Source organism: Salarias fasciatus, chromosome 6, assembly GCF_902148845.1.
Source record: "Salarias fasciatus chromosome 6, fSalaFa1.1, whole genome shotgun sequence".
NCBI classification, from domain to species: Eukaryota; Metazoa; Chordata; class Actinopteri; order Blenniiformes; family Blenniidae; genus Salarias; species Salarias fasciatus.
The window spans coordinates 34169460-34221255 of record NC_043750.1 but is presented as its reverse complement, the minus strand read 5'-3'; the positions used below and the strand labels follow the sequence as shown (position 1 = coordinate 34221255).

Sequence of the window (51796 nt, the reverse complement as noted above, 5' to 3'; positions counted from 1 at the left end):
GTGGTCATGTACTTTGTTTTTGCGTTCTTTTGAAGTAACTCTACACATGTCTGAGGATGTGGTTGGTTCTGTTTTTGAGGTCAGCCTGGATCACTGATGTTTTTCATTTACTTCATTATACCAGACTTTTTCTTTATTTACTTTCAGGTTATTTTTTTGTCTGCGCATTCTTTATTTTGTGGTCAGTATAACTTTGTGGCATCTGCTCTGGTTAGAGTGGTATTTAAAAAAAACAAAAAAAAAAACAAACCGGAATAGTTTACTCTTTGTGGTCTACTTGCATAACTGGTCTTGCATTTCATTGTGTTGGATACTTTTGTTGTCTTTTGGTGGCCACTCTGCATTTTTGTGATCACTTTGTCACTGGGAATGTGTGTCGATTCTGTTGTTTTGAGTTTCTCTTATGAATAATTTTTCATTCTTTTGTGGTAGCTTTGGATGTAGGGATTTTTTTTCCTGTTATTTTCTGCCTACTTGTGGTCTTCATGTACATTTTAGAGGGTTGTATTTTGTCTCTGAATCTCTGTGACCCTGAAAGTTCCCTCTTTCCCACTCTGCTGAAACAAACACATTAAGTTCTCCTTTAAAAGAAGGAAAAAAAAAATTACATTTTTGTTTTTGTTTTGGTGCACGTGCCTCTGGAGAGGGAGGGAGGGGGGGGGGGGCGCCCCCGTGCAACCCGCGGGCCGGTCTGGAGACGCCTGCGCGCGGCGGGGGGACGGTTCAGATGGAGATGGCGCCCAACTCCAAATCTGAAAAGGACGACAACAAGCAGAAAACACCCAGGAGACACAGAGACCATGTCGTCAAGTTGCTCGTGCGCGGGAAGGTAGGCACGAATCCGCCTCACGAGACGCGAAATGATGAGTTTTAACGGGCGCCGCTGCGTGCAGCAGCGTCTCGAGCTAGCGGCTAACTAGCTCGACGGCTAGCTACAGAAAACCCGAAGACTGCTGGCGGCTAATTATTGAAAACTGTGGAAACTGGGGGGATTTTAAGGGATTGTGGCAACGTTTCTCTGCATTTTCCAGCGACTGTAATGCCTCGATAGTTAATTTTACGTGAGGCTGAACGTGCCAGTCGTTGCAGACTGTGGTAAATCCATTTCAGACAGCTTTAATGTTGGCAGGACTCAGCGTTAGCCCTTTGCTAGCAGTAGCTGCTGTCAGCGTTGATCAATGTCTCTGCTTTTCACAACTAAAAGAGCAATTTATTCCACCCCGTGCCACCTTTCATGATTTGTCTCAAGCTGAAAATTAAAACCTGTACATGCATAATGTTGACCACAGTTTCAGAATAAAGATGATAAATCCCTCATTCAACTAAACCCGTCACAGTAGTAGCGTCCTATCCTGCTTTAGATGTTTTACACGCTTAGAAAACAAATAAAACGAAGATAAATGAGAAAGACAGAATTACTTTTACTAGTCTTTCCATATTGGATTAAAAACAGTTTACTCACAAATGTCCGTAGTACAACGAAATTAAAATACAAGCAACTTTAGTTATATGAAATGTAGATAATCTGAAGCGCCGCATACAACTCCAGAGCCCCTGAAGCACATTAGCCAATTCAGGCCAAATATTCATTTACATCATGATGAAATGATAGTTTTTGCTGCTTGCAGTACATTTCCTCTCTCTGGCTCTCTGACTGATGGGCAGAAAACATTCAAAACGGTATGCATCAAGATTATTTGACAGTCCGTGCTTTAATTGACAGGAAAAATGTAAAATTCTTGGAGGAAATCAGAATTTATCCAGAAAGTTTATAAAAGTGGGAAAAAATTGTTTTAAATATAGAAAAACATTCTTGAGAAGAAAAAAAAGTCATTGCGTTGTTAAATGAAGAGCTCACACTGTCAGTAGATCATACATACACCGTCAAGATTTACTATGAGTGTCTTTCAAAATAGTGTGAACTTCCCCATGGAGATGAATAGAATATCTATTGATCTATCAATCTGAATGATCACAATGCACTTCTATGGAACCAGTTAAACATGTAAGTTGTGAAGCATTATATGTTCAGATGAGCCATCGTTATAATGTTCAGAGTGTTGTTATGTTCGTCGTCGGTTATAAAGCAGTAACTGTGTTTGCTGTCTGTTCTCTTCTGCAGCTGTCAGGACAGTTTTCTCAGCGTCTCTTCAGAAAGCTGCCGCCCCGGGTGTGTGTCCCATTAAAGAACATCGTCAGCGAGGAGTTCCTGCGCGCAGGGTTCGTTTGCTGCGTCACATTCGTTGACCTCCAGTCATAAGTTCACTGTGCTGCTCCCTGAGAAGCCGAGCTGGTAGTGTTGAGGCGGGTGTCACAGCAGGGCTTCTCCACTTCTGGTTTCAGACATATATTTCTTGGCTTCACCAAATGTGGCCGCTACATTCTGTCCTACACCAGCGACTGGGGAGAAGATTATGATTTCTCCTTTTATACGTATCATCTGTACTGGTGGGAGTTCAACCTGCACAGTCGACTCAAGCAGGTTTATGGATAATCCCTAATAAAACCTTTCATTCATTCTAGTTCTAGTAGTTTTTCAGAAGCTTTTGTTTGTTGGCTCATTGATTTTTCTCCTCAGGTCCAACATGTACGGCTGTTTGCAGGAGAGGAAATTTACAGTGATCTGTACCTGACTGTGTGCGAGTGGCCTAACGACCACTCCAAGATTGTCATCTTTGGCTTCAAGTAAGAAATAATAAATACCAGCCATGTGAAGATGCTCACAGTTAGTGTAATATTAAATATGTGTCGTTCTTCCTGATCAGTACTCGCACGTCAAGCTCGGTCCTGAATTTGATGATGAGCGATGAGAACAACAGAGACATCTACATCACTGTTGCGTCCATGCCACCTGCCAGACCGTGTTCTCAGTGCCGTCCAGTTCCCTCAGCCTCTACGACACGCACCGGTAAACAGACACGCAGAGCCGTATGTTTGCTGCTCCTGCAGCGTCTCGCTCCCTCGCTGAACTTCTTCGTGTTCCTCCACCAGGTGGCGAGTGCCTCCAACACGGATTCGTGCTGAACAGCAGGTACCAGGTGGTCTATCCGTTCCCGACTTTCCAGCCGGCGTTCCAGCTGAAGAAGGATCAGGTCATCCTGCTGAACACCAGCTACTCTTTGGTGGCCTGCGGCATCTCGCTCTGCCCCGGTACGACAAACCTCCTGAAGCTGATAGCATGAAGATGTTGTCCTCATCAGCTTATGGACACACAAAGGCCTGAAAGCCTTGGCTTGTTGAAGATGCTGAGTTTTTTGTTTGCTGTTTCAGTTCTGATTCTTGGTCTCCTGCAGGTAAACAGGGCCAGTCATCTCAGATCCTTTACACGAAGAGAGCAGCCCTGTCAGGCCAAGCCTCGGCGTCTCCTTCCCCCACCGCCTCAGCCTCTCCCTACTCACTACCTCAAGGATCTCCCGAAACCCGTCCACCGCCGAACAGGTCCGGTGCAGTCCCTTCATCTCCGAGCCACTCCCAAGCCGCCATGCGAGCTCGGGAGTTTGCTGCTGATCTGTTCAGGCGAGCCCAGGGAGGAGGAGCCGGAGTCGGTAAAGAAAATGAGGGCCAGGGAGAGAAGAGGCCAGCTGAAGAAGCTGCGCACATCCCAGGAGTCAGAGGACCGAATGCAGAGACTCCGAGAGAAGAGGAGGAAGACTGTAAAGAGTGGCGAGCAGAGGGGAGGCGGACTAGTTTGCTTCAGGCGTCTACATCAGGTGTGAGTCACTCTCATCCACACTGCTCTGAACAAGTGATGTCTCCTGCGTCATCTTCATCGTCCCAGTCGTCCTCGTCCCATGAAGTGAGCCCCGGCGAGCCAGGATACGTCAACTATTCACGGCTGCACTACTGTTTACAACAGCCAGGGGCGGCAGAGCAGAGTACAGGAGGTGAGAGACGAATCAATAATATTCAGGTCTGGTAGCACTGGATCATGGAGCGCACCGAACAAGCAGAGCGAGATCAGACATCCAGTCAGACCAGATCCCAGACATGTGATGTGCAATCCACTGCAAGTTCCTTTTTTTTGTAGCAGAAGATCTTTTAAAAGCATAAGTGATTGTGAGCGCTCACATGATGAACATAAAGCCAGATCATGAGTGCATTTTGCTTTAAAAAAGAAAGTAATTGTTGATAACTTTAATTTCACTAGTCACATATCAGAGTAATTTCAGCAAAGCAAACTTTCCTGCTTTCCTTAAACGCCTCAGAAAACAGCACCACTAGAGTAAATAAAGAAGAGGAAATGTCACCAGATCAAGCCTGAAGCTGCTGAGCAGCTGTTTCCCCGTCTTCTCTTTCTTCAGGTTATGAAGACGATAAGGTGCAGCTGCCTTTCACTGTCACTGATTTGAAAGGACGAAACCTGCAGCTGGTCACCGGCACTCACAGCGGACAGGTGCGTGTTTCTGTGGCTTTCTGTAAAAGTTCATCTTTGAAGGGATGTTCAGGTGGTTATTAAGATATACAATATGACATTTGCTGTTGAGCTGTGTGTGTGTCTCAGACTGCCGCAGCTCGTCTCAGCTCGGTTTGATTTGCATCATAAGTAATTTGTGTTTTCACAGACATTCCACTCGGAGTTCGTTTGCATTTTGTTTTTAATCTGGGAAAACTGGACCTGCAGCATCTCTTTATCCTGTTCTGCACCATGTGATCTTAGCTCACATATGAGGGAGATCTACTAGTATAATAACGTTTTCATGAATGAATGTTGCGTGTGTTTGATATTCCTCTTGCAGAGTGTGTGTGTGGAGCAGTTGACTCTGGACTTTGAGTATCTTATCAATGAGGTGATCAGGAGCGACGCAGCCTGGGCTCCACAGTTCTGCTCCTTCAGCGACTATGACGTTGTGATACTGGAGGTCAGTACAGCCATAAACTGTAAACCACGATCAAATGTGTTCATGTCGTCACCTGCAAAACCGTGGAGATGAGAGTGTCAGATTTGGTATTTTTTGAGCTCATTGAGGAAACCGTTTGTGTGTGTGTGTTTGTCAGGTGTGTCCAGAGACCAACACTGTGATGATTAACATCGGCCTGCTCCTGCTGGCCTTCTCCACCTCAGACGAGGAGCACTGCAGGTCTTTGTCCTCCTGTTCAGCCCCGGATCTCCGGCCGATGAAGAATGATTGACTCAGCGGCTGTTTGCTTTGCCTTTCAGGCCCAACACGTACCATTCCAACCTGCAGGTCAGCTGGGACCTCATTACAGGCGTGTGTCGCACCGTGGGCGTCGGGGACCTGACAGAGGTGAAGGGTCAGACCAGGTGAGCTTTCTCCAGTCGTCTCGCACGCCTCTCCGTCTGTGTCCATTTTTCTCGTTGCTGCTTGCCGACAGTGTTGTGGCGATGTCTCTGTTAGTGGGAGCGTGTGGAGCTCCTACAGGAAGTCCTGCGTCAACACGGTGATGAAGTGGCTGATTCCCGAGAGCAGCTCCCGCTACATCACCCGCATGAACAACGAGGCTCTGCACAAAGGTGAGTCCGCAACATCCGAAGGGCCAGAAACGAGCATGTCCCGCTGCTTTGTGAAGGAAAGCTTCGTTTAAAACCACTGCAGAGTCAAAGTCACATCTTACATTTCTGAATGTAGGACCAAAACGCAGCTTCTTGTCACCCGCAGGCTCCTCGCTGCAAGTGTTGGCAGACAGCGACCGCTGCACCTGGATCGTATTATGAAGAGAGGAAATTTCCACATTTGTCAAAGTGTCTCACACAAACACACACACACAGCCTCATCTTCAGTATGAAGTAAAATCTGCTCTCGTTCACAGGCAGAGTTTTTGTTAACATGTTGGTCACTTCAGATAGTTCTACAGATGGCATACTGTTAAGGCGAAGTTTTGTAGTTTCATTTTTTTAATTGTATTCTGTGTTATTGGAAAAACCAAAAAGACAGACTGAAAGATTTAATTTTTTTTTAATTACTTTCTGTTTTTATACATGAATTTGTACTTGTGTTGCGTCCAACCTGAACGTATGCAATATCTTTACCTGTGTCATGCTCACAAGGTGAATTTTCTTTGTGTATTTATGATTGAGTGTGTGTGTTTGTTGAATGTGACCGCTGCTTTTGGACGACTCGTTTAGTTTTTTTTTTTTCCTGGATCAGCTCACCGGAGCTGTGAGGATCCCTGGTGCTGCAGTATTTGAGACCAGATGGAGTGAACTTCACTTGCATCTCTTCTGTTTTCTCTGTTTTTTTTGTTTTTTTTTACATCCGCTTATGAGGAGTTCCCTGGTTGTCGTCATACTTGTGTAGTCATTGGCCTGGAAATATGGGCTGGGATATTTTGTGAGAATAAAACGTTCAGAACCTCTTCGGATCTGTTGTGTTGAACTGGAGGTTTTTTTTTCTTCGTGGCTTTAGAAACATTTCTTACAGAAAATAAACACAGACGTGGCACAGAAAGAGCAATCATCTCTTTAGTTCACAGTTGAGCTACAAATGTAAATCACAGGTTCAGGTACAGAGGTCACACTGACCAGACCTGAATTAGAAAATTAATCTGCAGCACAAGTAATGAGTTCTCTGAACGCACGGGAAACGGTGGATTTCTCTTTTGCATCGATTGAACGTAAACACGCTGTAGTTTCCTGTGGTGAGCGTGGGCTCAAATAAGTTACATGATGTAGTTCAACTTTAGTGTGTTCAACTTAATACTGGGGAAAATATAAACATCTCTTAAAAACTCTGAGCTGGCACAGAGTTAGTGCGGAGGTTGCCATGGAAACAGCACAGTATGCGTGGCTGATGAGCAGGGCTTGGCCTTGAGCTGCGCTCCACCGGCGTTTCACCCCATCTGTGTGATTTTACGTGGGCGAGAAGAGTGGTGGCGATGAAGAAATATAGTTCATGACCAACACCAAGACTACTTCACAGGACCTTCATTTATTGATCCAACGATACAGAATATATAGAACAGAAGCTTCATTCAGGCTGGAAATCTCTCAAAGGCACATAGTATCAAGTAGATTGGCCAAATCAATAAGAAAATACAAAAAAAAAAAAAAGTCAAATATGGCATCCGCAAATAGCTGTCAATCATTCATCAGTCCCATCAGAAATCATGGTGCAGCGTTTTTCTAGATGCTACTCAACACGAATTAGAGATTTTCACTGAAGTCCAGCTCCCCTGCATAGTCTTTGAATTTAAAGCAATGATCTTTGATGGAAATGAAGAACGCGATCGTCTCTCCACAGCACTCAGGTCAGTGATTAAGGCGGGGAAGGAGAGAATCAAGGTTATACAGTATACATAATTCAGGAGCGGCCACTGTGAGAGGACGGGGAAGGCACAGAGGACGAGGGGGGGGGGTAACTGATCAACTGAAGGCAGACAGGGAGGGGTCAATGGCAACACAAAGTTAACGTTACTTCACCAACAGTTGACCACACATGGTTCAAAAGTATACAGAGGATGAAAGAATGGCCGTGAACGGCGGCGATGTGGCGCTGAAATGAGATCGGAGGCGCGCCGACGGGCTACGGCGGCGTGCTGTGGGTCTCGCTCAGGGGGTGCAGGTTCAGACTGGTCCGGGGCTGCTTGGCGGGCGGCTCCAGCACGTCCTTCTCGTCCACCGCGCTCAGGGAGCTGGACTGCACCACCAGGTCGCCGCCGCCGCCGCCGTCGTCCTCGCTGTCCTCGTCGTCGTCGTCCTCCTCTTCTTCTGATGAAGCGGCGATGAGAAGTCGTGTGATTGACTGATCGAGCGACAATGAAATGTAAACGGGACAAATGCTGGAAGGAGAGCTGAACTGACCTTTCTCCAGATCTGGAGAGTTTCTGCTCTTGACCGTGCTCGCAAACTGCAACACAGAGAGAAGAGGGAGCATCAGAAACTGAAATGATCAAATGCCAACACTGTTAATGCAGTGATTTTGATTACAGAAAAAATTAGAGCCTAGGAAAAAAAAGTATTAACAAACAGCAGTGTGCAAACTATGGTGCAACAACCAAAGTCCTTGTCATCACCTCACTGCTCAATGTGTGCGTTTCAACCTCAACTGTTGATTTTATAGAGAAAAATTAAACCAAATAAACTAACATGACTGTGTAAAAGTCTATATGTTGATTAACTTGGAGCAGTTTTGTTCCAGTGATGAATCAAATGGAAACTGGTCCTGTGTGTGTGTGTGTGTGTGTGTGTGTGTGTGTGTGTGTGTGTGTGTGTGTGTGTGTGTGTGTGTGTGTGTGTGTGTGTGTGTGTGTGTGTGTGTGTGTCACCAACCTCTCCCATGACGGCGATGGGCGTCTCTCCCTTGGCCTGGGCCACCCTGTGCTCTATCAGGTAGTACATGTACTCGTCGTACAGCAGGCGGATCAGGTGGAAGGAGCCGAAACTGGCAGCGCTGCGCAGGGTCAGGTCCCGGATCACCATGGAGCTGAACACGGAGCGAAGGGAAGATTTAAAATCCACCTTCAACACGAGACCCTTTGGTGTGTGTGTCTGTGTGTGTCTGTGTGTGTGTGTTTGTGCTTCTTGCTCACCTGTAGAAGGACCAGTTGAGCAGGAAGACCTTGGCGGCCTTGGGAAGAGCCACGGGGTTTTGCTCGTAGGGCTTCAGGACCTGGGAGACCACGCTGTCCAGCCAGGTAGCCCACTGCTCCAGAGAGTTCTGCTGCTGCAGGGTGGTCTTGAAGTCCTGCTCCAGCCTCTGCACCATGCGGTCGTCACACTGACACACCCAGGATGCCTGCTCCTGTAGGGGAAACGCGCTCGTTTTTCCTTCATTTCACCTAAAGCAGCAGCGACGACTTACAGAACGGCGGTGTCAGACCTGCACGTTGGTGAAATCAACGCGATTGAGGTCAGAGAGCATCTGATTGATCTGAGCCGAGTTCTGCAGGACGGCGCGGGCGGCCTGGGCCAGATGGTTCAGGCTGGTGTAGCGGCGCAGCGTCTGGGAGAAGGAGCAAATGCACACCACCTGGACAGGCAGAAGCACAGGATGAGGCTTTGTGAGCGAGCCGCTTCATATTTCAGACTCTAATCAGAGGAGGAGGACAGCACTGAAACACCAGTGACAGTCTGGTACATTCGGTGTGCAGAACTCCCTCGTTACAATCTGGATGCTGCGATTTTCTGGTTTTTCCACATTCAGTGTCATTGCTGCACTAACCAGACAGAAAAAGGTTGCATGTATTCAGAAATGAAAAGGTGATGACAGACAGAGGCTGGTCGATCAGTAGATACCTTGATGCGAACCATCTCCTCTGGGATGTTCATCATGGCGCCGGTCAGCCAGCTCTCCAGACTCTTGGCGAAGTTGCGGATGGCCTGAGTTAAGGCACCTGATGCCGGAGAGGAGGAGGACGAGCACATGCTTCAAAGATTCACAACCCACAAAGTTCAAGATGCGTTTCCTCAATTCTCTATATTTAAATTTCTAAATGAAATGCCTGTTTTAGTCACTGACTTTGATTCACTGGTTTTCATGAAAGCCTCTACGCTGGAGCACTTTTACAACTTGAATGGCAATACACACTTCTGACATAAAGAATGCAATCAATCAAATGAAGGGGGCTGCCTCCGCTGAGGTCTCCCGGACTTACTGGGGATGGGTCTCAGAACATCAGGGATGAGGCTCTCCACCAGGGTCTGGTACAGCAGGTTGTCGCACTCTCTCGTCCAGCGGAGCACCGGATCAAACTTACACAGCAACACCAGGCACGATTTGGGCAGACGCTTTTCGGACTCGTTGTGCCTGAGGAGACCGCAGGAGAGGCGGCGGTGACCGAGCATTCGCCTTCAGCTACAGCAGTGGACCAGACTGGATCACGCCGTTGTGATACTTACAGATTGAGTGACTCTGAGTCGTTGTTCTGGCTGAACCTCCAGAAGGACTTCCATAATGTCTCCACAAGAGTGAACTGGAGGTTGACCATCACGTCCAGAATGGCCTGCGAGGACCAGATGTGACATGGTGTGAGTGAGTTTACTTTTCATGGCATCTTACCCGTTTGTTTTCAAGATGGCTAAAAAAATAGTTTTTTTTAACTGTAGGTTCTGTAAGTCATTAGACGGTGCCTCTCCTCAAACAACACATAACTTTTGGCTGAGAAAGAAAAGCAAAAACTAACTTGGTAGGTGACAAAATAAAGTGGAAATAGCTGTTTTCCAGCGGCCCACCTCACAGTGTTCTCTGTAAAGCATCTGGAAGGCCTTGAGATGTTCCAAAGCAATCCCTTCAGGGAGTGGTCGATCTTGCAGATCAATGTCCACAAACTCTGGCAGTGGCCTTGATGCCTCTGCACAGAACACAATACGCCAAAGAACAAAGAGAAGAGACACACAGATCAGCTGCAGATGCCTGACTGAATTGAAATATATTAATCTGGACACAGTAAAACAGATTATTTCCTGTTTGCTGATGTAGTTTTTTTTTTGCTGAGAGCTAAAAGCTGTGGACTTTCCACTGAGACGTTACGCAGACTGCAGGTTTTCCTCACCCAGGAACTGCTGGTACTGTTGCACCTGGGCGGAAATGTCACAGAGCGCTCCCGACTGCTGCTGACCCGCCCCGCCGGACGTCCCGTTGGTGATGGCCGGCGACTTCTGGACCGGCTTTATCCTGGCGGGGACAGCGTGCATCGTTCAGGTTCACGGTGAACACAGTTCAAGGTGAGAGCTGCAAATGCGGGGGTCCAACATGCAGCTTTCAGGCCAAAAGCAGCCGGGAGGAAATGAAGATTTGTTGGCATTTGGCTTCATTGGCCTCTCTCTTCACTGGTCTGGTCCAAATCAGAAGCCAAAGCGTGTGACGCCCTGCTCTGTATCGTCTTTTAGTCGTGGCTGAGAAGCCAAATGGAACAGAACTGAAGACGCATTCCAGTGAATAAATTGAGCATTTTTGGATGAAATATTATAACAGTTTAAATCGGGTTATATTTGGAGAGCTTAACTGCTGGAGTGACATATTCTCACGCTGATACCTGTTTTTCTGTGAGAACGGCTGCTGCCTCATGGCCATGTGCTGCTGCTCGTCCATCAGTCTGAGCAGAGGAGAGCCGGATTTGATCCTCAGGCCGTAGTAATGGTACTTAGAGTTTCCTCTGAAACACAAACAAGAAAAGATCTTAAAATACTGTGAAGATACACGATGTGTGTGTGTGTTTTTGTGTTTGTGCGTGTTATGTACCTGGTTCCTAATCTGCGTGTGCGAAGTCCCATGAAGACGGATCTGATGAGTTTTCCAAAGGACGCGGCGTTGACGGGCTCCAGTTTCTGCTCCTGGCAGTGCAGCAGGTAGTGGTAGTAGAGGGTGCAGCGCGGTAAACTCACCCCCTCGGCCCCCTCATAGTTATCACAAAGCCACTGCACCTGCGAGAGGGGACCGTTCCAGAATGACCTCTTCCGTCATCTTTACACTGGTACTCGCATTTCGGCGTGTTTACTCACAGTTGCAGGTGGCGCTCGCGAGTTTGGGCTGGAGTAACTCTGCCCTGCCCCTCCTGCCCCTCCTCCTAGGACATACCCCCCCGGGATGACGTAGCCTCCTCCCGCCCCGCTGTTGGCTCCGGCCGTTGCCACTGCGACGGGCAGCGAGGTGACAGATCCGGTGATGTCCGACTCGCTGGAGCTGGCCGTGGCCTCGTAGAAGGTGGAGGAGGAGGCGGGGGGGGTCTGGGAGTAGAGCGGCGAGTCGGAGAAGGGGTAGCTGCTCGATCGACTGGACAAGGGAAAGAGATTTGAAGTTCAGGTGTGACTGTGTGTGATCGGATTGACAGAACACACAACATGCCAGACAAATCCCCTCCTCTCTTACATGGAGGAGCTGGTGAAAGTGGTGTCTGTGGCTCCATCCACATACTGAACCTGCCCGCTGTACACGTGCTCCACCTGCATTTCAGAAAAAAAGAAAGAAAGAGGATCTGTACTTTTTTTCCTGTTTTTAGCAATTTGGAAATATTTGCATTTTACTTCATGTCATACGAAAACAAAACAAAATGTGTTTTGTTTACCTCCTGGTCAATATGAACAGATGGCAGGTTGTTGATGTGGCTGGTCTGAATCCTCTTGGCTGCCTGCAACACGGACCTCTGCTGGTGAAGGAGCCACAGCGCGGCTGATCAGCGCTCCAGCCGGCGTGGATGGCTCGGTTTGGGAAGTTTCTGTACTTGCGTGCGTCTTACCTGAGTGGTGTTTTGCACGGGTTGGACCACCTGGGTGGGGATGCCGGGGGCAGGCGGGCTGGAGTCTGACAGACTGTCGTTGGAGTGAACCGAGCCCTCTGTGGATGACACACGGGAGAGGACTCATCTGAGTATCAAAGAAAGTCTCATGAACCAGCGGCCATCACTGCCGGTTTGGTACTCACGACACACTGCTCCCAAATCGTAATAACAGCCACCGCAGAACATCCTGCGGCTATGTTTCTCTCGTACTTGACTAATAGTGAGGAGGAGGAAGGTTGCGGCTGCCCCTTTCGTTCTTTTATTGAGCATGCAAAAGGAACAGCCTTGGACAGCTAATCTCCCCAGATGGAGCGAGAAATCCCTCCATCTTGTAAACATGCAGATCAGATGAGAGAGGAAATGAAAGATACAGGTGGGCCGATAACGGTGGGAGGGCAGAGAAGAGGGGAACAGTCCCTTTATGTATCCTTTAGGTGAGAAAATATTTTTCATGTCCTGCTTCCACTCCACTGTTACTACTTCAACCGGGGCCGTACACTGAAAATATCTGAACATATAAGTTGAAGTATTTATATTCGGTATTTCTATATTCAATTAAATGCATTTCAGCAAATACGCTTTGTTAGAGGGGACGACAGGATGAGATCAAAGTCTTGTACTCCAGTCTGTATGCATTCAATTGAATGTATAATATGTGAATTACATGAACTGAACACAACGTAGGTTCCTAATTTACTGATTCACTGGAAGTCCAGACAAAGTTGTCCTGTAACACTGCGCTCTTGCTCTGTGCGCCACAGATGACAGCAGACTTTAGGCAAAGCAGTGCACACCAGGCGGGTGCAGTCAGAGACGAGGAGAGAAGCCGCTCCGGGCCTGTTCCACTCTGGGTGAAAGTGCACAGTGTTACTTGATACTGGCAGGAAAAATGATCTACGAATAGATGCACCCAAAATAAAGATACAGAAAGGTGCTGGTAGGGGGCAATTCCCTCCTATTCCTAACCCTGAGGTTAACATTTAGATTTCATTATAGTAACTGATTTGTTGTTAACATCTTTACAACGTGGAATACTTTTTGAAAAAAAAAATATTTGTAATCAATCAAATCTCATATCAGAGGGACACGGCTGAGCAAACTAACAGCTCAAAACAGGAATCAATTTACAGCAATAAAAGCAGAAAATGGGCAGAGAAGTGAAGCTATAGCCATCAGCTCTTGTTGCTCTGATGTTCAAGACGGTGCCGCGTAGCAACTTGCTTCATCAACAGTTTGTACTCGTGGTGGATGCACCACCCATCAATGATTTATCTCCAATCCTCGACAGATTCAGACCCCCTGCTGCTCTTCAGTCAATCACTCTAATCAGGGAGCAGTTTGAAGATGGCATGCAACCCAGCATGGTGGGAAACCTGTAAACAGCAATCTGAGGATCATGACTGAAAAAACACCATACATCAACGTAAACGTGATGAGAAGTAACCTGCCGGTGCAGTTGAATAATTTTCTATGGATGGACAAGCCTCTTTTCTCAGTCCCACTGTTTACATTTCAATGTGCAAAGTTCAGCACATGAACAAACTAAAGTGATTACAAATGTCATTTTATGATGGATTTCTGTCTGAAAGTAATTATTTATAGTAAAATGGTATATCTATTAACAAAAATGACAGATTTCATTCGAAGAGTGAAGGTTCAATTTCATTTCTCAAGCTTTCATAGTAAAACAGTTACACACCTACAAATACTCATACTAAACTAACAATGGTAAATTGAATGAAATACTATAAAATAGGAGAAATTTCTGTGCTAATTTAGAATGAGTTGTTAGTTTTTCTAGTATTTCTAAAAACTGCACAAACACCCCAGTGTTTTTTTTAGCAACATATCTTCCATTCGCAGTCAGGTGATTGATTTAGTTTATCTTACAATTAGGACAAAACATGAACAACTGTTCTCCAAGCCACTATTTTCAGCCAAATATTTTCCAATAGTGCTGCCTCAATTATAACTCTTCAACTAAAATCTATTGAGACGGCTTTTTTTTTATTTTCCCTTTTCTTTCTTCTTTTTTTCCCCCCTTTATTTTCTAGCCAGGACCCTGTTGACATTGTAATATCTGAATGGCTTAGACTGCAAGCCATGTCATGTTCTTCTGCTGCCTATGTGAACTAGAAAGTGTGTGAGGTACGCTCTATGTAGGAATGTGTCAGTCTTCCTCCCCCTGCCCGACCTCAGTGTCTCACCTGTAACCGTCACTATGATGTACTGCGGCGAGCTGCTTTGGCCATTACTCTTCTGGACAACAGAGTGCTGGATGTCAGGGCCGACGTAGTGTGGTGTGGGGGTGGTCAGAACCACGGCCTTCTGGCTTTGGGCTTGGGTAGGGGGAGCTTGAGAACAAAGTGCGTCCTGTCCTGTTTTAGCGGCGGCGGACGATTGGCTGGCTGATCCAGACGTTGGAGGGATCTCTGACAGGAAGTGTGCGCCCTTTGTGGATGAGGGTGTGGCGGTAGCCGATGTTGCTATGGTTACTGCGATGGCCTGCTGAGGCTGAAGGTCCTCCGTGTAGCCAGAAGTTGCCATGGCAACCAATGCTTTGAGGCAATACTTCTGTGGATAAGAAAAGAGCCTTCATTAGGCATGGAAGTGCTTCAAACATACCAAAACACACTGTTACCATCTCCTGTCTGCTCACGGTTTTAATACTTGCACTGAATGTGCTCTGTTTGTCCTGTGTGTGTGTGTGCGGCATAATCTTCAAAAGGAAGTTTTTGATCTGACACTAGTAGTCTCCAGACTTTAGTGTCCTCACAGCACAAACAACATAATACCTAATACCACCCAGGTACAATACAGAGCGCCACAAGAGATCCTTCCTTCCTGTGGTCATAAGACTCTATAACGCCTCTCTATAAATAGTGTTTGCTGTGTTTTCTGTTCGTTTCATCCTTTCTATGCTTCTACTTATCACTGTAATACCTGCACATATTATTTTGAAATACTTATTTAATTTTATCCTTTTTAATCTTATAGTTAACTTTCTTTTTTATTCTATACAAAATTAATAAATAAAAGTTCAGAATGGAATTAAGTGGATGGGATCATAATATTTCAAATTGCATAAATTCATCGAATCTGGTGCATTCGTGCATTCACAACACCTTCTCACAAAGCCATAACAATCCAGACACGAAACCCCCTGAAACCTTTGTTTTTTAATGAAACAGAAATGACGAGGACACAATGCATACATTTTTTTGCACAATGGCTATGTCCTGTCCTGTGATTACAGACGACAGCTTTTTATTCCTCTCTTGTATAATACACTTTTTTTCTTTTTTGCAACAGTCCTCACTACTCTGAAAGTGATGGAAATACTGTTGTTACGACTCCAAATCACTGACTTTAAATAGGAAAGCATGTGGCCGCATACAGCCACGGCTTTCGCAATGTGGAAAGTAAAACCTCATGGCAATCATTAGAGGAACTGTCAGTCAGGACAAGGCCATCCTCCCGGACGATAAGCCACTCCTGTGTACAGCAACACGGCAACAAGCCGAGACACAGGCAGTCATCCGGCACCGTGCGCAGCCAATGTCAGCACGAAAACTTTTTCAAAGTCACGAAAACACCACAAAACACACTGTACTTCAACCTCGACGTTTAAACTCAAATAATCCCCGTCGATGGCAGTAGTTTCTTGTGCGTTACTCTCACTATCACTTTCAGATTGGTTGAAAAGTGAGTTGAGGAAAAGTAATAGCTTCCTCCGCTAGCAGCTCGCGTCGATAAATCACGTTAAAAGGAAGCTAGCTCGTCGCTAGCTGCTCGGCTCGGATCGTCAATCAGTCTTCAGCCAGGCTCTCAATCACGCCTCGGCGTAGTTTCAGTAGTGATCGAAACTCTACTAAACAAACTGGACATTCGGGAAAGGCAGCTTTTAAAAGTCTGTTGGACACTACAGCACACCCGCCATCTTGTGTTCTTATCAAAGATCTGACATCGCCATAACAACGGTCTGCGTTTGGAAAGAAGCTAGCAACCACTTTCATCGAGGACACGCTCGACCGATTTCACGTTACCGCTCACGATTTTATAACCACATGCACGCACGTAATTTACAAAAAAACACACGGGAAGAATTATACATTTAACGTGTTACCTTTTTATCCCTGTATCGTCCCTTTAAGTCGTTAAAAGTTTTGTTTTCTTTAGATTTAGGTTGTTGTTGTTGACTCCCGTTGCTTGGCTCTTGTCGCCAGGACTACCGTGACTATGGCGCCTAGCCTTCACCGGGGCAACTGTTGCTACCCTCCCGCCGTGGCACCGCCCGCTACTATACGGTGATTGGATAAGTAGGAAGCTGGTTGTGACGTCAGAGAAATAGTCGACTGTTGATTGGTGGGCGGCGTCTGTCAGTCACTTTCTCCGGTGTGCAACGTCAGATGATCACTTGTTACTTTTTGACAGATAGATAGATAGATAGATAGATAGATAGATAGATAGATAGATAGATAGATAGATAGATAGATAGATAGATAGTTTTCTTTTGTCAATTTACATTGTCGTGTGACCTGTCATATATTATATCATTCTAAAAGGGCAATAACAACAGCAAAATGCATGTTCTCTTCTGTTCTGTTTTATTGTATTATATTCAGTTCTGGATAAAATAAGCAAATCCCATGTATAGAAACAGACCTTGAAAAAGGACAAACTCCTCATATTCGTCTATGGCATCAATCTGTGTATGATTTCATCCTGCAGTAAAACCTTGAGAACACTCATGCTTTTCAGTTTCTCTGCAAAAGACTGATTGATGTCGACCCACAATTTCTTAAACCAAATCATTTTCCAAAGTTGGGCCCTTCATCTACTTGACATTGACTGTCCAAATTTAGGGTGTTTGAATAATCGTGGCAAATTGTTTTCTACTGAAGCATAAGGCATAAGGCAGCTACTGAAGGTTGAATGTCTCTTTTCAACCAATGCTGTGTGAGTCAAATAGGCTACCTTTGATTTTGAGAAGTCAGCCCACCTGAGAAGTGAATCATATTTTCACAAACTCTCAAAAGTTCAAAAGTTACTAAAGTTGCTAAATCAAAAGTTACTGTTACATTTAGTAGACTCTCTTCTCCGTGTATTGTTTGTTCTTACCAATGGCTGATTGCAGTGCATCCTTGGAAGAGTGGATAGTGATCTCCATCCAGTGTTTGGCACAGCGGACACCTGGACAGAGATTGTGACATGCAGAACAAACTAACTGATGTCAGGGACGGAAAGGGCAACAAAAAGGTCACAGGTGATTAATTTGCCAAGAGATCTGTTGACATCATCTCTGGAATAATTTGTTATTGAGTTGTAATTTTCCTTTTTCTCTCTGTGCATTGTTGCCCAGAAAGGTCTCAGTCTTATCTCCGGGAATGACTAAAAGTGCAGGTGAGGGCTTTGAGATACTGAAGCCTATATAAGGTGAGATGTCCAGGAAGAAACACAAGCCACAGAGACACTTGAATCGCTCTCCACCTTCTGAGATACCGTCTTCACCTTTCTGCACCCGCCATGTGGAAGGCAGCCGTCTTATCCTTGTGTCTGTTAGTGGCACTGGCAGACAAAGCGCGGTCCAATGAGGGTCAGCCTTCCTTTTATGGGGTGAAACTGTGTGGAAGAGAGTTCATACGAGCTGTGATCTTTACCTGTGGTGGTTCTCGATGGAGGAGAAGCATAGGAGACTCAGGTAAGACCGTGTGATTGAGACTGTGGATGCAGTTTTCTTTCTGTTTTTATTTAGTCCATGCTCAGAGATGTACGTTTTTTTTCATCAGCTGCTATGGGAGAAGAAGCTTTTGATCTGTGGAACACAGCTCCTCTCTATCAACTCTCTACCAGTGAGCAGCATCCTGCAGAATCCCAAGCATGGAGTGACCAATCGCTGGATGTGGCATCTGTTTCTGCAGGATTCAGCCGCCCTGCCCGCTCGCCAGTCTTAGACGAGGTGCTGGAGGCTCTCCGGAGTGCAGACAGGAAAGGACGCGATGTGGTGGTCGGACTGTCTAATGCTTGCTGCAAGTGGGGCTGTAGCAAGAGTGAAATCAGCTCTCTGTGCTGAATCTCATTTCTTCAACTGACACCTTCTTGTTCAGATAAAAAGCTCTACACTTTTAACATGTGATTTCTTCACAAGAAGAATTCTTAAACTTCATCCAGCTCACTGTCTCTGTGTTGACTCCTGATGAATTCATGTGAATGTCTCCTAAAACTATGTTCTAACTATGATTATTAAGGAATGATATATTTGTTTAATAAAGCTTGGTGTTGTTGGGAAAAACATCTTTCTCATTCTTGAAAACATGCTAAGAGGATAGTTCAGACCATCACTTCCTCTTTTCTTAACCAATGCTTCGTAAACAGTTTTACAAGTGTTGCAAAACTAAGGAAGTGGAACTCTAACAAATAAATCAGTTTACTATGAATTTTTTTGTCACCTGTCTACCCTAAAATACGGCCTTTATGTAAAACCTGCTATTATACCATACATTTAAAAATATATGTCTTGAAATGTACAAAGATAAAACTCGACCATTAAACTGAGTTAAATTTTCAGGGAAACCAAGCTTCAATTTAAGGGAAAAAACTAATATCTAATTAGTTGAACATAAATAAATTGACGTTGTACCTACACACAGCTTGAAGTGACTGAAAAAAAATACAGACACGGACAACTATTCACACACAAATTCACATCCATAGGAAATTTAGGGTCACAAATAACTTCATGTACATGTTTTGGGACAGTGGGAGGACAGTGGAATACAACCACTGAGCACATTCTTAATTTATAGTGTGGTGGGTGGCACTGCACACAGCTACATTACAGAAGATTACAGTTGCTTTCAAGAATAAAAGTAAATAATGTAAGCATCCTGTCACAGTCTACCTGTGAGGCCCATAATATTGATAGCTCTTTGATTGTTCCATGATTGGATTTAATCATCACAGTTTTGTTGACAGATTAAATCCTCTAATGACTGTAATTATAAATATATGGAATATATTTAGATTCTTTTAAAATGACAGAACAGCGAAGAATGTGCAATGAATAAATACATCTTGCAATTTTCTCAAGATGACTTCATTTTTTGACAGTTGGCAGTTATTCAATACTATTGTGTGTTTTTGACATTAAAAACGAAGTTTAAAAGGCAAAAAATAAACAGAAAAAGAGTTTATTACAGCTAAATTTCATAGCGAAACTTGACTATCTGGAAATAACATTGGAGGTATCAATAACTTCAGAGTGACAATTTGGAATTATATTATGGCTAGTAAAAATTTTCGGTAAAGATATCTATAACTTCATTATGACAAGCCAAAAGTAAAATTACAGATATCTGTAATTCAATTTTGACTTAGGTGGGGTGATGTTACAGATATCTCAAACGGAATTATGTATAGCACAACTGAGCCAGGTTTATTGGAATTCAGATGGGCAATACACAGTTGTGGCAAGGCTATGTCCTGTTATGTTAATTTTTTTTTTTTTTTATGTTTTCTTGAGTTTGGTAACAGGACTGATTTTAATGGTTAATTTTAATTATGAGTCAAATCATGCAGCCATAACATTACAATTACAAAATATTTTAGATAATGTATTTTAATTTTAAATTATGACATTTCAAATTGAATTTTCCACCTATTTGCTGGGGCATGTTTTTAAAGTTAAATCTTAAACGTCATTTTCTTTTTCATTTAAATTCAGTCACAGATGAAAAAAAAATATTTTGAATGACTGATCATTGAATTTATTTCTGAGACAAAAATGCACTTTCATCCTGAAAATTAAAAAGTATTTCTATTAATACATTTCAATTGGATTTTTGCCTCATGTTCGCTTCCAGTCAGGTCGGTCACACAATATACAGTACGGCTGGCGCCATCTGGTGGTCAGAAATTATACACACGGAACGAGGAGAAGGGTGCTGCACAGAGACATACTTTGTGATAAAATTATTACAATTCAACATGAAATTAGAAATCTGCACGTTTTTCTTATGTCATTTTCTTTTTTGCAGGTTTTATTCTGTTGTATAAAATGCATTTATTTTCCACTTCAAGCTGGAACGATATAAGTCTACGAAGATATATATTGAAAGTTAGTGTTTGACAAATCTGCATGGGGCAGTTTTAACTTCCACCTCAAACTGTGCACTTGTGCACTTTGCTAATACAAATTAACATGCAATGGTCACAATCTATCGATAGCGCAGGTTTGATCGATTCACTGTCGATTCACTGGCGCATTTGGTTAGTATCTTGAAATATGAGAAAGATTGGAAACATTTCGAAACGTCACCCACCTGACATGCTGTGTGTACATTGAAGTTACATCCATTAGCCTGACATATTTATATTAGTGTAGATCTGATTTTCCAGGCAATAACATTGTGTCAAAGGTCAAATCATGAACTGACCTTTCAGCAGATATATCAAATAAAACATTTTCTATTTTAAGGTTAGAACGATTGTCAAACAGCCAACTATGCACGCCTATCCCCAAAACGCATTACTGAACTCACTGACAGAAATAAATGCTGTGTTGATTTTAGTCTTTGTCACAGAAACCAGATCAAAATTAAATCCACGATTCAAGAATTTAGTGGAATTATACAAAGTGTGAACTTCCATCACTACTGGAGCCACAGAAACTTTTAAAAAATTGGACAAACTGAAAGTTAACAGTATTGATCAGTCACGCTTCTCCTTGTTTAGATTTTCCTCACGTTGTGTCCTCAGTGCGACCACACTACGGAAGCCGATCGGGATCAAACCGATCACCGGCTTGATTGCAAGGCATGCAATCTCTGTCACAGACCAGCTAGCATAGCAGCGGCAGAGATCTCCCCAGATCTGAGGCGTGAATTCAGCTGACCGGTTCGCAGTCCGCTTATTTAATGTGATTTTCTGCAGCGTGGCTGCGCTGTCGTCTGTGGAGATTTAGACTTAAACGCACCGGAGCGAGCAGGTAAAAAGCTTTCGCGGCACTTTCAATCTGATGCTAACTAGCGCCGCTAGTCCTCCAGCCGGGTTTGCTCTGCGGCTGCTCCCTTGTTCTTATTAATTGACGCCGTTCTCGCTGATTGTAAATACGGGTTGAAAGACTCTGCGTGGAGGCAGAGCCGCCGCGGTGCTGTTCGGTTTCGCAGCCCGTGGAGAAGTTACGGGTCGAAGCGGCGACGCTGAGCTAGCTCGTTAGCCGAGTGAGCCAGACGCTTGCGGTGATGCCGTCTGGGCCTCCCGTTAAAAACACTTCTCCGGCCGCAGATGGTTGTTTTTGTGGAGACTTCGCTAATGCATCTGCACCCTACTCTGTTACCACTGTACTGAAGGGATTTACGTTCAAAAAACAAAACCGATTAAAATATATGCCTTCACGGCGCTGTTAGTTTGGATTGTATAGTTAATTACCACCAATACAATATTTATTTTAGAAGTAGAAGTTCACAGTCACGTGTGAGGTTGTTGTCTTTTCTCTGTTTTGGGGGAAACATATAATTTAGAGGTGCGGTAGGTTATGAGATCACGGGTGGAGCTCCTCACTCAGTGTGTTATCCTGCAGGATGGAGTGGCAGCCAGATGAACAGGGTCTGCAGCAAGTGCTTCAGCTCCTCAAGGACTCCCAGTCCCCAGACACTGCAACGCAGAGAGCCGTTCAGGAAGTATCCTTACATCTGGCTGTGCACGAGGGTGACAGGGAAAGGCGTGAGATGTTACCTCCCCCGTGGGAGCGATATTAGGCGTTAATGTGCAGCTTGCATCTGCTAAACTGCAGTACAGAAAATCCACTCTGCACGCGATACAGGATCAAGGTGTGCGTGTGTGTGTGTGCAGGTTTGTGATCGTATTTGCCAATGATTGAGATCCTTAACAGATGCTGCAGAAACTGGAGCAACTTAACCAGTTTCCAGATTTCAACAACTATCTTATCTTTGTTCTCACGAGCCTCAAATCTGAAGGTACGTTAAAGTGTGACATTAGAGATTAACACGACTTGTCCTGTGAAGATCGCTGTACCAGATCTCCTTTTTTTTCCCCCCAACATTCTGTGCTTGATTCTCATGCTTGCGTCCCTTCTAAAGACGAGCCCACTCGTTCTCTGAGCGGGCTGATTCTGAAGAACAATGTCAAGGCTCACTACCAGAACTTCCCTCCCAACGTGGCTGACTTCATCAAGCGAGAATGCCTCAACAACATCGGAGACCCGTCGCCACTTATCAGAGCTACGATCGGTGGGTGTCTGAGTGAGAGAGGGAAGACGGAAAAAGAAAGAAAAGGAAAGAGTTAGCTGTATTTTCTAGCCAGCATGAGTCAGACTTTTATGTAGGTGGCTGAATATTTTGCAGGTAATGCGGTTGTGTGGGAGTGAGTGCTGTATTTTCAAGATGTTTCAGTGATGGAATGAGTTGAGGTGTTACTTTAAGACCTAACTTATTAGTAACATCTTACCTCTTTGTTTTTGCAAAGGCATTCTGATCACGACTATAGCCTCTAAAGGAGAGCTGCAGACCTGGCCGGAGCTGCTGCCTCAGCTCTGTAACCTGCTCAACTCGGAGGACTACAACACCTGCGAGGTCGGGCTTTAAACCTCAGCACACGCGTCCTGATACGCTTTGTTGTGGAACTGCAAAAATGAGAGTCATCTGTTAAATTTCAGGGTTCTTTTGGAGCGCTGCAGAAAATCTGCGAGGATTCCTCAGAGCTGTTGGACAGTGACGCTCTGAACAGACCCCTCAACATCATGATCCCCAAATTCCTCCAGTTTTTTAAACACTGCAGCCCCAAGATCAGGTCAGCTGATCACGAGTTTCATCTCTGCGATTGTCTTAATGATCGGTTTCTCCTCTCCTCACTTGCGTTTTCCTCGTCGTCAGGTCTCATGCCATAGCGTGTGTGAACCAGTTTATCATTGGCCGAGCTCAGGCTCTGATGGATAACATTGACACCTTCATTGAGGTGAGAAGTTTAACATTTCGTCTGCGTGTTGCTCGAAACGTCTCAGAAATTCATGCATTGTGTTTCACTCCCTGTATTTAGCATTTCTTCCCTACTAATACAGTGCTCAATGCATGTTTTTAGACTGATGTTCTTTAAAAAAAAAAAAAAAAGAATAAACACGCCCTTCATATAACTGAAGAGTCATTTATGGTGCTTGGAAGAATCTGGATGAGCAAGACGTTTCTCCCTGACCAGCCTGGACAACACCGTACATAATACTGTCAAGATGCATCGATTCACTCCTGGAGGAGGAAATGTTACGATGTGCAAGCGGGCAGCTTGCCAGAGCAGGGAATTTTATTCAGCATGACTGGACTGCACTCAGCGGTTCGTAGTGGAGGCGCCCAGCCTCGGCTGAGATGGAGAGCACCTCAGCTGACCTCAGATGAAAAACAAAAAAAAGGAAGAAAAAAAAAACATTTGTAGAGAACACACCATCAGTCTTACTCAGCTTCGGGGAAAGTCTGCAGTCACACCATCACACAAGCTCCATTTTTAATCATGGCGCTCCCCGTAGTTTGTGTACATTTGCTTCGCAGTAATTAATCAGCAGATTGTCACGAATTGTAGTAAGAGTATAGAGAATTCATGTCTCATTCCCGGTCAGCCCGACACCAAGCTCAGCTTAGTTTGACAGTAAAGACTCAGATTTAATGCTGCAGAGTCTGCATGGAGAGGAGATTAAATCATGTTTTATTAGATGCTCTGTTTTGTGCAAACCTTGCTGATCACTGGTCCAGGGAACCTGACTTTTCAAACCCTTTGACCACTAGATTAAATAGTAAATCTGAAATTATTTGCGTTATTAAATCCAGTTTATCGCCCCCTTCAGTAGCGTCTCGTTTCTCCTTGAGCGCTCAGTCTCTTAACGCCCTGCCTTCTGTCCAGAGCTTGTTCGCCCTGGCCGGCGACGAGGACAGCGAAGTGCGGAAGAACGTGTGCAGGGCTCTCGTCATGCTGCTGGAAGTCCGCATTGACCGCCTCATCCCGCACATGCACAGCATCATCCAGGTGAGGGCGGAGCCGGGATCTCCGTCAAAACACACGGTTGCCGCCTTGTCTGTCCTCCTCACGATCCGCCGTCGCCGTGCGTCTCCAGTACATGCTGCAGCGGACGCAGGACCCGGACGAGAACGTGGCTCTGGAGGCCTGCGAGTTCTGGCTGACCCTGGCTGAGCAGCCCATCTGTAAAGAGGCTCTCTCTGGACACCTGGTTCAGTAAGTCTTCACATGTGGACCAGAACGCCGCTTCCTGTGGACATGTTGATTTCTGTATTTCAGTAACGTGTTTATCTGTGACTTTTTGCAGACTGATCCCTATCTTGGTGAACGGGATGAAATACTCTGAGATAGACATTATACTCCTGAAGGTTAGCTGGCTCCAGACAAATCTAATGTTCTTTATACACACACACACACACTGTGCGACTGTCCTCTTTCTGTTTGACGCTCATCTCGGGCTCTGTGTCGCTCAGGGCGACGTCGAAGAGGACGAGACGATCCCAGATAGCGAACAGGACATCAAGCCTCGTTTCCACAAGTCCCGCACCGTCACTCTGCAGCACGAGGGAGGGGAGGGCGAGGAGGGGGAGGACATCGACGAGGACGAGGACGACGATGACGACACGCTGTCTGACTGGAACCTCCGTATGTCACACACTCGGCTTTATTTTTGCAAATGATAAGGATCCGAAAAGTCTAAGAAGCAACATATTGTATTGAAACATGAAGTAGAAACAGGAAATCTGGCGCTGACGCACACTGGAGGGCTATTATTTATTATGTTTTGATTTCTGGCTGCTACTTAATATAATTTAAACATGTTTTATTGATGCCTTTTCTTTGTAGTTTTGTTGTATTTCCATTTTGCCGAGGATCTTACGGTGTCTTCCTCCTTTTCAGGGAAGTGCTCCGCGGCCGCTCTGGACGTTCTCGCCAACGTGTTCCGTGAGGAGTTGCTGCCCCACCTCCTGCCCCTTCTCAAAGGGCTGCTCTTTCATCCTGACTGGGTCATCAAGGAGTCGGGCATCCTCGTGCTGGGGGCAATAGCAGAGGGTGAGACTCGGATCACTAAATAATGACACTTTTTTTTTATCTTTGCATCACAAACTAAGAGTCTTTAGGACTGCTGGGATAAATAGAAGTTGAGAAAAACTTGCAGTGAATGTCGTACTGTACACAACAACATTTAAAATGGTTCACTCTGACATTTGGTGGGGGGGTTAATGTGGAAAATGAGTCGAAGCCTTCCCTCCTTCCAGGCTGCATGCAGGGCATGGTACCCTACCTGCCTGAGCTCATCCCCCACCTCATCCAGTGCCTGTGCGACAAGAAAGCCTTGGTCCGCTCAATCGCCTGCTGGACCCTCAGCCGCTACGCCCACTGGGTGGTCAGCCAGCCCCCCGACGCCCACCTCAAGCCGCTCATGACCGAGCTGCTCAAACGCATCCTGGACGGCAACAAAAGGGTGCAGGAGGCGGCCTGCAGGTGCGTCCTCTGCCTCTCACGCCCCCCCCCCCCCCCCCCCCCCCTCCTCCTCCTCCTCCTCTGCAGCTCCCTAACAAGCGGTGTGTTTTCTGTGCAGCGCGTTCGCCACGCTGGAGGAGGAGGCGTGCACGGAGCTGGTGCCTTACCTGAGCTTCATCCTGGACACTCTGGTTTTCGCCTTTGGGAAGTATCAACACAAGAACCTGCTGATTCTCTACGACGCAATAGGAACGCTGGCCGACTCGGTGGGACACCATCTCAACCAGCCTGTGAGCGCATCGATCACACACACACACACACACACACACACACACACACACACACTGCCATACACAACTCGCTCTCGTGAAATGTTTTAACGCCGAGGAAACGGTCTGTCGTGTGTGTGTGTGTTCAGGAGTACATTCAGAAGCTCATGCCGCCGCTGATAGCCAAGTGGAACGAGCTGAAGGACGAGGACAAAGACCTCTTCCCGCTGCTGGAGTGCCTGTCGTCGGTTGCTACAGCCCTGCAGAGCGGCTTCCTGCCCTACTGCGAGCCCGTCTACCAGCGCTGCGTCACGCTGGTGCAGAAGACTCTGGCTCAGGCCATGGTGGGACTAACGCTCCTCTTCACACTCATTTTTCTCTCCTTCGCGCTCATGCGGACTTTGCAGCAGCATGTTGAATTACGTAAATGACTCTTTATGCGCGCGTGTGTGTGTGTGTGTGTGTCTCAGATGTACAGTCAGCAGCCCGACCAGTATGAGGCTCCGGATAAAGACTTCATGATAGTGGCCCTGGACCTTTTAAGCGGCTTGGCTGAAGGACTGGGAGGACACGTGGACACGCTGGTGGCTCGCAGTAATATAATGACCCTGCTGTTCCAGTGCATGCAGGTGAGAATGTGTGTCTGGGATTGTGTACACTTTGTGAGCGTATCGATCCACTCCTTATATTATTTACCAGAACTCTCATAACAGTGTAAGTGAAGTAGAGTCGCCTCCATTGATTATTTGTTTTCTAAAATGTGAAAACAGCAGCAGGAGGAATTTCTGTCAGTCCAGCGACTCATACTTCAGCTGAAATGCACTTAATGATATCGGGAAGCAAACCGAGGCCAAGTTTTTAATGAGCGTCAGGGCTTAGATGGGAGGAAAGATGCTGTCGTCAGTGTCGAATCAGAGACGTCGTTCCTGAGGTTCGCGATGAGCCAAGCTGCCTCCACAGTCTCCATTCTTCATTCCCTTTAAATATCTTTTCCACTTATGAGGATTTCTCCTCAAATAATGCAAGCGCTTCATTGTCATCCTAGTTTTGTGTCCTGAAAGCCCTCCCTCGGTCTTTTATGGTCTCCCCACAGTTCTGGTAGAGCTTTATTTAATTCTGCTAATTCCTACTGCTGCTGCCTTTTATGAAGCGCTCAGTCGGCGCACAGCAGGGTGGCTTTTAGTGCCGACGAGCTCCAGTAAATGCACTTCCATAAGGATTAGCGCTCGCCGCTGTTTGATCACCTAAAATGATGCCGGTGAAACAGCAGAGTTGTGTTTGGCGCTTATCCTCAGCTTGTCTGTGTGTGTGTTGTAATTTTTCTTTGTCTGTCGTTGTCTCAGGACACAATGCCGGAAGTCAGGCAGAGCTCGTTCGCCTTGCTGGGCGATCTGACCAAGGCTTGCTTTCCTCATGTGAAGCCATGTATTGGTAATTATCTCATGCTCTCCTGTGTTTACACACACACACACACGGATCAGTCACCGTCTCCTTTTTGTTGGTCTTGTGTTCGTCCTCCAGCTGAATTCATGCCAATCCTCGGGACAAACCTGAACCCAGAGTTCATCTCCGTCTGCAACAACGCCACCTGGGCCATCGGAGAGATCTGCATGCAGATGGGTCAGTGGCGGCGCGACGGAGCGAAGGGCTTCTGCCGGCCGAGCGAGGAGCTTGTTTCTCACCGTCTTGTTCCGATCCGACAGGAGTGGAGATGCAGCCGTACATCGCGATGGTCCTGAACCAGCTGGTCGAGATCATCAATCGACCCAACACCCCGAAGACCCTGCTAGAAAACACCGGTTTGTAAACACACTTCCACTCACGCTCCCTGCTTTCTGCTGAGCTCGCAGCTTCGCCTGGAACAGAACTGGAACAGAACACGTCACCTGCTGATATGGAGCCGTGCTGTCCGTCTTACACTAACCGCTCGTCGCTCTTCTCGGTCTGTTCCAGCGATCACTATCGGCCGTCTGGGCTACGTGTGTCCCCAGGAGGTCGCGCCCATGCTGCCACAGTTCATCCGACCCTGGTGAGGGTTTACTCTGCTGCAGAGCAGAGTCAGTCCATGAATAACATGCTAACTCATGTTTGCCACTTGAGTCCTCGCTGTTAGCTTGGATGAGTGCCGGCTGGCCTGCAGCTTATTTTCCACTGCTCTGGTCCTTCAGGTGTACGTCTCTGCGAAACATCCGAGACAACGAGGAGAAGGACTCGGCCTTCCGGGGGATTTGCATGATGATCGGCGTGAACCCCGGAGGCGTGGTGCAGGTGAGACGCCGCAGACTCCGCCCCCGCTGGCTGGAAGCCGAAGCTGCTGGCATGACGGGACTGTTCACTGTTTGGTCTGTTCAGGACTTCATCTTCTTCTGCGACGCCGTGGCCTCCTGGGTGAACCCCAAAGACGACCTGAGAGAAATGTTCTACAAGGTGAGTTTCCGCTGATGCTGCCGGTTCGCCTGATTTAAATCGAGTCTCTCGCTCCGCTGCGAGTCGCTGAGAGGCGTCCAGACCTCGGCAGAGAGTGTCTCAGTGTTCTGTTACCGGCAGAAGCTGCTGCAGCTCCTCGGCTCATAAAGAGCTCTCAGGGAAACAGGGAAATGCTAAGCCTGCACATTTTAGGTCAGATCTGGTTTTCCTGATGCACGGTGAGCTGTAGACATTAAACATCAGGCTCATCTGTGAAAACGGCGAAGCGTTCACTGTGATAGGTTTATTTTTAGGTATATATTCAGTTTCAGGCAACCTGAGGCTGGATGAAGGTTGAGATTGTTGTTGTACATCTGTGCTGCCTCCCTGCAGCTGTATGTTGAGTATATAAACTGTACATATTCCCACTTTGTTTAATTTCTGTGCACAGAAACCTTCACTCTTCAGTAAGAACTGACTGCACCATCGGTGTGTAAAGCAGCTGTAGTTTGAACAAGTCTTTTCATTCAAGTGAAGGTTTTAACCTTGAAAAAGGATTGAAATAAAAATGAATACAGTGTTGTAACATAGTGATACCGGTTAGAGCTGTATGTCTTGGTTAGAGTTATTTTATATATTCCACCCCACCCTTTTGCTTCGTCCCTGATAATGAAATCTTTAGAAATTCTTTGCGAGTGACGCCACTATAAGTCGTATTACGGTCCTGCAATTCAATTTGTCTGCATTAAATGTATTATAGAAAATGTCTGAATAGAAAAATCTATTTAAACTTGTGATATTTTATCTCCTAACACATCCCAAAGTGTTACGCAAAGCTATTGATAGTATGAATTCATGGGGAAATGGTGCAAGTTATTAGGTTGTACCGATTCCTTCTCCTCGCTCCTTTTTTAGCCGTTCACACAGTATATACACTCCATTAATATGATTTTCAATAATGTCTCAGCCGAGCTTTTATTTTATTTTTTTTTTTTGTGCCTCTCCAAAGATCCTGCATGGCTTTAAGGAGCAGGTCGGGGAGGAGAACTGGCAGCAGTTTTCCGAGCAGTTCCCCCCTCTGCTGAAGGAGAGACTGGCAGCTTGCTATGGCGTTTAGACTCTCTACACCCACCCAAGAGGTAACCCCCGCATACGGCCCGGTTCACGGACGTATTGAAGACTCCTTCATTATTAACGGGCTTTACTTCCTCTCCCGTTCTCGCAGGTGAGCCGGCAGGAGGAGGGTGAATGGGAAACTCATCCATCTGTGTATTGCACTGCCCTGATCTGGGGGGAGGGAGAGGGACGCTACTGGCCGCTCCCCCTTGATGGACGGCCCCCACGCCCTATGTGTTTGTCCATAGAGGGAGGGTGGGCGGGAGGGAGGGAGGGACAGGGGGGACACCTCTAGATTAACTAGGCAGGGACCCGACACAGAAAAACTAACTGGTAGGGACAGATAGCGAGGGACAGAGGAGGACGAGAGAGAGAGGGAGGGAGAGGGAGAGAGAGAGCGACAGAGCGAGCAACAGGTTGAGTACAGAGGCAGGCAACGAGAAAAACCAGCAGACGGAGCGTTGAGAGGGGAGGGACGTCGGTAACGAGGCAGGGATAAAGAGCTTCAGAGGAGTCTGTGACTTGGAGAGCTGGGACCGTAGAGATTTAATAGGATTCTTCTACTTACGAGTAACCGCTAGCTTGACCGACACACAGACCGTCGCACACAGACTCGCACACACAAACTTGCACATGCTGCACACGGAACAGACTGTGGGTGGCACTATTCTTTCGACTTCTTCAGACCTGCTACGTGTAGTTAGGGACAGACCGACAGGTGTATAAACTCTGTTCATTTTTCTGGGTGATATCTTTCTCTTTTTTGTTTTTTTTTTTTTTTTTTTTCCGGGGATTAGGATTCAATAAGAATTACTTCATCTGTAGTCGCAGAATTCTTCTTAACTGTAAAGATATTCTCCATATCCTCATCTATGTTTCCTACCTATCATTTTGACCAGAGTGCTGCTTCACAGAGCTTTCCATCTGTCAGACATGTTCCTATCACATTTTCTACCTGATCAGTTGAAAAGGAGAGAAAGTTAAACAGAAAAAGAAGAAAAAAAAAAAAAAAGCAAGTGTCTTTCCTTGTGGCTTCACAGAAACCATTCCTCTAGGAAAGGAGGATTAGGGCTAACACATTTGTTTTCTCACCAGAGGGGGAGGAACTCTTACAAAGGAGAAAAAAAAAAAAAGAAATTCACATCTTTAGTTGTCTCTTTGCAGTTTCTGTGGATGCGAGTGTGTGCGTTCGTGTGCATGTGCAGTTTGTAAATCCTTACTTCGGCATTCTGTGTTAACGGTGTGTGAAATATGTATTGTTTTTGATATGGTACCGAGCTGAAACTTGACTCCCACCGCAATGTCCTTGGCACCTGTTAACTGTGACCAAGTGTGTGAATGAAGGCGTGTGTGTGTGTGTGTGTGTGTGAGTGTGTGTGTGAGAGTACGTGTCTGTCTACATTCGATATCCATTTGATGCCATATCGATATCTTAAGTATAACAGTGATTGGCAGTTTCATTGTGATGATGTTTTAAAACTGGTCCATATTATTATTTTTATTTTGTTGCTGCTGATGATTTTTTTTTTTTTTATTTCCATAGTGGACTTAAATTCGCACACTTAACGCAAAAAAAAAAAGAAATTGAAATAATGCTATTTTTCAGTGACTGTTAAGTTTTTTTTTTTTTTGCACTTTTTATTTTAATTTTTTTGTATGGATTTTTTTTTTTTTATTATTATTATTCTTTTAACCTCACCCATAAAATGTCTTGACCCTAATGTCAGTGTTTGTCATACTGTGTTGCACTGTGAAATTAAGTGTCTATGACTGGCAAAAATACCCCAATACTAAATGGCAAATAAAAACAACTTTGTGAAACTGCGACTAATCCGCACTTTTACAATGACTAACCATGCCATAATGCAGAGGTGTGTGTGTGTGCGCGTGCGTGCGTGTGTGTGTGAGTGAGAGAGAGATCCCGCATGAGTCGGAGCGCATGAGTTCCCGTTCGGCCTGTCGAGCATGTTCAGTTGAGATGCCGTCCAGACGACGTGTGCACAGTGGAGGAGGTGGTAGCTTTGTGTGCATGCTCCGTGTCTGTGCAGTCACTGTGTGTGTGTGTGTGTGTGTGTGCACCCACGAGCGAATGCAGTGTGTGTGTGTGTGTGTGCGTGCTTGTCGTAGATTCCAGACTAACATGATTGCCCTTTACACACCAACACATCACCTCAATTCACGACTAGAAGAGAGCACAGAACACTTCACAAAATAAAGAGCTAGGACACTGCCAAAGAGCAACAGCCTCAGAAATTTAAAACACAATAAGTAGAAATAAGCTGCTATTTCAATATTTTGCGTCATGCTGATGCGGGAAATACAGTTGCAGCAGGGCTTTTATGATAAATCGCGGTTTAGATTTCACCTGACGAATTGACTACAGGGATCTATTTCTTTTCACCGATAATCTTACCGGGTTTTGCAGCATGTAGGCGTTTGAAATACAAATAAAGGTTGGCACTTGATTTGACCTCGACTGTGACCATTGAGATAATCAAATCCAGCGTTAAGTCACTTCAAACACAAGACAATCGGAATTCCAGTCTGCTTCTACTTCCACAGTCTCTTAGTTCGAAGCTTGTACATGAAAATGTACTCGGTCGCTTGTTTGATTTCGGTGTATTTTTATTTGTTCCGCTGATGTTTTTTAAGTTACATGAATAGTATTTTTTTTTTTTTTTTTTTGTATTGGGAAGGCCAGTGTACATTTCATTGGATGATCCTGTAGTAGTTTGCTTTAGTGATCGAGTTCCAGGAGTTTGAGGAAACAGCAGATTAGCTGATGGAGTGTTTTTTTTTCTTTCCTTCCTTCTAAATTGTTTCTATAATAAAGAGCATGATCTTGTTGCGGTCTGGCAGAAAGACTTTAGTACCTTCTGTTCGTGTGCCCTTCTTTTTGAAAGGTGGGAATGGAAATAAAATGCTTTTGAGTCTTTGACATGATTTATAGTTTATGTTTGTAACATCTGGTGGAAATCCAGCTGGTTTGTGGACTGAAAATAAACCCTGTCCTGCGTGCTGAAGGATGGCTGTTACACTTAGTATCTGTATTTGTCAGAACGAAGGGGTGGGATGTTTTCTACATTTCTGAAGAAAATCAGCCTGGGAACCTTTCTTTTTTTTTTTTCCTTTCTTAAATATTGTTTTTACCTTCACTCATTTACAAGATACCATCTCATGGGACTTTAGAAAAGAAATGGAAGAAGAGTGCTTTATGAAAACCATACACATAAAAAGCAAGGACACTCTATCAAGAAAGACTTTAAAATCTGAATGATATATTCGTTGAAAGTCATTCAAATCCAAATTTAAATGGCTTTGTTCTCATGATAATTCAACTGATAGTCAACTGCACTCTTGGTGCGACCATGACTAATGGATATCTCGCTCTAGCTCTTATGCAGAGCTGCAGTTTCAAAAACCAACGAAGTGCGTTTTGATCTGCAGAAGTACAAACAAAACAACAGAAATAAATGTGCTCTCAAGATTGTTTGTGTCAAGGTTTTCTGTAGACTTTACTGTGGATAATAACAGCACAAAACAAAGTCTGAATTTTTCTTTATGAACACATTCCAGGAGCATTTCAGCTTTAGTATAAGACAGCATGAACTCCTCAAGTATTTTGATGTGTGCAAACTGATCCATGACCCCTGGTGTGTGATAAATAGACATGATGCCGACGCAAGAGAAGCACGCCCAGGTTATGATGCTGCCACCGCCGTGCTTCACTGGCTTCATGGACTCAGTGTTTGGAGGTCAGCTGAAAATCTGTCAGCGATCTGACACGCAAAAAGAAAAATCTTACTTTGATCAGTCCACAGAATGTTTCATTTCTCTTTAGACCAGTCGAGGGGTTCTGTCTCTTTTTTTAGAGAACCTTTTGGGATCCTCTCGCCAATGAATTTGCTTCAATCCATGGTATTCATGTTGGACTTACTAGTCAAAAACATTTCTGATCAATAAACATGATGCAGAGTGTGTGTCTGTGTGAAGAACGAATCTGACTCAAACCTCTGCACAGCATCATCAACCTCCAGCAGCAAACTGCATTTCTGCCCCGGACACCGTCCCTTTCCCAAGCGTTGCCTTCATATCTTTATATCGCTTCTCATATTATGTTTGTGTCCTTTAAAATGCGAGTTTGAATCTGGGTTGGAGTTTTATTGGAGGCTTGGAGCACTTCAGGATGCTGCATAAGACAGGGATGGCAAAAAGGTAAGACTGAAACTGCTTTTATACGATGTTAATAAGTGGAATCAGCATCGGCCAGGGATTCATGATGAGCAGGAGAGAGGGGCTCCAGCGGAGGAAGGATACGGGAGCCGAGCAGCAGCGACCAGAGTGGGTTTTGTTTATCTGCAATAATCATTTGTGTGCAATTATGAGATGTAAAGCAATCAAGTGGGTGAAATGTAGGAATGGATGTCCAAATGATTCTCACAACAGGCTGTGACACATTTTTCTGTCTTTGAGCTTTTCAAAAGTAGGAAAATAGACCGAATAGTGTCATCTGTAGTTAAGCATGAGTGAAACTACCTAGTTGAAATTCATAATATAGACAGTTGCAGTTTGGTTTTCTGCCCCGGCAAACACACCTAAGAATGACATCTCAAAATGTGTTAAAAATTGACACAATTATCATATTTTGCTTATCATTTGAAACTTTATTTCACATTGTGAGAGATTACAGTCAAGTACACTGGAGAAAAAAAAAAAAATGAAATCTAACAGGTAATGAGAGAGTGTTCAGTTCTAGTGAATAAAATCTCTTTAAAATATGTTTCTCCTCTCAGAAATCACTCTGGAACAGCTAAAAGAAGCACTGAGGTGATCAAACATCATTTATCTTATAATTTAATCGTTCCCATTTTTCCCCATGTGATTAAAATTTACATGGTTTCTAATCTGGGAATCAGATAAATACATCGATGCCTATTCAAAGACTGAACTGAGATGCTTTGGACTGAAAACAAAGGAAAGTGAGAGAAAATCTAAAAATGCTACATCAGGAAATAATATCTCTGTCTGAGAAGAGACGCTGACAGACATTGCTACAGGAGAATGGCTGTGGAGGAGCTCGCAGTCCGACTCTTGGCCCTGAAATGATCATGACTCAATGAAAAGAAACACTTGGTCTCCTCCGGTCATCGTTTGCATATTTTAGTCTCTTGATAAAAGCCCTACCGGTCATTAATGTCTGTTTAAAGCAGCGAGACACATCCAGAGAACATGTTCTCCAACATACTGATAAGTGGAGGTCTAGAGAATACTATCTGATATATTATGGGTTTTTTCACACTGAATGGAGTCTGAACATTTTACAAATGTTCCTACCAACCTCTTTCCTCCTTTTAACTTCCTTTAAAACTCTTCCCATGTCCAAACCTTTGAGAGAGGGATGAAGGGTGTTTTGTCGCTCGATGTCAGCCTGACTTCAACTGTTTTCCTGATCTTCTCCAATCTAGAAGTTGCTGAAGATCTGTTGTTTCTTGCTCCAGTCCATAGGAGGCGCTCTCTTCTTGTTGCGACCTGCCAGGGCCTTCAGCTTGGCCTCGGCTGCGGTGGGACTCAGACGGAGGCCGCTGTCCAGGAAAGGGTCTGAAACGCGCCGCTCATCCTCATCTGGGACCTGCAAGACACACAAACACAAACTGTCAGACCTGGAAACACAAATACAGAAAGAAATACAAAACTTGTGAGAGCACACACAAAAAGAGAGACGGCCCCTTTGTTTAACTGTGTGTGTATTTCATGAATCATGTGACTGTCAGTGGGAAAGTTACAAACCAACTTACCTGGATGCTCATGTCTGAGCTGCTGATCTCTGACTGCGTGGTGGAACTCCTGGAGGACTGCGACGCCGAGCTTCCGTTGGTTCGAGGTTTGGGCGACGGGGTCGAGACGGGCGAGTTTGTCAGAGTGACGTTTATGACGGGTGGATGTGTGGCGGGGGGCTCGGGGGGCTCAGGGGGCTCGGGGGGCGGGGACGGGGTCGGCTGGGAGATTTCCGCCTCTGTGTCGTCGTCCACATAGACCTCTGTGGGAAGGTGAAGCGAAGAGGTGACTGATGCTGTAACACGACTGCACTTGTAACTGAGAGAAGTTTCAAACATGGCTGAGTCTTCAGTGTGCTTGTTCGTCATTACTTTTCCTGTTAAGGCGCAGAGCTGCTGTCTGTGCTCAGAGTAAGCTGAACAATCATACTTAAATCTCATTAATGACAAAACCAGGCCGATAATCCTGAACTAATTCATCCTGAACTCCTTTTGACAGCAAGATGTAAGACTTTAAACAGCATTAACATTAGTCCACATCCGCAATACTACAGTTCTCAATACACATCGGCTCGCTTTATCAGGAAGTGTACAGTGTCGTCTGGAAGGTGGTGGTTTTTTGTTATCATTAGTTAATAAACTGTTTCTTTTTAAAAAAAACAATGACACTGACAATATGATATAAAGCAATCAGTCAGCAGAAGATCCTATCCCAGGCCTCCAGATGGTCGTACAAACTGTAGAAGTGTTGATGGAACCTTTTCTTCACTTTATTTAAAAAAACAAACAACAACAAAAAAAAAAAATCTGGTTCTATTTTGTATTTTGATGAGAAGATGAATATTTTAAAAAAAAGTCTTTCCCAGCAGCAGATTGACACTGTGAGCCTAAAAAGATTAACTTTTCAACGAGAACTTTAGCTCTTTCTGCAGATTTGGACAGTCAAAAAGAACTTTTGCCACTTGCCACAGATTATAAGGACAAAACACTGACCGCAAATAGAGGTCTACTTTTTTTTTACATTTCATTTTACAGCAGGAAGTAGAATTGAAAATATCAAAAACTGACTTTGCAAATTAAAAAATGTTCATGTTTTGTGAAATATAAATGATCACAATGAATTCAAATAAACTGGAAAACATGCAGAGTTATTTATGATTGACTGATCTGGCTCACTCACCATCATTAGACTGTGTGTGGCTCTGACCTATCACGGGTTTGTTCTGACATTAAATTCAGCTGCGCTTAAGGCATCAGTCAGCCATTAGACCTGTACGGTGTCACAGCAACAATTTAACTGTGAAATTATCAAAGCAGCCAACTGAAGTTTATTTCTATCAACTGGTAACTTCAGAAATAACTGTAATAAGATTTTAAAAAATCAGCAAATTGCACAAAAACCGCAGTATGAGGGCACGTGCGGTGTCTGACCTTTGATGTGGCTGGAGGTTGGTGTGATCCCCAGCCTCTGGAACAGCTCGTCTGTCTCCGGGTCGACCACGAGGAGGCGCACCTCCCCTCCCCCAGTCCTGATGAGGGCCACCACCTCTGAGTGCCTCAGGCCTTCTGTGGCCACGCCGTTCACCTGGGACAGCCAGGCAGGAGGTGAGGGGGGAGGAGGAGGAGGTGCTGAGCAGATAAAGAGCTGACATTTGATTTGCATGAGTTCTCTTCCTGTTTCCTCGCTGTTCCACTAACTGCGCTCTGCAGGCGGACAGAAATGGAAAGTCGACAGTCCCTGGCTTGTGTTCCATCACATTTCATGCCAGTGTGATCCCAGAGGGGAGAAGACCCACTTCTGGATCTCCACCATGTTGTCTCTGATTCCGTCCTCTCTTTCAGCACCCCTCCCTTCACATCTCCTCTGAGCCACCCCGGCTAATCTGCTCCAATCCAATCACACTCCAAGCCACCGCACAGACCTGATTAATACGAAGAGTGCCGCTGTAATATTGTTCCATTATTCCCATGCATTATTTAATCAAACCATCGTACCTCAAAAAGCTCCCATTTCATGTACGGTTTCAGGCGTACCTCCACGAGTCTGTCCCCGACCCGCATGCCCGCGCCCTCAGCGGCCGATTCGGCGTCCACGACCCGGACGAACTGGCCGCGCTTCTGCTTGTCGCTGTGCAGGTTGAAGCCGAAGCCGTGCTCTCCCTTCACCAGGTGGCACAGGCGGGGCACGCGCTCCACGGCGGGCTCAGGCGACGGCTCAGCCGGCAGCTGCAAGCGACAGCAGGACAAGCAAAGATGTTGGTTCTATTTTCAAGTTCAATAACAGGATAAAAGACAGATGTATAATAGAGTTCAAAATGTTTACAAGAGGTAGTTAAAACAGTCCAATCTGAGTCCATATGGAGAATAGATAATACATCTAATGTGCGGTAGGATTCAAATCAAAATTTTTCATCATAACAGTCTCAAAGCCGTTCACATTGCTTTTCTCACATTTGGTACTTGAAACGAAAGCTTCTTGATTAATGTCAGTAACATGCAATCAGTCAAAAACTCAGGTTTTCAGAAACGACACAGTGAAATCATGATGAGCCTGGATTAACAAACAGATGCTGTTCACATACAATTCATGACCACGGTCATGCCAAATGTTCTGTAGCTGCTTTGTGCTCCTTTAATAAACATTCCCAGCATTCTGCTTTTTGTTGCTCTTCTTACATAACATCAATGAAGTGTGTTTACTATCAGGTGAAAGAAGCTGCTGGGCTGACCCTCGGGTCTCGGGGTGGGCTAAGTGGATAGAGCGGACAGACCCACCCTGAGCGTAATGCCCAGTGACAAGAGTCACGACTCCTCAGCCTGCTCTGACTCCAGCTGGAAAGTTCAGGCTTTGCTTTGCGCCGGGTCGTGGTGTCAGTGCCTTTCCTGAAGGGTGTGCCTGCATCCCGACGGCCTGGTGACATCGCTGCAGCTCCATGGGTGAGCTGATCTGCTAATTGGTCTCTCTGTCACTTATGCTCCAATGCAACTTGATGAAGTCCACAAACCCAGATTCACACCTAAGTGATCCTTTTAAGTTCACACACACAAACACACACACACACACACTACACAGCAGACTGACCTCAAATATCTGAGCTGATCTATTCGAGCAATTTGTTATTTGCGATTGATCGTACTTTTAACATCTTACAGCACAGACAGTTCTGCTAGTGGTGTGTTCATCTTTCGTTTTCAATGCTGTTAAGTTGCTTTCCTTTCTGTATTTGAGGGAGTTTTATTTGTTAAAGGTATGCAGTGCAGTGGCTAACCCTCTTATCTGACAGTGAGGGAAGTCTGATTCGTTTCTGGGCTCAGAGACTTACTGTGTGCAATATTTGGGTTTTGTTTTTTTCCCTCCAGATGCTTCCTTCCATAATCCAAACCCATGAAACCTGCTCATTTATTGATCTTATTAGGGACTCCAAAGTGGCCACTCGAGCACGTTCTTCCATGTGTCTGTTTTTCTGTGTTTGCGTGGCGACCAGTCCAGAGTGCAGCCTCCATGTTGTCCATATTCAGGACCAGCTGCAGCTCTTGGATGAAGTCATACAGCAGATAGATGGATGGACTCGGCCTCCATGAAAAAAAATGCTCTCGGTTGGGAAAGATTTCATTCCTTTGAGCAGGTTTACACCTTCCTACAGATTTTTGTTGTATATAAATTTAACTTAACTGCATTTGGCAATAGTGACACTAAAAAGTCAGAAATATTTTTAAAAAAATTTGCTCTTGATGTATCTTTCAACCAGTCCTGTGTTGAAATTCTCCATTTACAAATACTTCAGAGTGCTTCATAAATGGTTAAAGACTTGAGGAACTCTTTCAGGAAAGTAAAAAAAAAAGAAAGATCTGTCACAGGCTGCTGCAAACTGTGAAAAGGAACCAAAACTAAGGTTGAATAAGATGATTAAATAATGGTATCTGCTGCCATAATAACCTTATGCAACAATGAAATGCTGCCTGTATTTATATGAACAAAGATTTTAATGTCAGTTGCAAGACAATAAACACAGAGGTGATGAAACGACATGCAAGTCTGGTCAATCATTTCACCAGAACTAAGATCACACAGCACCTTTTGAAAATCAATCAACACATCCATCTTCTGTTTGTGGTGCTGGAGCCAATCACGGCTAACTATGGGGAGGACAGGAACACCTGCGCAAGTCACCAGTTCTCTTGAATAGGATGTTGTCATTTTATATTTCATTATTCTCATCACAAATTTTTGGGGTACAGACAATGTCTGTAAATATTCTAATAAAAGTCAGGTGTTGATGGCGCCATCACTTTTTAAAAATGTCAAAAATTTTATTTTTTTACGCTTCTTTGCTGCACATAAAACAAGGAGAATATGCTAATAGTACTGTTCAATCTGACTTTATAACATCAGATATTGTTAAAAGAGCAGTGGTTGGTGGGTAGGTACAGTAGTAAAGTGTCTTTATTTATGTTTTTTTACTGCCACCGTCATTTACATTACCAGGCTTTTTGATGTCTGTGTGCGTAGTGCATTTTTTTGCTTTTTATAGTACAAAAAAAGACTGTTTAAAAATGGAGATGTTCCTTAAAGAAGGACAGGTACAATGTTATGTTAATAATCAATAAAAGATTTGAATGTTTCTGTTTGTTCCTGTTGGAATGCAGCTGGGTGTTACATGGGCTTTTCTTGTTTTATTTTATATTGAGCTGCACTGGGAAAGAAGTGTGACGGCCGTCCGCCGGACAGCCTCTATTTACAGTGTCTTCAGCAGGTCGCTTGACGTGAGTCACCAATCCACCTTGTTTGAACCCCAAACACTGAGTTCAATCTCTGACAGCTGGCTCCCTGTTATTACTGCTGCCTCGCCGACATTAAGACGTCACACTGATGTCTGTGGAAATTCAGCTGAGCTTCCATCATTTGAACAGACTCAGAAACTTACAAAACTGAATGAATTTGCAGGTGTTTCTTTAGTCAGGAAAGTTTTCACAGCTCACCAAAATCTTTTGTGATCCCTTCACTTGGCTGGAAGACCACAGGTATTAAGGCCTCACAGCAGGAAAATGTGACTTTGTGATGTTGAGTCTCATTAGGAAACACTGCTCCGTTAAAATGTGAACAGTGCTTTGTTTCATCCCAACAAACACACAAAGGCTGCTTTGTCACCGTTAATTTAAACTGATTAGATGCAGATATAAATGAGAAAAAATCTTCTGTAATAATTACAAATTGTAATGTTTGTCTGCTGTGAAACATAACTGATCAAGACAGCAGGAGCTGCAAAACGTTTTAAAATTTGTCTGGATGACTTTGTAGAACTTGTCGGATTACAAATCCAGCTCTGTAGACGTGAACAAAGGTCTGTGTACAGAAACAGTAACAGGTAGAACCTGATTCATGATCAATTCTCAAGAAACGAAAGAATGCATTAAACCTACTTCAAGTCAAACTAAACTCTTCACTTCTTGTCTGTTTTTGAAAGTTTCTAATCCTCTGTTTCACAAACTGGCGTAACAATAATTTATAAGCAGCAAATGTTTGACTGACAGGAAACAAGGAGGGAGGGAGTCAGGGAGACTCGATGAGACAGCACACTGGTATGTTCTGTTTGATTTTTATTCCAGGCGTAAACATCAAAGCATCATGTTACTGACTTTACAACTTTAGGAAGTGCATTTCTGTAAACCCTGCCCATCTGTGAACAATATTCAAGTCAACCAGAAGATTAAAACACAGAATGACAACTTTAACCAACAGTATAAACACCTACAGCTCTTTAAATGTGAACAAATGTCTTATCTGAATATTTTCTTGTTGCATTTTGAACATGTGCTCTCTTGTGTTTCTCCGCTTTTGAGTTTCAGTGTGTAATACTAAAAACAGATTCGTCTTCTCTTCCTTCGTTCAGTCCCTCTTGTGAAGATACTTCAATCTCTTTAGAAATGCCGCATCCAGACAGAAGGGTGGCCAAATCCAGATTAGTGCCCCACAGACATCAAGGCCAAGAGTCTACACACTGTGGCACGCACTCTTAGCACACTGGTTCGCTTTGGAGCGACCAAGTAACCAAGAAAACCTCTGAATCTGGCCTCCCGTGTCCCTTCTGTTTGGGCTTTTCTGATAATACAGACACATGTCTGGCAGGGCGCTTCCCAATCATCAAACCACAAACGAGAGTCTCATATCCGGAGGTCCACTCTTACCTCTGGGTCTGTGGCTGTGCTTGAAGTCACTGAAGACCTCTTGACCTTGTCCCGAGCGGCCATGGCGGCGGGGGGCTCGGCTGCAGGGTGCTGGAGCGAGAGTGTGTGGTTGGCCTTGGCTCTGTGGAGAGGCGAGCCGTCTCTGGGGATGGGAGAGACCGAGGGGGTTTGCATGGGAGAGGGGCGAGGGGACAGGGTGCCCATCTCGATGGCCAGGTCCTCCGTGCAGGCCACGCCGCGGCTCCGGAGGTAGTCATCCGTCTCCCGGTCCACCACCAGCAGCCGGGTGCGGTGAGGCACTTCGCGGATTCGGTTCACCACCTGGCAGACAAGACAACAGATAATCAGTGTTCTGTGAATCAGTGCGTGTTGTTTACTGTGAACTGTCCTGCATATAACATATCTTTATGTTGAGACAAAGACACCCAGCCATTCCCAGTACACAAGGCACACACTGACCCATTTAGTGCCCCCCTCCTCCTCCTCGGGCAAGGGAAAGTGGTCCAACAGGTATATAGACGCTTTGTTTGCGCCTCTGAGAGTTTACGCGCCTCTGCGTGCCTCTCATGCGCCTTTTCACGAAGTTCAGGTTCAGTCACTCACCTGGTGGTGAGAGTCGTTCTCCACGTTCTCCCCGTTCACCTCCACCACCCGGTCTCCGGCGCGCAGCCCGCCCATGTCGGCCGAGGACCCGGGGTCCACTTTGCGGATGAACTGTCCGCCTTTGTTGCGCTCGCCGTGCAGGTGGAACCCGTACCCGCGCTCTCCTTTGGTCAGGTAACACAGCCTGGGCCGCGGCTCGCTTTCCATCCCGGCGCGTCAACAGGCGGAAAACAAGTCCGAGAGTCTCAGGGGAACAAGCGGGCGCTTCGCCCAGGTGCGGTGGAAAGTCGCAGGCTCCTAATCCAACGCACGGCTGCGCGCTCCACTGACCAAAAGATCACCATCCTGAAGCATCATGCGGGTCCTTTATTAATCCTCAATCGTGTCGGGTGCAGAAATGATACAAAACTGGACTAAAACCGATGAGGAATTAATCCATTGTGCAAATTCCTGAAGCGCAAAAAAAAAAAATGAAGGCGTAAAAGCGGCGCGCCGTGCGCGTAAAGAGCGGTCCAAATGGCCCAAACCCCGCGGAGCCGCGCTAAGACCCGTCCATCAGAGGTGTAATCCCGCAGATCAGAGATTAGAAAGCTGTCCTCCTCACGGAACGCTTAATTCTCCTCGTCAGCTGGGCGTGCGTCCTCTGATCCGTCCCGGCGAGAGTGAAGAGGCGTCAACAACACATGCCACCGTCCTCCTGAGCGCGCGCCTGGCGACGCGACGCGGCCAGCCGCGCGCCGCAGAGACAAACTGAAGGCCATGCTGAGGACGCAAGAGTGCGCCAGGTCACAGTTTCACAAGCGAGAAGCGATTTGTCCAGTCGATTCGATAAGTCCACTGAGAACTTCAGCCCCAGGGAGGCAGGAACGCGCCGCAGGTGGCTGAAACCCGACTGACTGTGACCTGGGAAAGAAAAGCTTCCTTATCCTTCCTCCTGCTCCATCCTCACTGGAGATCAGTGGAAGGTCAGTTGCGTAAAAGGGGATTTGATGTCTCATGGAGTCTGACCTTTTCTTGTTGTTGTGATGGGGGTGTGGCGCCGATAAAGATCAGGGAAGATGAGACACTCAACAGGTAAATATTATCAGTTTGGCCGTGTGACTGTTGTTGTTCACTCACCCTCAGATGAAGTCTGATCAATGATGATGAAGTGGAGATTTGAAAGGTTGTCCCATGTTTATTTAAATTCACATAATGTTCTTCACACTGTCTTTACAAATCAACATCCAGTTTGATTAAATGTGACTCACACCGGTGTGTTTTTCCAGTAAACGGCCGGTGGATCAGGGTTTTATCTGTTTCCATTCACACCTGAATAAATGAGGTTTTAACTGCACAATTAAACAGAACCTCTTCAATTACAAAATGTTTTCACCTCTCATGCAGACACTTCATGCCTCATGATAAAACAAATATAATAAACATATCAATGCATGTTTAAATCAACATGCATCTGCACAATCTTCCAAAAGAAATGTACAAATAAAGATTTTCCTTCAATGTAAATTTTTGTCTGAATTGTTTCAGCATGTGAAGACAAATGATTCCCATCTGTAAATGTTTTATTTCACCCACATGAACTGATAGATCTACTTTAGTGGTGATAAATAAACATCAGCCACATACTCTCTTGCTTTACCTAAAATTATATTCAGAGCATCTTTATAATGCCACACATGGAAACATTCATGTTAAAAAAAAAGAACACAAAAACACTATAATATTTCATTTTACCGTAACAGTTGCCACCTACAGGGTGTTTCCAAAATGGCCACAAACTCAACATACAAAATTCACACACATTTGTTTTCGACTCTCAGCATTATCTCATTCTTCAAGAGTCACATTCAGAACAGGCCCTGCAGTGATCAGTCAGCTGGAACATTCACAGCTGAGTCAGGTCTGCTTACAGGTACAGGCATCACTGAACTGTTTTCATCATGACTGCTGTACTGCCTAAATGTGATTTTAAGTACAAACACTTATGCAGAAGTACAAAAATATCTACCAAAAAAACTACTCAGATATTTTTTAAACCTTTACAGGTTTTGCATTGTTGTGCCTTGAATTCTAAAATACAGGTTATTCACTATCATGCTCTGACTAAAAATACTCACTTCTATTCTGAACTGATCTAATGTAGTGGACTTCGTGGTCAAACTGTATTCATAAGTATCTTTACCAAAACACAGACAAAGCTGGATTACAAACTACTGAGGAACCCGCTGCATGCCACCGGGTTCACTCCAGCAATGATAAACTGTCAGTGAACCAGCGTGCTGAGGAGCAGCAGCCACGCCTCACTGAGAAGCGGCGTTTACACGTGTGCGTGCACGTCCTGCCGCGACACGCAAAAAACCAGCTCTGCCTGAATATGGAAGTGTGGGAAATCAACTGCTCGCTGCGCAACAACATCCATGAATAAAACAATCGCACGCTTTCACAACAGCAAGCCCGGCGAGCCTGGAAGTGTAAAATAGATTGTTAATGTTAATAAGATTATAGCTGAACCTTGCAGCACACGCAGCACAGGAACAGGGCTGCAGATTGGGTCACCGTTCATTCCTACCGAGATTTAATTACCGGCGCAAAGAGGTGGAAGGACTGCAGCAAGCAGAACCTGTTTCAGTGGTCACTGGAGAAGGCCACTATTATTTTAGGAAACAATCCTTTCAGCTTTTTGAATATTGTCCTCGAATAAAAATGAACCTTCACTTTCTACGTGATCAGTTTAGAATCATTTATTAGACGTTTCAATGAGAAATATTTGGTCAGATCAGCAGCCAGAGCTTGATTGACAAAAATATATATATTAATTGCTGTATTTTCATGTGTTTGAGCCCAGACAGACCACAAACACTGTTCACAGTCATCGTCACTGCGTGAGCAGCGTCCTGAGCTGAGTGTGCAGGTTCTCACTGTGCACGTGAGGGTTTGACTCCAGGGACTCTGATTTTCTCACACAGTCAGGAAAACAGCAGTTAGTGGCTCTAAAGCTGCCTGGAGGTGTGAATTCCAGTGTGTTTGTGCTGTGCACTATAGAGATGGATGGATGGATGTTCTGAGCAGAAAAAAAACCCACTTGATTTGTAGGAAGAATTCCAACTAACAACCAATTCTGACACATATATTTTATTCATTTAATAAAAAACAGCACTAAAAGTAGAAAAATAGAATATCTTGCCTGAACAGTTTGAAATCAATGCCACCAGTGAAAATACTCGAACATCTTCAGCTTAAATGTCTGTTTTAGTGTCTCTAAACATGAACGTGTCCAGATGTGACAAAACTTCAACTGTAAAGTTCAGGACACTTTACTTTTTAACTTTCGTGCCTGTGAGGTCGACGCCTCCCTCTTGATCATTTCATCTGATCCCGGTTCGGTTTTTATCCGAGAGGAGGAGGAGGAGGAGGAGGAGGAGGAGGAGGAGGAGGCTGCAGGCGGAGATCCAGGTTTGGGCCTCTTGGGAGGAGAGCTCTGGAAGGCGGACGGACAGCTGCGCTGGTTCAGACATAAAGAGCAGAGAGGGCTGATGGGAAGGCAGACCTGCTGTCCAAAACCCACCAGCAGCCAGTTGATCTCGCTCCAGAGCTCCCTGTCGGACAACAAGGTTCAGCTTTTCACACACTGTAAACAGAAAACAGGCAGTAGTGGCCTGTCGCAAAGTTAAAGTAGGGGTTCTCTTATTTCTGTTTGAGCAGTTTGTACAGAAAAATGGTGCAAACTAAAAAAAATAACCCTACTTTTTTAGATAAATGCATCTTATATTGCTGTGATTGTTCTCAGTACTAATAAAGACTGTCATAAACACGTCAAATCTCTGATTGTCTTAGTGAAAACAGCTCTTGGTTCAGCGGTGAATTACCTCGGCAGCCACTCCTCCAGGGCCTTACGCGTCTCCTCGGGGTTTTTAGTCGGTTTTCTGAGCCAGCCCAGCCTGTTGGAGATGCGATGCACATGCGTGTCCACACCTGAGTGTCAATTTAAAAAAACAAAAAGAAAGAGAGAGAGCGATTTTGTTTTGTTTTAGAATGTGGATGTTCTCGACATTCATCTGACAACAGCAGATAGCTGCTGTTGGTGCGACTCTGCAGATAAATGTCTGACTCTGTGAATCCATGTTGATCCTTTAGACTTGTCGTATCTTTGTTTTCGACGTTCCAGAGTCAAGAACCCACCGATGCCGGACACCTGGTCCCAGGCGATGTCCATGGCCAGGTGAGCCATCTTGGGTCCGACTCCCGGGAGGCGGACCAGCCCCTCCACGCTGTCGGGGATGTCTCCCCCGAAGTCCTTCTGCAGCACGGCTGAGGTCAGCTTCAGATACTTCACTTTATTCTACAGCAAGACCAGAAGATACATTCCAGACCAACTCCATCAAGCATTTGCTTCGGTTATTTTTTTTTTTAAAATTACCCTCCAAAAGCCAACGGGATAGATGAGTTTCCCCAGCTCCTCGTCATCAGTGGCCAGGATGTTTTCTGCGCTGCATCCATGAGCTCGGAGCTTCTGCATGGCCGCCGCCGTCACCTGATCCTTGGTTTGACTGGACAGCATGAGAGACACCAGCACCTGGAAACGCCTCACCTGAGGCCACAGGAAGCAGGGTCCAACGACTGCACCACAACTGAAGCTGCGACTTACAAACGGTGTGGCGTGCGCACGTACGTGGGCAGGAGCCTCAGAGTCGTAGCACTTCTCCGCTCCCATCTTATCTACGGGGGCGTCGCGTCCCTTCCTCATCTCACGGATCAATTCCAGCTGTTTCTCCCACTGCGGAGGCCGCCAGCGCTCCGTCTTCGCCGATGGGACGGCGTCGGCGTCGTCGTCGTATTCCACCTTCAGCCGCCTCCTCCTGCGGCCCTGAGCTCGCTGTGGGGAGGCCTCGGGTTTCGTGGCCTGCTGAGAAGATCCATGAGTGTCTGGAAAAGAGGAAAAAACACAAAGTCTGCCATGAAATCTGGAATATGTACCTGGAAACTAGTCCTGTAAAAACTCCAGTGACTCATGACCTCAAGGAAAGTACCAGAGTAGGATGAACTAACGGGAGGATGAGGGCGTGCATGATGCACGATGCTCAGATAGAGCATGGCCATCTCATCTCTCACCTTCACACACCTGAAACCAGCACTCAGTTTTGGTTGAATGACAGATATTATCGTGAAAAACCATTCTGGTTTTTCACAATAATATCTGTCATTCAACCAAAACTGCTTGCAGACCAAACACAAATGCTTGTCTTTTTTTTTCTTTTTCTGTCAACCAGAGCATCTTCTCCAATAAATCAGTTGTATATATTGGTCTCTCACCGTGAGCTGAGAGTTCGATTTCTGTCTCTTCCTGCTTCACCTCGTCAGACGGAACCGGGACCGGGGTTCTGCCGAGTTTGGACCCGAGAGACGAGCACGGCAGATTTCCTCTCCGGGTGGAGACAGACCTGCTGCGCACAAAGTACGGAGAGGTCATGATAGTGGACAGCATGGGACACACACACTCATACACACTCACACACACTTCTGCTACAGTCGACCTGAAGCTGAAGCTACTCACTGCAACCGAAGTTGGTTTCTCCTTCGTCTTTTCAGTCATTGCCGTGGTCAGCCAGTCAAATTACTAAAATACACTTTTAAGAGTCAAGGTGCTTGTAGCACGTCCGTGTCAAAGTTAATTAAAAACAAAGGAATTATTTTAGATTTAAAAAATACATTATAAAATTTTATTTTGCACTATAGACACTGCAGGTCTGTTTGTGATTTAAGCAATGATGACAGTCTGTCGCTAGATGGCAGCATTTCCATATCTGAAAAGTTATTACTGGTCGTGGGAATATTCTACAAACCCCCCAGAAAAATGTTCAAGAAAAAAAAAATACTGAAAGAAAGACATACTGATGCAGAGGGAAGAATGTGGGAAGCCAAATAAACAAGGAAGAGAATAAAGTGCCATTGGGAAAAAAAATCCCAACCAAAACAAAAGTGTCCTCCTTCTCCTCTGAGGAAACATTTTAAAAATACATGCATGCAAAATATTTCTGAATAACTTTTCCCTGACATGATGCAAACTTTTATGTAGGGGTGTTGAATATAATCGTTTCTATGATGCATCATGATGTGGATGTGGGCGATTCTGCGTCGATACAACAACAAAACAATTTATTATAACGCAGTAATGTTTCTACTTGATTTTCAGCACTTCTTTACACTACACTGGACTGTGTTGATTCCATTTTAGTTTATTGGTATAAATACACTTGTTGTCTTTTGTGTCATTTTCTTAATTAAAGCAGGAGTTCATTTTTATCTGACTGCTTGCATTCATTATTTCATTATGCTTGCTCATGTGGAACTGCTGGGTTTTCTCTGTAAATGTGCCTGGAAATGACTGTGTTGTAATGAGCACTTTATGAATAAAGCTGAATTGAATTGAATTGAATTGAATTGAATTGAATTGAATTGAATCGAATGAATTGAAAAGCAGCCATGTGCATTAATGAAGTCAAATGGGGATGTAACAGTTATGCATTGTGATGTATTGCAGAATCCAATTGTTGACAAGATAATTGTCATCGAATCAAATCATGAGATCAGTGAAAATACACTGAGGCCTATATGACGTGACTGAAAAATAGCCTAATATGTCCCCTTTAAAGAACATAAGTTTGGCAGATAGAAGGAAAAAGTGATGGCTCAGCATCATCAGTGATGTTTTTTTCACTCAGAACCTGATTATATACTTTATATACTACACATATATTATATAAACATGCATATATTGTATATCTGGTTTCCATTAGGGCAATATTGACATGAAAATCTAATTTTCGGGGTTTTTGTTTAAGTTTTAAAGGAGAATTGTTGAGTAAATGCTTGTTGTATAAAAGCTCCTCCTACTGGCAAATAGTGGTAGTGCAGTTGATCACGAACATGGAACTTACTTCAGCAACCTGGTTAGCCAGCTGTTAGCTAACAATCCAAATACTTTGTTTTGTAATGAGGTATGTCATAAATATTCGAAACTCATTTGGCCGGAAATAGAAATCCGGTGAATCGGATGACACTCCCACACACAGGCAGTTTTCTTCACCACAGCAAAAGACAGCTAGAAAACTATTTAGCACTTAGCTCGCGCAGAACTTCATTACCCGGGATGCAGCGCGGCAGCGTGCCTCTGCGTCAGCGTGTCATCCGGTCGAGGAGTGCGTCTGCATTCTGCAAACTTTCCTCTGCAAGCGAACTTTTAGAGCCATGCACTGTGTCGGCTGCAAGCGGACTGACCCGTGACTGAAACGGTGAGGGGGGAGGAGAAGGGGAGGAGGTGGATTTCTTCTTCTTGTGCTCATTGTGCTGTTAATATTTGTCACGTGTTGAATGTTTATCTTTGTTATCATGCAGGGACTCTCAGAGCTCATTCACATTCTGTTGTTGGCCTCCCACGTGGCTCTGTTTTTTTTTTTTTTTTTTGACTTTTCTGTCTCGTGCTCATTTGCGAATCTTTCTTTATGTTATCTTGTGTCTCGTGTTGTAATGTGTGTTGTTTATGTCACTCTGCTGTCTGTTTTTTGTTATTACTTTTTGTTACACACACTTTATGCACACGCTCGCTCTCGCACACGTACACTCTTTCCTTTTTTAACCTCACAAACTTTTTTCACATATATATATATATATATATATATATATATATATGTATATGTATATATGTATATGTATATATACATATATATATATATATATATATATATATATATATATAATACTTAATACTTGTATATCTACATATATGGAAAATTTTGTGGAAATTCTGCTGGAAATGAAAGAAAAGATAAGAAGCCTCCATGTGTTTTGAAGTGGCAGTAGACCGAGGGCCTCAGCACTTCACAAACCAACATTGGTCATTGTAGTAGCACCTGACAGCCACAGAGAGGCGATAGTTATCTTTTTTTCAGCAAATCTTTTCCCAGAGGTCCTGACGGGTCCCAGTGCAGTGATCCCTGTCCTGGTCCTGGTCCTTGTTCTGGAGAACCCCTGTCCTGCATGGTTTAGGTGACAATGAGGCTCAGTACTGGAGCTACGGAGCTTTAAAGCATGTCCCTCTGGGATTAATACAGGATTCTCTTTGTTTGTGATCATTAGATTCAGACGTGTTGAAGGAGGGAGAGACTTCAAACATGGAAGACAGGGACCCTTCAATACCAGGGTGGAGGACCCCTGCTACAGTACAGAGTATATAGTACTGTAGTTTTTATTCTCCTTTCTTCACCCAAAAGCAGAACTCCTGCTAACGAGTCACTCGTCCCATTTAAGTGTGTTGGAGTAAAATGTGCAGGACTGTGGCCCCCCTGGTCCTGGGTTCATCCTATCTGGTCTGTTCTGGTAAAGTCTCAATATAATTATGGTGATATAGGCAAAAAAAAAAAAAAAAAAAAAAGCTTCTTTCAGGCTGATTTACTTATGAAAAACTGTTTCCTGCGGTTACACTTATCACTTTTTCATTCTCCATTTTTTAATATAACAATATTAATCTTTCTCGGAACACAGAAGTCTTGAAAGCCTGAGGAGACTGATGCCCACACACACACACACACACACACACACACACACACACACACACACACACACACACACACACACACACACACACACCTTGTCCTGTGTGCAGATCTGATCAATTTAACCATGCTGTCATATATTCATAACTCCAGGTGACTTTCCTCTGATAATGTGTTTCTCTGTCAGGCCTATCTCCCACCATGACGCCACGTGCTGCTCTATATCTGTCTAATTTACCCACCATTTCCTCCAAAGTCACGTTTGAAACATTCATTCAGTGACTTCCTTCAGCGTTGTCGCAGCTCATGAATTCCAGGCTTGCTTCAATATGTTTCACCGTGGTGAGCACTTGACCAGCAGTTTGTCTTATTATGCAGATTTTCTCATTTTTAAGGGTCATAAAGCCATAAAGCCATAAAAACCAACTCATCCTGGCTGAAACATCTTTATCAATAAACACAGCAGCATGTACTATCTCTCACACACACACACACACACACACACACACACACACACACACACACACACACACACGTGAGCTAACTTTGTGTAAAGTGATGTTGCTTTGCTTTTTCCTCACACCCCATCATAAAAATCAAAACTCCAGTGAAACTAGCCATCAATACGTGAGTAGCTGTGTGGTTCTGTGGACGTCTTCAGAAAAGTTACTCTGAATCTGTTTTTTATTTAGCTTGTGTGTGTGTTTTCTCACACACACAAGTCACACTTGATGATTTCAGCATCTCATTTCCTCTCAAATACCACCAAAGGGAAACTACAATAAAAATAACAATAATAATAATAAAAAAAACACTTTGAAACTAAAGCTGTGAAAAGAGGCTGATGATGGGAAATTGTTGGAGTATTATTGCTGAGTCTGTGATTGATGGTTTACCTTCCTGTAAGCCAGTCTGGGAGTCAAAGGCTGCATTCATTTTAAATGATATGATGTGATGTTCCATGCATGGATGACCACAAAGGTGATGATCCCTTTTATACCCGTGTATGTGAGGCAGCAGAAATCAATACCTCCTTCAGAGGCGGTGCTGGATTTGCAATAGTTTTCATCCATATGGTGATTCATAATGGTTTTTAGGATATTTAATCACTGAGTAGACAACAGCAGCAGCAGCAGCAGCAGCAGACATATGCAGAAAGAGGCATTCAGAGTCTGAAGGAGTCTTTTTACTTTGAGACGAGTGCAAACGACCCCGGCGCTGACAGCCTGCTGATCGA

General features: G+C 44.8%; 6 protein-coding genes across 8 annotated transcripts; 3 read left to right on the top strand and 3 right to left on the bottom strand.

Annotated features, from left to right (window-relative positions):
• Positions 1 to 700: 700 nt before the first annotated feature.
• Positions 701 to 6265, top strand: LOC115390848 (DDB1- and CUL4-associated factor 15-like). The gene is made up of 13 exons (XM_030094874.1): positions 701 to 829; positions 2123 to 2220; positions 2344 to 2482; positions 2579 to 2685; positions 2766 to 2908; positions 2992 to 3150; positions 3294 to 3884; positions 4302 to 4393; positions 4737 to 4859; positions 4996 to 5078; positions 5159 to 5263; positions 5358 to 5473; positions 5619 to 6265. Exons 1-13 carry the CDS (start codon positions 728 to 730, stop codon positions 5672 to 5674), a joined length of 1914 nt encoding a protein of 637 aa, XP_029950734.1. The 5' UTR covers positions 701 to 727; the 3' UTR covers positions 5675 to 6265.
• Positions 6266 to 6852: 587 nt separating this feature from the next.
• Positions 6853 to 16429, bottom strand: LOC115390843 (MHC class II regulatory factor RFX1-like). Of its 3 annotated transcripts, none has more exons than XM_030094867.1 (18): positions 16301 to 16429; positions 14382 to 14748; positions 12133 to 12230; positions 11962 to 12042; positions 11766 to 11839; positions 11399 to 11669; positions 11139 to 11320; positions 10933 to 11052; positions 10450 to 10571; positions 10130 to 10248; positions 9797 to 9900; positions 9553 to 9704; positions 9194 to 9291; positions 8778 to 8927; positions 8488 to 8699; positions 8228 to 8381; positions 7760 to 7805; positions 6853 to 7666 (listed from the first exon to the last, which is right to left on the bottom strand). In XM_030094867.1, exons 2-18 carry the CDS (start codon positions 14719 to 14721, stop codon positions 7482 to 7484), a joined length of 2508 nt encoding a protein of 835 aa, XP_029950727.1. In that variant the 5' UTR covers positions 14722 to 14748; positions 16301 to 16429; the 3' UTR covers positions 6853 to 7481. The 3 variants fall into 3 exon arrangements, with proteins under 3 accessions (XP_029950727.1, XP_029950730.1, XP_029950728.1); XM_030094870.1 differs by having other exon boundaries at positions 6853 to 7663; XM_030094868.1 differs by having other exon boundaries at positions 11962 to 12039.
• A 1203-nt stretch (positions 16430 to 17632) lies between these two features.
• LOC115390911 (relaxin-3-like) lies at positions 17633 to 18375 on the top strand. The gene is made up of 2 exons (XM_030094957.1): positions 17633 to 17875; positions 17964 to 18375. The coding sequence occupies exons 1-2, from the start codon at positions 17701 to 17703 to the stop codon at positions 18245 to 18247; spliced, it is 459 nt and encodes a 152-aa protein (XP_029950817.1). The 5' UTR covers positions 17633 to 17700; the 3' UTR covers positions 18248 to 18375.
• Positions 18376 to 20971: 2596 nt separating this feature from the next.
• LOC115390840 (transportin-2) lies at positions 20972 to 29698 on the top strand. The gene is made up of 24 exons (XM_030094862.1): positions 20972 to 21160; positions 21755 to 21854; positions 22076 to 22151; positions 22275 to 22424; positions 22660 to 22766; positions 22850 to 22983; positions 23067 to 23148; positions 24079 to 24201; positions 24290 to 24408; positions 24500 to 24560; positions 24666 to 24837; positions 25093 to 25245; positions 25452 to 25677; positions 25775 to 25946; positions 26075 to 26269; positions 26396 to 26554; positions 27269 to 27356; positions 27447 to 27545; positions 27629 to 27724; positions 27879 to 27954; positions 28094 to 28193; positions 28278 to 28352; positions 29341 to 29470; positions 29557 to 29698. Exons 2-23 carry the CDS (start codon positions 21756 to 21758, stop codon positions 29446 to 29448), a joined length of 2670 nt encoding a protein of 889 aa, XP_029950722.1. The 5' UTR covers positions 20972 to 21160; position 21755; the 3' UTR covers positions 29449 to 29470; positions 29557 to 29698.
• Positions 29699 to 34088: 4390 nt separating this feature from the next.
• On the bottom strand, positions 34089 to 42975 carry LOC115390869 (Na(+)/H(+) exchange regulatory cofactor NHE-RF2-like). The gene is made up of 6 exons (XM_030094901.1): positions 42011 to 42975; positions 41408 to 41728; positions 37256 to 37447; positions 36653 to 36806; positions 35243 to 35484; positions 34089 to 35076 (listed from the first exon to the last, which is right to left on the bottom strand). The coding sequence occupies exons 1-6, from the start codon at positions 42215 to 42217 to the stop codon at positions 34909 to 34911; spliced, it is 1284 nt and encodes a 427-aa protein (XP_029950761.1). The 5' UTR covers positions 42218 to 42975; the 3' UTR covers positions 34089 to 34908.
• Positions 42976 to 45132: 2157 nt separating this feature from the next.
• On the bottom strand, positions 45133 to 47551 carry LOC115390882 (endonuclease III-like protein 1). Its single transcript, XM_030094923.1, has 6 exons — positions 47321 to 47551; positions 46680 to 46933; positions 46428 to 46598; positions 46190 to 46349; positions 45877 to 45982; positions 45133 to 45606 (listed from the first exon to the last, which is right to left on the bottom strand). Exons 1-6 carry the CDS (start codon positions 47490 to 47492, stop codon positions 45315 to 45317), a joined length of 1155 nt encoding a protein of 384 aa, XP_029950783.1. The 5' UTR covers positions 47493 to 47551; the 3' UTR covers positions 45133 to 45314.
• Positions 47552 to 51796: the final 4245 nt, after the last annotated feature.

Bases quoted from the DNA above. Each gene is read 5' to 3' on its own strand.
- LOC115390848 (XM_030094874.1), top strand. From the start codon at position 728: ATGGAGATGGCGCCCAACTCCAAATCTGAAAAGGACGACAACAAGCAG. The intron at 3,885-4,301 runs GTGAGAGACGAA...CTCTTTCTTCAG, and splicing joins GGCAGAGCAGAGTACAGGAG to GTTATGAAGACGATAAGGTG. The intron at 4,860-4,995 runs GTCAGTACAGCC...TGTGTTTGTCAG, and splicing joins ATGACGTTGTGATACTGGAG to GTGTGTCCAGAGACCAACAC.
- LOC115390843 (XM_030094867.1), bottom strand. From the start codon at position 14,721: ATGGCAACTTCTGGCTACACGGAGGACCTTCAGCCTCAGCAGGCCATC. The intron at 12,231-14,381 runs GTGAGACACTGA...TGTCATCCACAG, and splicing joins CATCATAGTGACGGTTACAG to AGGGCTCGGTTCACTCCAAC. The intron at 9,292-9,552 runs GTAAGTCCGGGA...CTCCGGCATCAG, and splicing joins TGTTCTGAGACCCATCCCCA to GTGCCTTAACTCAGGCCATC.
- LOC115390911 (XM_030094957.1), top strand. From the start codon at position 17,701: ATGTGGAAGGCAGCCGTCTTATCCTTGTGTCTGTTAGTGGCACTGGCA. The intron at 17,876-17,963 runs GTAAGACCGTGT...TTTTTTCATCAG, and splicing joins GAGAAGCATAGGAGACTCAG to CTGCTATGGGAGAAGAAGCT.
- LOC115390840 (XM_030094862.1), top strand. From the start codon at position 21,756: ATGGAGTGGCAGCCAGATGAACAGGGTCTGCAGCAAGTGCTTCAGCTC. The intron at 26,555-27,268 runs GTGAGAATGTGT...TCGTTGTCTCAG, and splicing joins TGCTGTTCCAGTGCATGCAG to GACACAATGCCGGAAGTCAG. The intron at 27,955-28,093 runs GTGAGGGTTTAC...CTGGTCCTTCAG, and splicing joins CCACAGTTCATCCGACCCTG to GTGTACGTCTCTGCGAAACA.
- LOC115390869 (XM_030094901.1), bottom strand. From the start codon at position 42,217: ATGGAAAGCGAGCCGCGGCCCAGGCTGTGTTACCTGACCAAAGGAGAG. The intron at 37,448-41,407 runs GTAAGAGTGGAC...TGTCGCTTGCAG, and splicing joins GCACAGCCACAGACCCAGAG to CTGCCGGCTGAGCCGTCGCC. The intron at 35,077-35,242 runs GTAAGTTGGTTT...TGTGTCTTGCAG, and splicing joins GCTCAGACATGAGCATCCAG to GTCCCAGATGAGGATGAGCG.
- LOC115390882 (XM_030094923.1), bottom strand. From the start codon at position 47,492: ATGCTGTCCACTATCATGACCTCTCCGTACTTTGTGCGCAGCAGGTCT. The intron at 46,934-47,320 runs GTGAGAGACCAA...CCTCTTTTCCAG, and splicing joins AATCGAACTCTCAGCTCACG to ACACTCATGGATCTTCTCAG. The intron at 45,983-46,189 runs GTGGGTTCTTGA...ATTGACACTCAG, and splicing joins GGACCAGGTGTCCGGCATCG to GTGTGGACACGCATGTGCAT.